General features: G+C 40.0%; 1 long non-coding RNA gene across 1 annotated transcript; it reads left to right on the top strand.

The window, feature by feature from the left end:
- Positions 1–13,020: 13,020 nt before the first annotated feature.
- LOC126456973 (uncharacterized) lies at positions 13,021–25,749 on the top strand. Its single transcript, XR_007585421.1, has 3 exons — positions 13,021–13,082; positions 16,060–16,176; positions 24,358–25,749. It is a non-coding gene; the product is annotated as an uncharacterized LOC126456973 (long non-coding RNA).
- Positions 25,750–72,089: the final 46,340 nt, after the last annotated feature.

A 72,089-nucleotide genomic window follows, 5' to 3' on the forward strand; every position in this document is an offset into this window, starting at 1 on the left:
ACGCTAACTTTTGACAGCTTGTGGATTTATTGGTTATTTTTCTTTGAATGCTGTGTAACATAACACAGATGCTGCAGTCTGAAAGATACAGCACTTAACTCTACCACACTGCTGCTCTTTCATACTCCATGAAATTTGGCATCAAGGTGGCGAGCACACAGTTTAGGGAGCTTTTGCGCATGCGCAACTTGCATGATGTAATTACCTTATTTGCCAAATACATACGGATTTGACAAACAATGTGCATGGATCATGATTTGCACACAACTAGAAGTTTACATCAGGGCCATCAGGTGGTAGCACACTGCAGCAGACTTTTACCCCCATTTGCTCAGCAATCCTGCTGGATGACAGCACATTTCAGATTTCCAGAATGAGATTTTCACTCTGCAGCGGAGTGTGCACTGATATGAAATTTCCTGGCAGATTAAAACTGTGTGACCGACCGAGACTTGAACTCGGGACCTTTGCCTTTCGCGGGCAAGTGCTCTACCAACTGAGCTACCGAAGCATGACTCACACCCGGTACTCACAGCAGAAGTAAAGCTGTGAGTACCGGGCGTGAGTCGTGCTTCGGTAGCTCAGTTGGTAGAGCACTTGCCTGCGAAAGGCAAAGGTCCCGAGTTCGAGTCTCGGTCGGTCATACAGTTTTAATCTGCCAGGAAGTTTCACATTTCAGATTTGTTAATTCGCTCACTATGTAGTAAAATCAAATTGGACATCAGTATATGTTAAAGTTGTACTGAAAATAAACCTATTTTTTGGGGTTCTGGATGATTTATAGTATATTAAGTTATGAATTTTATCATACAGTGATACATATGATGTGCTGAGAATCGTAAGGGCCTAAAGCATATCACCATCCATTGCAAGACTGTAACATTTATTCATGCTTCTGAAATCAGTTGATCTATATGGTCAGTAAAGTTTATGTGTGCTGTAGGCCCACACTGTATATATGAAAATCTGTATCACTGTTGTCTCTGATACTCTCTTAAATGTGGGATTGACGGCAGTGTGCTTTAGGCCCTTATGGATCTCCGCACCTCATTCGTGTTCTACTCAAGCGACAATGTTGGTAGACATTACTCCTTGAGTTTAATCATTTCAACAAATGGCAGTTTGTATTTGGAGTTCGTTGTTTACTGTGCAGTAATCTGCTTTCGTTTGCAGTCTAAACATGAACTTCAATGAATCCATTTTAAAGGCTAACAGAATAGTAATGCTCTGAGGAAGGTCGTGAATCGTGCTTGGGTGGCTCAGTCAGTAAAGCACTTGCCCATGAAAGGCAAAGGTCCCGAATTCGAGTCTAGGTCTGGCACACAGCTGTAATATGTTTCATATCAGCACACACACTCTGCTGCAGAGTGAAAATCTTATTCTGGGAATAGAAAAGTAAATTACCAGGAAAAGTTAGCCGTGAAGGAACTGGGGCCTCCAAGAACAGTTCCTTTGATTGACAGACTGACGAAATCAAGCGTGACTACAAGCGAACATCTAACAAGGAAGTGTGCAGTTACTACAAGTTGTCGTGTAGGTGCAGTATAAGAATGTCTGATTTTCAGCCCGGAAGAAAATTCGCAAACCAATACATTCGTTAGGGATCTTGTACATTTGTCTGAAAATATGGAAAAGCATGAAAACTCCCATTTACACAACAATACGTAACTGAGAGTTGCGACAGCTTACACATTATTTTGCTATTACCCTAAACTGTACTTAACTATGAACAAAGCAACAAAAATCCACAAAACAATTCTTTCTTTTGTCAGGTAAGTTATGCATCTTATTATAATTACTAATATTATTACTGTTGTTATTATTATTGGCTGTGGTTGTGGTTGTATAAACTTGTTGATAAGCATAATTGTTTTACATCAGATGCTATTAATTTCACACTCTCAAATTTATCTGAATCTGAAAATTTGTTAACGCCCAGAGTGTGTACTCATGAGCAGTGACTGGGTTTGGGGATCTTGAAAAGTTGGGAAGACATGAAAAGAATTTTAATGAATACGATGGGACCTAGAATCGAGCTCTATTTGAAAATTGAGAAGCTAACTGTTGCAATAAGGAAAAGAAGACCACAGTTTTATGGACATATATACGAAATAGGTAGTAACAAACTAACCAAGCAGATTTTCAACTTACTAAACAACTACAGATTCAACCCACATGCTTAACTGAAATTGACAGAGATGTGAAAAACATGGGCTTTATAGATAACAGAATACTTTTCAGAGGAGCAACACAAAAAGTACAATTTCAGGAAAGAAAGAAGTCTGCAAAAGAAAGGAAGTGAACCCACAAAAAAAAGACAAGCAGACATTTGTGTGTGCGTTTTTTATTGTGCCTACCAACGCTTTCCTCTTTGGTAAGTGATATGTCTGCTTGTGTCTGTATATGTGCTGATGGATATGTGTGTGTGCGCGCAATTGTATACCTGTCCCTTTTTCCCCCTAAGGTAAGTCTTTCCGCTCCCGGGATTGGAATGACTCCTTACCCTCTCCCTTAAAACCCACATCCTTTCGTCTTTCCCTCTCCTTCCATCTTTCCTGATGTAGCAACCGTGGGTTGCGAAAGCTTGATATTTGTGTGTGTGTTTGTGTGTTTTTTATTGTGTCTATCTACCAGCGCTTTCCCGTTTGGTAAGTCACAGCATCTCTTTTTTAAATATATTTTTCCCATGTGGAATGTTTCTTTCTATTATATTCATATGATTATACAAATAATTATGCAGATGGTTACAATATACAAATATAATTATGTAGATACATCTTATTTTGTATTTACCACATAATTAGTTTTTATGTAATAGGATGGAAATCTACTCACCAAGTGACAGCAGGAGACTACACATATAAAAAAAAGGTTTTACGTATTCAAGCTTTTGGAGCCAGTGGCTCCTTCTTCTGGCGGAAGAGTTGAAAAGAAAGGAAGAGGGCTGAAGGGAAAGAACTGGAAAAGTTTAGGGAAAGGTTTAGAGTTTGCAAAAGTTGCCCAGAACCCCTGTCAGGATGAATTACTGGATGGGATGAGAAGAAAAATGTTTTATGTGTGTGTTTGTTCCTGCTGCCACTTTGTGAATACATTTTTTATCTATCCAATAACATTACCTTGGCAAAAATTGGTTATTTTCATTGGTACATAATTAGTTTTGCTACATGTATTACACATACCACAAATTAGATTTATGGTATAATCTATGACTTTGTTTGTTCACAGTCACATTTATAATAAATATCATCTTTTTTTCATGACATATAAATTCATTTGTGTTATAGCATTGTTTTTCTTTCAACCATGTCTCGTACTGTTTTTACTTTTCATGCAGTACCATTATGTCATATGGTATATTGTTGAAATATATTATTTTGGACTTTACTTAAACGAGTGCAAAGATTGTTCACTAAGTTCCTGTTTCTGGTTCCATGTAACTGCACATAAGATATGTTCATATTTGTTGACTTTCTGTTTGGCATGCATAACTGACTATTTATAGACTGAGGACTGTAAGTATTTTTCAAATTTAAAAATGATAGAGCACAGCAATCACTCATCCTTTTTTGCAGGTTTTACTTGGCAAATCTGGATTTCAGCTAGTGTTTAGCCATTACCCAGATGCCCGAACAACAGGGAATTGACATGCATTGATACTATGAAATAGTGCATTGATAATGGCTAGGCACCATCCAAAATCTAGATTTGCCAAATAAAACCTGCAAAAAAGGACGACTGATTGCTGTGTTCTATTATTTGTAAATCATATCACAGTTGCCAAGTGCACCCATATTCCTAATGGAAGGTAACCTGATGTAAGTATTTTTTGCTCAATAAAGTACTGTCTGCAAGAAGTTTAGTTGTTCTGGCCAGAAATAAATCTACTAGGTTTCCTCTGCCAGAGAAACCTCTCCTGCCACAGGTGAGTTTCCCCAAAGAAGTGTTTCATAACAAAACTGTGTATGAAACAAGGTGTTGTATAACATAAGCATGAGCTCTTTATTCACACTATCCTTCAGTTTCCTAAAGGCAGCACCACATGTGTGGCATTTGCAAAATACTGAGAAATGAGCATTGAGTAAGCGAGGTCCTCATTGTGACATTCAGTGAATATTCACATAATAGTGAGCACATTGTACCAAATATGCACTATTTGCTGAGCATCGAGCATTCCGAGTACAATGAATATTTGCGTTGCTCCAGTTGCTCTGAACAGTAGAGGATGGTCATTAAGAACTTTTGCTTAGTAGTTTAGTTGCTTTCTTGGTGATGGCTTGTGACTGTATGTTAATTTAAAAAATGAAGAAAAGAAAAGAAAACTGAGGAGAAGACTACGTTGGACTATGTCAGTGAACCAGAGCAGAGGAATGCAAGCCATAATTTTGTGATGTAAATATTTGCATTACTATTCCATTTAACAGTAAGTGAACTGAAATAACAGTTTCTGAGTTAATAGTAAAAGCCAGTTTAAATGGTAGTATCATTATAAATAATGTAATTGTGTAGTAATTTTCCTGAAATTTTCAATAAACTATTGTTTGTCACTGCTTACATTTTGTCATCAGTATTGGTACTATCATTCTGTATGAAATATGCCTTTATTTCAAGGTTGTATTACATATTTTCAATAACCAGATGACAGAATGCAATGTACTGTTGCTGTTTTTCAAAATAATTTAGTAGCAAGCTGATGTTTACCATGAATTTCATAAACAACATATTTAAAAATAATTTTAATATGAGTGTGTATTTAGTTATGCTACTTGGTCCAGTCACATTAATGTGACCACCGACTAATATACAATAACCACTCACAGATTGCAAGTAGCACCATTAGCAGTGGAGGTTATATAAAGTCCATTGGGGGGAGGGGGGATGCTGAAAACAGTGCAGTTGGTATCATAATGCAGAAATGGAGTAGTGACATCCAAAAGGGAATCTTCGTTGACTTTCAGACCAAGGGTGGAAGCATTTCTGAAATGACTAAGTTTTTATACTCTTCATGTGCTCTCATGGTTAAAGTACACTATGCTTGGCAAAATGGCACTATCCAAAACCGGCTCTGAGATAACTGTGGTGCACCATCGGCCAAAGAAGATGACAGGTGAACGACGGCTTCGAAGATGTGTCTGGGCGAACAGATGTTCAGTGGTTGAGCAACTAACAGCCCAGATGAATAATGGGGCTGCCAATAGCATCTCCCTAAGGACCATTCAGTGGATCACTGCACCAGGCACCTGGTTCAAGTACCCATGCTAACTGCTGTTCAGTTGTGATTAAGGCTGAAATTTGCGCACCAATACCACATCTGGACATCCTCTGAGTGGTAGAAGGTGACATTTCCAGATGAATCACATTTTATGTTCCATCAGACAGATAGCCATAGGCATGTATGGCATAAAACATCTGAAAGCAAACGCTCTGCAACCAGGAGGAAGTGTAATAGTGAGGGAAATGTTTTCATGGCAGTCTGTGTATGATTTTGTCATTCTGGAAGACACAGTGGACACAAGTATGCATCTATCCTTGGGGATCATGTCCAACCTCTAAATGCAGTTTGATTCTCCTCAGCACAGTGGCATCTAAAAGCAAGGCAATGCAATGTGTCGCACAGCTCACAGTGTACATGCATCGTTTAAAGAGCACCAGAATGAGTTTACTGCACTGCCCTGGCCACTAACTCCACAGATTTAAATCCTGTTGAGAATCTATAGAACCACCTCAGTACTGCTGTCTGTGCCATGGATACTCAACTGAGGAGCCTGGTGCAGCTGATCTTGGCACTGGAGTTGGCGTGGCTCAACATCCCTGATGGACCTTCCACAATCTCAATGACTCTCTTCCTGCATGCTTGTACTGCTAAAGTTGGCTGTTCAGCCTTTTGACAGGTGGTCACGTTAATGTGACTGAACAATTTATTATCCAATTTATTAAAAGAACCTTCCAGTCAATTGGAAAACTTTCATAGGATGTAAAATTTCTTTCATTATAGTGCCCATGTCTGTTTTCTGACATAACTCTTTTCATTTCAAACTGAATGTAGTTGATTGTATGCATAGAAATTTACAGCCCCTCCCATTAGCTGCCACTAGACTGTAGGATAATTTTTTTCTGGCTGGTTTTTCTGCAGCTGCTTTTAATGAAGTGAATGACTTTTATGTTTTAATTTTCAGGTCTTCTGCCTCATTAACTTTCTTCTTCTTCTTCCATACCACTTCTGGCAGGGGAGTACTTTCATAGGCTCGGATGTTATTGCATTTAGCATATGTTAAAATTCAGGACTAAGTAAAAAACACATATTTTTTTTGTTTTCTCCAAAAAAATTCCTGCCTCGAGACGCAGGCCTCCAAAGGTGACACTGCAAACACCATTCTGAAGATGTGAATTTTGAAAAAAAAAATTAAAATGCTGTATCTCTGTAACAGTTCTAGATATTTTGTTAGAGTTTTTTATTTGAAAGATAATTGCTTTATGATTATGATGGTATCCTCCATTTGGACATATCTGTCAAAGTTCTTTTACTGCCGCCTTTTGAATTTCTTTTATAATTTACAGAATATTTTTTTTTCAAAAACGCCAATCCATAAAAGTTAGATTTTTTTCTGTTGATTAGTACCATGTAGTACTATATTCTCTGTAAAGGAGAGCTTCCACTTTTAAGTTTGACAGGTTTTATTTTTAAAAAAATCATCTTTTTTAACTTTCAAGGCTAATGTATGTCTTCACTGAAATTGTTTCTTACTAATTTCTTTGTTACAGTGTTTATTTCTATCGTCTTTGTTGCAGTTATTTCTTTTCACTTTCACTGTTGCAAATATTTCTTACACTTTGTTGTAGTTTCTTGTCAGTTTCTTTGTCTTGGTTGTTCATTGCAGGTTTCTGTATTGTAGTCGTTCAGTGCTAATTTGTTTACTGAAGAGGCTTCTAAGAAATCTGAGACCAACCAGTGAGTTCTGTGTTTTCGTGAGGAATTTGCCAATTGACACAGTTGCAGTGTGTGTGTTTTGTGAAAATGACTGTTGGAAATTTCGTCTGACTGGGGCCACAGGAGAGTGAAGTGTGCTGACTATTTGCATATCCATAAAAGAGTGATTTATAAGACAAACAAAAAACAGGCTTTGTTCAGGTTGGGAATAAGTGTTCTCATTTGAAGACCCTGTTTCAAAGTGAAGATGCTTCCAGTGACACCTTTTCGTGATCTAAATGTTTTGACAAAATAACAACAATGAAAGTGTCTGAACAAGGTGAAGCTTCCCATGGTGCAGATGATGCAGTTAATAGAGGAAGAATTAAATACTCTGAGTCAGTCAGCTACAGAGGTAGGTGTTAGTCCTGTTAAGAAACTGTTGTCAGTGAAGTTGAGTGATAAGCTCCGTGCATCAAGAAAGCGCAGAGAAATTACTAAAGCTACGGATGAAACAACTACAGCAAAACTAACCACACTCTTCAACATAGTAATTCCATCTTCAGAGTACAATGAACCAAAGCACTCTTGCACCTCTTGCCAGGAATTTTTCACAAATATCAATTCAGCTGTTGAATATTGTGCATCCTACAGTGAAAAGGTAAAAGTTTTAATTCTTATTCCAGAGACATTTTCAAAGAAAACAATTTTGAACCACGTTCCATCAGTATGAAAGTACATGGTACACAAATCGAGAAATGTGAGGTCTGTAAAAGGAGTCTTTGGAAGACCAGATCCCTATTACGGCCATCCTGTAGAATCAGCTTAAGTTCAAATATTGCAGTCATTTTATCTGAAAGATAAATGGGACTGTTTGCCAAAAAAAGACACTTTAACTGTAACAGTTGAAGTTCAAAAAGTTGTGAAAGTGAAGAGGTACATGACTCACAGTATTAAAGAAAATTTTGCAATTTATAAGAACAACTATACAACTTCACATATTTTGAAGATCAAAATTTTATGCACTACGGCCTAAGTGGGTAGTTCCACGCCCACCTAAAGATGTCTGTTTATGTGCGTACTGGGTGAATTTTGAACCTTGTGAGGTAACTTTGAAGAACTTACTGGAGCACATGACATGTGACACCTTGATGGGCGTGTGGAGTCATTAGTAGTCTGTGATGTAAAGCAAGAGGCATGTTTGTTTCAAGAATGCAGTGACTGCTCTTTAAAGGGAGGACTGTCTTTACAGACACTTGGCCTGGAAGACATAGTGAGCACATTATAATGTCCTATGTCTCAGATTCCAAAAGTGGCTGCAAAATGGAAGAGCATCATTGCAACATTCAAAGATCCCTGGAATTTTCCTCATTGCAGTGGTGCTGTGGATGGGAAACATGTTGTTATTCAGGCTCCCGCAAACACTGGATCTGAATTCTACAATTACAAAGACAACTTCAGCGTAGTGGTAATTGTTTCAATGGAAGCTGAGCACTGTTTTGCATTTACTGACTGGGAGTTTCAAGGGAGACTCAGTGACGGGCCAGTCTTCTGAATTACCAGCTTCTTTCAAAAAGTGAACAAAGTGAACTAACCAGCCTCCATCAGAGCAGATGTCAGGGTGGAAGAAAGGTACCACCTTATTCACTTGTTGCAGGTAATGCTTGTGGGCTTTCCAAGCATATTGTGAAGCCTTTCCCAAGCAAACGCAAAACTGGTAGCAAATCAAAGGTGTTTAGTTACCATTTATCATGAGCTTGATGAGTCACTAAAAGTACATTTGAATTACTGGCCAATGTATTCAGAGCGCTCCACAAACTAATTCTATTACAGCCTTATAAAGTTGCTGTAAAAGTAATGACTTGTATTGTTCTCCACAATTTTTTGAGGAGGAGCAAGTCCTCACAACCTATGTATTTGCCAGCAGACTCTTCTGATTATGAAGAAACTGGTAATATTGTAATATAGTGTATCATGTCAAATGAATGCTGACCAAACTTCATTATTGCCTATGATGATCATACCAAGGAAGACTGGCCATGAAGAAAAAGATATCCGAAGTTAATTTGCTGACCACTTCCTAACCATTGGGCAAATCAATTATAGTTAATGTAAACTTGCTACAAGGTGTTTATACTGAAATATTTCATTATTGAAATAAAAATTGGTCAAAAATGTATAGTTACATTTGGATTAATTTTTGTTTTTGGCTCATCCCTACCCCACGGAATTCTTGATAACTGTTTACTTCTGTTATTATTTTGTAGTAATTTTAACAAAAGATAACACTGAGAATGAATCCATTGTACCCCAGTTGTTACTATACATTAATCTTGTTCCTTTCCCCCTTCTCTTATTTTGTGAATCACTGATCCCAATTTATAAGGTATATGGAGTGACTAAGAGACTAAAAATACATTGGCATCAGATTTACATTGTTAGTGTTGTTTTGTTGTTACACAACGGCACTGTATGCTTTCTGACATTCATAATTAAGAAAAACCTGCAATTATGCTCTGATTTATGTTAAAATAAGTGACCAGTTAAAATACATTTTGGTAAGGTAACAAATAAATGTATGTTATGTCCTTAATGAAAGGATTTTTCACATCAAAATGTTCAAGAGTTCACAAATAAATAATTGGCATGTACGAGAATTGTTCAAAAAGTATCCAGTATTTTTTATTGTTGAAACCCTCAATAGATATCAGGGTGCATGCACTCTCTTTGTTTGTAGGCGGGCCTGATTTTTTTAACATGTGTACATGGTGGTCATTGGATTTTGTGCTATCATCAAAATGAGAGAAAAAGTGGAACAACATTATTGCATAAATTTTTGTTTGAATCTTGGCAATTCTCAAGTTGAAACAGTCCACAAGATTCGACAAGTGTTTGGGATGAAGCAATGGGTACCACACAGATCAAGCAGTGGCACAACCACTTCAAAGCTGGTTGCTCATCAGCGAGAAGTGAAGTACATTTTGGTAGGCTCTTGACATCTGCAAATGAGGTAGTTATTGATCACATAAGGACTTTGGTGATGCAGAATAGATTAATCATGAACTTGTAGGTGAGGTTAAAATTAGTTTTGGATCCTCTTACTCCATTTTAATGAAACATTTGGCTCTTAGGAGGATCTCCGAAAAATTTGTCTCGAAGGTGCTAACAATTGAGCAGAAGCAACTTCGTTCCGAAATCTAACAGGACATGCTGGATACTGTGAAGAGTAATCCCAACTTTCTTAACACAGTGATCACTGATGTTGAGCCATGGGTTTATGGGTATGATCCAGAAATGTAGTTCCAATCATTGCAATGGATGCATCCATTATCCTTGAGAGCCAAAAAAGTGAGGGAGGTCCGCAGCAATGTGAAAGTCATGCTAAGCATGTGACTCTAATGACATGGTCAATCATGAGTACACCCCAGATGGTACTCATGCCATTAAGAGATACTAAGAGAGGTTCTGCATCATCTTTGTGAAACAGTAAGACATAAATGGCCAAACTTCTGAGCAGCTGGCACCTTCACCATGATAATGCACTCATTCATCATTCACAATCAGTTCAGAGCTTTTGGCCAAACACAACACGGCTGTGGCTTTTCAGCCTCCCTATTCCGCTGACCTAGCACCGAGCGACTTCTAGATTTTCTCTAAACTGAAAAAGACTCTGAAACAGACCAGATGTCAGAACAGGGAAAACATTATGCAAAATTAGATGGAGCAGCTGTGCACCATACCAAAAGAGGCTTTCCAGTGATGCTTCCAGCATTGGCAGCATAGGTGTGTAGAAGCTGAAGGGGATTACTTTGGAGATGCTTATTATCAAACAGTTAATAAAGATTGATTTTATAAATAAAAGTTGGATACTTTTTGATTGGCCCTAGAACATCAATTGTGCTTACTTTCATTTTAGTACTTAGATGCGTAGCTGTTCCTGCAGTTACCTCTCTTAATATGTTACACTTACAATAGAAAACTATTGCTACTATCAGATTCTGTGCTAATTCTCACCCTGAAACTTTTCCACATCTACCATCCAAACACCACAGGTGTTTCAGTTCTGTCACTCCAATCTGCAGTCTCTCATACTAAGGCATGACAAAAATTAAATTTGAAAAGGCACAATTGAAATTCAGCATTTTTGCACAGTTATATTTCCATTCTGTGCCCTTATTACAAGTGTTTTTAGCACATAAAGTTCAAAAGGGGTTTCACAAAGAAAGGGGAGTTGGCAGTGTGTTTATCAAAATCGAATGGGGATATGTAAAAAGAAACCTTTTATATTGGACACAAAATTAGTTTCTTTAACAACTTCATCTACATCAGTTATAACATACACTCCTGGAAATGGAAAAAAGAACACATTGACACCGGTGAGTCAGACCCACCATACTTGCTCCGGACACTGCGAGAGGGCTGTACAAGCAATGATCACACGCACGGCACAGCGGACACACCAGGAACCGCGGTGTTGGCCGTCGAATGGCGCTAGCTGCGCAGCATTTGTGCACCGCCGCCGTCAGTGTCAGCCAGTTTGCCGTGGCATACGGAGCTCCATCGCAGTCTTTAACACTGGTAGCATGCCGCGACAGCGTGGACGTGAACCGTATGTGCAGTTGACGGACTTTGAGCGAGGGCGTATAGTGGGCATGCGGGAGGCCGGGTAGACGTACCGCCGAATTGCTCAACACGTGGGGCGTGAGGTCTCCACAGTACATCGATGTTGTCGCCAGTGGTCGGCGGAAGGTGCACGTGCCCGTCGACCTGGGACCGGACCGCAGCGACGCACGGATGCACGACAAGACCGTAGGATCCTACGCAGTGCCGTAGGGGACCGCACCGCCACTTCCCAGCAAATTAGGGACACTGTTGCTCCTGGGGTATTGGCGAGGACCATTCGCAACCGTCTCCATGAAGCTGGGCTACGGTCCCGCATACCGTTAGGCCGTCTTCCGCTCACGCCCCAACATCGTGCAGCCCGCCTCCAGTGGTGTCGCGACAGGCGTGAATGGAGGGACGAATGGAGACGTGTCGTCTTCAGCGATGAGAGTCGCTTCTGCCTTGGTGCCAATGATGGTCTTATGCGTGTTTGGCGCCGTGCAGGTGAGCGCCACAATCAGGACTGCATATGACCGAGGCACACAGGGCCAACACCCGGCATCATGGTGTGGGGAGCGATCTCCTACACTGGCCGTACACCACTGGTGATCGTCGAGGGGACACTGAATAGTGCACGGTACATCCAAACCGTCATCGAACCCATCGTTCTACCATTCCTAGACCGGCAAGGGAACTTGCTGTTCCAACAGGACAATGCACGTCTGCATGTATCCCGTGCCACCCAACATGCTCTAGAAGGTGTAAGTCAACTACCCTGGCCAGCAAGATCTCCGGATCTGTCCCCCATTGAGCATGTTTGGGACTGGATGAAGCGTCGTCTCACACGGTCTGCACGTCCAGCACGAACGCTGGTCCAACTGAGACGCCAGGTGGAAATGGCATGGCAAGCCGTTCCACAGGACTACATCCAGCATCTCTACGATCGTCTCCATGGGAGAATAGCAGCCTGCATTGCTGCGAAAGGTGGATATACACTGTACTAGTGCCGACATTGTGCATGCTCTGTTGCCTGTGTCTATGTGCCTGTGGTTCTGTCAGTGTGATCATGTGATGTATCTGACCCCAGGAATGTGTCAATAAAGTTTCCCCTTCCTGGGACAATGAATTCACGGTGTTCTTATTTCAATTTCCAGGAGTGTATTTAGTAATACTGTGAGAATAATCATGACTATAATATTGTATACGTCCACTATCACTCCTGTGCCCATCTTGCTTTGCAGACATCATCCCCTCAGTACAAAAAATAATTTTATTTATAAACTGCATGGCACTTCCCTCTCTCCTCGTCCATCAGCCATTTAGCTGCCACTATATCCCCAAAAATTGTACACACATTCTTTCCCTTTAGGGGTCTTCCTGCTACTACTTTGAATAAAGCAAATGCCTGATTCATTTTCAGTTTGAGGTCCTCTTGCACTGGCTTCTTTAAAACTATAACCAAGCTGTGTGGCTAATTCCATCTGAACAAGTTTTTAAACAATGATGTACATAAAGGAAAATGTGGAAATTGTGGATTATTGATGGTAGATTAATCACGCACTGAGTTATATTTTAGGTAAGTAACAGATTAATTTTACAATGTGAGGACAACAATGCCATGTCTAAACATGGCAGTACTTTGAAGCAGACTAAGCAATTATATAAAAGAAGGAAACACTCATCATACAGTTTCTCAAGAATGGTTTTGTCTCACAAACTGTATTTAAAGAGAGAGAGAGAGAGAGAGAGAGGGGGGGGGGCGGGGGGGGGGGGGCTGAACAGCACAGTACCTACAATTTTGCACGTAAACTTACAAACAGATCCAACTAATATGTACCTCTCAGTGGGAAAAACTATTTACATTTTGAAGAAATTCATGCCAAAATTCATTACAAATGTGTTTAACAATGTATTAATATTGATGCAACATTGGCAACACAATAACATACAACTATGTATTGTGACCACACAATATAACTAAAATTGTATTTATGTATGTATTTGTATTGTAAGTAAGTAAACTTTAACGTCCATGCAGTGGTTATTGTCTATGGATATACAAAAAGAGGCTCCTGTAAATACTAGAGCTGAAAGTCTGCACTTATAAGTAAAACTTCAGTTTGTATTAACAGCTACAGATGGATGCCACATATTCTTTCATATTTGCTAATTGTGGTTTTTAAAGTACAATCAGTGACCGGTAAGCCTTCTGACATAATAGTTTAATAAACTGAACAAAATGAACTTCATTGCTCACAATGAGAAACATTAAGTGCTTTATCACCTAGCAGGTGGAAACATCACAAAAATAATTAATGCTAACTTATACTTTTTGTATTTTTTCAGTATGTTACTGGACAGCTATTCTGTCAGAAATATAATTACTTCTGTATTTATCATATTCATTGGATGACTTTTATCTGACAGGAACCCTGCCATTGTTTATTGATAAAACCACTTGACGTGTTAAGTTGTTCTGACACAGTTCCATGTTTCAGATGAGCCTTTACTTTTTGGGAACATGTTCTAAATGATGTCATCAAAGAGCCTTTCTTTCCTTCAGCTCATTAAGAGACTACTTCATGTTCTTGTTGAATTCAATACTATTCCAAGTATCATGAATCATATCTTGGTTCTTATGATTTAGTGACAATGAATTGCATGTCACCAGACCATTTTTGTAGTGCCCCAGAAACTTTGAAATACTTTCATTATACCATTCCATAGCCATAAAAGAAATATGATGAACAATATGTTTAACGACAGACTAATTCATATTACTGAAATGATTATTCATACACGTAAAACTTAAAGTCACTCACAGCAACATAAATCTAAAGTACATTATATCAGTTTACAAATGCTAGTAGCACACAACATCAATGAAAAGAATAATGAATAACTGTCCAACACATTTGCAAAAAGGCACTATGGTATATAATACACAACTTTTGTGTACAAAATACTAATTAGTCAGTGCTACTACTGTCCCATGTGTTACATTTTTAATGACGAAATAATTCAAGTTATTAGATACAGAACGTATTATTTGATCTGCATAGCATAACCCCAAATTGAACTACACCTGTTTAATAATGCCGGCAGAGATGCCACATATCTGTTTATCCACATCTTTGGATTGAAATCTCATTGACTGGAGTAAAATTGTCTTCAGCAGGGCAGGTTTGAGAACATTTCTGCACAGAAGCAACTTATTATTTTTCACCACTCCCCTCATACACTTTCATCTGTATCAATTTTTGCTAATCACTGTGATCTGCATACAAAAATCTTGCAGTGAGTGTGCCTGGCACTCCTCTCAGCTTGGGGCACCAAGCAGCCACTACTGATTGTGAGACATCTGTATGGAAATCTTACAGTTGAGGCACCTGTAACACCCCTCAGCTTGGCACTCCAAATGGCAGCTTGTGTTGCTTGGGCCTTAAACTGGCCTTGGTTTTTGGTGATGACTCCCATTGCAAAGTGAGTCTGATGACCAGTGAAGATACGTCTGGAGATGCCACAGACAGGTGGGGGATACCAATATGACTGTCGCACACTGTATGGCCTGACAACCAGGGGGTGCAGGACCCCTATGGTTGTCATCTTTGGTACCCTTACAGCACAGCAGTATGTTCACGATATTGTAATCCTGCTCTACATAATAAGCCAGCCTGGGCTTATATTTCAGCAAGATAATTCCTGCCACATGGGGAGAGTTTCTACTGCTTGTCTTCATGCTCGCCAAACCCTACCTTGGCCAGCAAGCTCACTGAGTTAATTGAAAATGTTTGGAGATTCATGGGCAGACCATCCAACCAGTTAGGATTTTGATGATCTAACGTGCCAGTTGGACAGAGTTTACCATGACATCCCTCAGTAGGATACCTAACAACTCTACCAATCAGTGTGAAGCCAAATATCTGCTTGCACGGGGGTCGGAAGTGGTCCAAACTGTTACTGACTTGCTCAATTTGTGAAGCTCATTCTGTTGAATAAATCATCCAAATTTTCTGAAATTGTAATCATCTGTTTGTCTGTATATGTACATCACACCAAGTGATTTCCATCCCATTTGGATAATTCCTTTGTGATGCATCATTTTTTATTTGTCTTAGAGTAGGTATGGATGCTTAAATCTAATGGATTATTAATTATATACATTGTACATACAATCATATTTAAAAATACAAATATTCACATTAAAAATACTTATAACTACTACAAGCACAATTCCTGTACATCATTCTCCATGACTTGTTAATACCATGATTTCATAAGTCATGCTTTTTGATCAAGTTTCTTAAGCTTTTTCAAACTTATATGGAATAGTCAAGTGTGCTGTTTCTGATAATTTATTTGAAGAATTTTGGGCTCCTTGGTTTATCTGTATTCTGTGTATGAGAAAGTCTTGAGTATGGTTAATCTACCTTTTGGTTGTTTCTTGTATTGTGCAAATAAACATTATTTTTTAGTCTGAGTTTGCATAAATTTTCTATGGTGCAAATTAGATAACTACATATGTAAAGGGTGAGCACTGTCCTTATGTTAAGTGACCTGAACTGACCCTGCAACTCTCTGGGAGGCAGCCCTAGAAAGCACCTAATGGATTTCTTCTGCCAGTGGAAAATGTGAGCCATACTGTGGGAGTGAGTGGAACAATATATAATGTGAGTATACTAGCTAATTATCACTGAAATTTTGCCATAATTTAGGTAACAAAAATAGTATTCTTGCTAGTCTGCTGTTTAGGTAGTTTATTTGTACATCTCATGGTAGTCTTTTATCAATAGTATGTCCAAGTAAGTTCACTTTCTTATTCTCAGACTTAGTTGTTCTGAGACAGAAACAAAATTCTTTAGTTTTTGTTTTGTTAATGCACAACTGATTGGCCAGACACCAGTAACTAGTCATCTCAGTCATTTCTATATTGTAATTTTCAACTCTGTAAATTTTCACCTGTTTTTATCTGTGTGACATTATTGGCATAGAATACATTCTCATATAGTGTATGGAAATCATTTATACAGACAGTGAAAAGAAAGGTTCCAGGAACTGACCTCTTTGAGATTCCACATTTTAATTTCAACAATTATCATATTTGATTATTTCAAATAATTGTTGTAGACTATGAGAGAGATAGATTCAAAATAGACATAATGACTTATCCCTTACACTGTAGTGACCTAACTTTATTATTATAGCCTCACAATGTCAAATGGTTTGTGAAAGTCTACTAGTGTGAGACAAGTAGTTTGTCTGTTTTCCACACCCCCGTGTATGTGGGGACTTCATCATCAGTAATGGAAGAACAAGAAAATAAGGTTCTTTGGCAGTGTTCGAACTTCATATAAGGAGAGTATGACTGGTGTCGACAGTCTGCTGTAAATCGTTTTGTCATATACATGTGTTTTCTTGTAACTCTGTATTAAGCAATAAAGTGTGTGCGAACCCCATTAATTTGCTCTCTGCATTCCTCCATAAGCATTCCAACCAGGAATTCTCACAGTGGAAACCCCACAGTGAACAACAACAAATACCACAACTTAATGAGCATATTTCATCTGACAGTCTTCACTATTACAGTGGAGCTGTCCCGTGATGGCTGGTCATACCGACAACAAGTACCAGAAGTGACTCTCATGGTGCCTTGTATGATGTTTTTCACTAACCAGATCAGGCTACAGTATATGTGAAATGTGAAAGTGACATTCTATCATGTCGTATTATGGACTACAACAATGATGCAAGTGTGCACCAATGACGTCTAATGACTTCCAACCTCCTCACTGACTTCAGCGATGAGTCCAGTGCATCCTCACAAGAAAAAGTCAATATTTCTCCAATTACTCCACATCTACACAGCAGCACCTCAAGCAATTTTACCAGTCCACTTGCATCAGGCACAACCAGCCAAATTCATTCTTAACCTGAAGTGGGTCAACACAAGAAGATTTTTGGGTTATCATCCACATCATATGTGATCCTAAGGATTTTGTCTACCACCTCCTTCAGGTAATACTGTGGAACACATATACAATGAAATTTTCATTCCAAACTACTGCCATTCCAACCGGAACATCCAGCAACATGGTTCACAACCACTGACATTATTCTACAGAGCTGTGTCATCTTTGGCGACACTTTCAAGTTGGTCACTCTATTGAACAACAAAGGACAGCACACTCACATTATCAGTGACAACGTACTGGCACCTCTGACTGATGGCAGACTTACCACCTCTAAAGATATATTGCTCCAGTGGCTTGCAAAGGCAGCAGAGAAACAATTGTTTCAGGTGGTTTATGAAGACACACTGGACAACAGAACACCATCTCAGCTCTGGAGGAACCTCCATACATCTATTATCTCATTGCTCTTGCCAGACATTAAGCTTAGGATGTTATGGTTCATCAAACTACCGCCACTGATGCAAATATCAATCATGTTGCATGAAAGTGAAATGGCTGACAGACTTTTTGAAACCCTGCAGCAAAACAATATGCAGATGTATTAGACAACAATGGCCACCACCAGTACATTTTTAGTGTGATGTGCTGCCTGCAGCAGCTAGCAGCCGATGCAATCTGAGCAGTTCTGTACACTCACAAGAGTGAAAGAGTGACATCACTAGTTCCCTCCACAAGGCCACTGATTTGGAAAGCTGCACCAACCATGCCCACAACAAACAATAAATCTCCACACACAGGCAGCCCACCATGTTTGTGGCTGTGTTGGTTCCAGACCAACTTTGATGACAAGCACACAATTGTTCTCCCCCAATCACAGGTGGTGACTCCATGGGACCTGAGGGGGCCCGAGGCCCTTCAAAAATTCATTTCGGGGGACGGAGCTCCCCCCAATAATTTAAGAAAATTATTAATCATGTTATGCTTTATAAAATCACAAAATTGTGTTGGAATTTTTTATTTTCCTTGTTTGATGGTAGTTACCTTTTAAAATACATTATGTAATGAGTAAAAACAAATAATTATCACAGTACTAAGCAGGTTAACTGAAAACGAGTGGTGTGAATCATGATAGTGTTACGGTGCAGCGGGCACACTAAGAATTTGTCCCAGTGCGCGAACCTTCGGGTAAAGTCTGGTGCCGGCAGGTTAGCGCTGCGGCTGCAGCAACATCAAGAGGCTTGGAGCAGAAGCGCCTGGAACCCTTCGCCTCATGTCGCCTTGCTGCTTCGAGACATTACAACACCGTGAATATGGGGACTTTTCAGAAGCATACACTGTGAGAGCGCCAGTGACCAAGTTGGTCTACAACCCCTTTGCCTGACTCGATGGACTATGCGAGTTTCTAGTATCTTGAGAATACTGAGAAACTTTGAAGAATTTCTAGAGTTTTTTGAAACATTTTCTGGAGAGGACAAAAAAAAAGGCAGGTTACAAATGTGCAGGCTACCTTGAGCCAATGTTACAATTAAAGACTAATTTCCTTTTACGTTTTTATTGCCATGCAATGAACCCAGTAGAGGACTCCAATGAAAGAATTCAATGCCCTCATCTAAGTTTTGCTGATCTGTAAAAAATATATGAGTGCTTGATTTGTATATTGAATGGAAGGCATGATAGTTTTGAACACTTTTGGGAATTGTGTTTAAAAGAAAAACCTTCACAAGTTGATGATCTTTCGCTTCCTCAGAATCAAAGTATACCAAAGAAGTATGAAAACAACGAAGCCAGCTCATCGCACACTTTCAAAACCCCAAAGGAATACTACAAAGCTATTTACATTGAAGTTTGTGAAACAGTGCAATCTTGCATTACTGAGTGGTTTGCTTCAACTGGACTCACACAGGTCATTGCAGTTGAACAAGAGTGTTTGCTTTTAGTAAACAGAGGTGAAACAAATTTGTAAAAAACAACCAAGTTTTTCAAAAATGATGTAGACATTGAGAGATTGCGCTTTCTATTGAATATGTTAGCCGATATCACTAATAAAAAACGACTGGTCTTAAAAAACGTGTGATATAAGAAAGTACATTACACAAGAGCCTGCAGTTGGAGAAATGTTATGTGAAGTAGTGAAGTGAATTAAGCTTCTCCAAGTAGTTCCAATCATGACAGCAACAGCAGAATGGTCATTTAGTGCCCTTAGATGTCTGAAGTCATATCTCCGATCAACATGGGATGGAAGCAATTGAACAACTTGGCTGTTCTTCATGCTCACTGAGATGTTTTTGATGAATTGGATATCTGACCAGTCATCAACAACTTCATATTCAGTAATCTGGTCAGACGGTCGACATTCCCACCTTTCTAAAGACACTCTAGCCATAATAATGGCATTTAGAGTGATATTAAAAATCTTTATAAAATAGAGAATTAAATACATACATAATGTTAAATTTTCAGTTTCAAAATATTAGTACTGTATTACTACATTACTATAGTATTGTATTAGTTACTTTCAAATACTTATATATTTTCAGGTTGTAAAGCCCAATTAGAACCCGCTATTTACATACTTTTTGTCTGAAAGTATTAGGCATACTGTATTAACTTTATTAACTGTATTAAAGCATTAACTTTGAGATATTGTTTTTATTTAATGAACCCTGAGCCTTATTCAAATTAAGCTTAAATTAGCTGTTTCACTTATTAATCAAAGTGCTATTACTATGTGACAGCAATATTTTATGTTTTATTCTTTTAATGATAGTTTAGGATTTATTTAAATATAATTTCAGTCTTTTCAGAGCTATATATTCACTGCTCTATAATAGTCTATAAGCATGATTATTACTGTAAATTAAAGTAGCTTTTTACAAAAATACCGTGCTTGCATATGTTTTGTTTTGTTTTTCAAAGCCAAAAATGTGCCAGGCTTGTCGAGTTTCCCGGAGTGTTGAGTTATACGGAGTCCAGTTTTTGGGGTTATAATGTTGATCATATGACTCTAAAATGCTTTAAAAAACTTTTAACTCACTATTTTTCATCTAAAATTTAGAAAATTTTCCAGGGTAAGACCCCGAGTAATTGCCCCCCCCCCCCCCCCCCAATATTTTTTATAAGATGGCGCCCCTGCCCCAATCAACCAACCAAAGGCAAGATGCAGAATGCACAATGCCCAATTATGCCATCCACAGCTCAGATACATGAGCCAAAATAGTTTTGCCCCAGCTCTAAGTGACAATGGTAGACTCAGTGTGCTAGATCACTCAACAAAAGAATATTTTCTGATTGACACCAGCTTGGAAGTGAGCATCATTCCTAGGAGGACCCACCAATGAAGCTTACTACACTGGTCATCCAGCTATGAGCTACAAACATTTCTCCTGCCAAACTTGACTGAATTGTCACACACTTCGTCGATATCTGCACACATGAAAAATATCTTTGACATTTTTTGATCGCTCATGTTCCAGAACCAGACCTAGTTGCTGATTTCCTCTGTAGCTTTTATCTCTCCACAGATTTGATGTGAGGAATCCATATGCAAACCAGTAGTGGAGAATCTGTAACCAGTATCACTGATAGTTTGCCATTCCATACACAACCACCTTCAGAAGACACCTTCCAGTATGACTCATGAAAATGAGCCAGCAAACATCACGGCATCAGCAGTAGACACACATGTACAGCCAAGACAGGGTGCAATGCCTGTTCCACCACAGACACATATCAGTGAGATAGTTTCTCTAACAATGTGCATGTGTTCTCCATGTGTGACCCCCTGCACTCAGGACTTGTGTGTGACATTTCAACAGAGACGTATTCAGTATGGATCTGTGCATAAAATGAACTACATGGTCAAAAGACAGAACAAGCTATGACAAGTTGACAACAGTTTTATTTTGAGACAGTTCACTCGCAACTACAAACTGCCCAGTGACGTCAAACCAAAAGTGATTAGGTAAAAACTATTGGCTAACCGGTTTCTAAGCATTACAATTGCAAGATCACAAAACTTGCCCCTAATCATGAAAGTGGAGCCTAGTATCACCACACCCACTAATCTATCATATCCACATCCCAGTATTCCCCCACTGCTACTTGGTGATCACAACACAGACCAGCAATTCTGCTATGGCTGACCCCACCAATCTCGACCCTAGCTGTTAATATCATCTGTATATAGACAGGTGAAGGATCACAATCTCACATTCTTTTTCTTCTCTCTGAATGAATATGGCCCAGCCATGCCGTGCATAGCAACCAGCTGTGGCACAGTTCATCATGTGCACCAGCTCACAAGATGACAGCAGCAGCTGTGATCTCCAGTGCCCTTCTCCCCCAGTGCTCTGCACTCCCTGGAGTGAAAGAGGATGGATGGCTCTGTTGGTACCTCACCATCAATAACGTAAGTGCAAGAGAATAAGACTCTTTGGCAGTGCTTGAGCCTCTCATGAGGAGTCTATCATTGACATTGAAAGTCTGCTGTATGCCATTCAATCATATATACATATCTTCATGTATCTCCTATTGAACATTGAAGTGTGTGTGAACTGGATTCATCTACAGTCCGTATTTCTCTATGAGCCTTCCGACCAGGAATTTCCACATACATAATATCTAACTGATTTCCTATTGCATTTCCGTATAAGTTTGGTCTAAGATCAAAATGGTTTGCATTCAATAACCTGTTATTTTTCAAATTTACACGATACAGCTTTCTGCAATATTTTTGTATAATTGAGACTAGTCTGTAGTTACTAGGTGTCTTACCCCCTTCTTAAACACTGGGAGTGTAACTGTGTTTTTAAGAGCTCCAGGAAAAATATTATGTGCTGTAATTCTGTTGGCAAGATAAAGCAATGCCATCTTAATTTAATTTGCTATGCTCTTAATGATGAAGTAAATAATCCCATAATAGTCCTCTTTTTTTCTAATTTCTAAGCATATTAGCAGCTTTACTAAATTGTGGGGAGTAATTCTGTATCAAGAGAATGTACCATGTTTTATGGACTATAAGACACACTTCTTTCTTAAAAAAATTGCCTCCAAAATTTGGGTGCATCCTATGCTCAAAATTAATGTAAAAATGTGCTGGGTTTGATTTAAAATTCCTGCCAGTCTTAAAAATGGCTATATATCTGGTGCTTAAGGAAACCTATCTCTATCTGACAACATTGGATTCAACTGGCAGCAGCAGTGCACCAATGTGACAAACGTGAGTTGTGGGGATTCACAAGCTTGCTAATATTGTCTCCCTCCCACCCAGTCGTCACAAACCCAGAACATTGTCTAGCCTCTGATGTGTCATTGCAGTCTGTGGTGCCAGTGAACTTGAAATCAAAGTCTCTGTATGTCCTTCATTTCAGAGAGTCATGGGTCTCGGCTGTTCGATACAGGATGTCAAATGAAACACCTTTCAGCCATCTAGTATCCACACTTATTTCATTTGGCTACCAGTTTTGGCAATTTACTACACCATCTTGAGGCTCCTGAGTGATGTGTTGGAAGATTCCACCTCAACCATTGGTTGAAGTGAGTGCTATAGCTAGCAGAAATCTACTAATATCAGTATTGATGGCCCCTGTTTTGCCCATAACTGAGGTAGAATCTTGCTACACATCAGTCAGGGGCCTGAAGACAATGCAGTAAATCGCCAAAACCGGTAGCCAAATAAGATACCTTTGGAAACTACATGGCTGAAAAGTGTTTCATTTGACATCCTGAAATGAAAGTGATTTGTGTTATCGGTAACAGTACAATATTTTTGTTACAAGCTAGTTCCATAACGCAAGGAAAAAATAAAAGGAGTTCATATAATGTGGGCTATAAACTGGAAGTAACATCATGTGCAGAAGAACAAGGAAACAGAGCAGCTGAGCAGCAATTTGGCCCTCCGCCAACAGGAGGGGGGGGGGGGGGGGGGGGGGACATTAGTGTGGCTGGCAGGCTAGTACAGATTAACTGATGCAAAAGGGCCAAAAATAGAAGATGACATATTGAAATGGATTGAAGGACACCATCAAAATAACACTGGAATTAAAACAAAAATGATTCAGACGCACACTTGTAAGCTAGTGCTACAGTGGAACTTAATAGACTTCAAGGGAGGAGGTGGTTGGTGCTACAGGTTTTTGAAGTGTCATGGACTTAGTATGTGAACCAAAACCAAAATATCTCAGAAAATGCCACAAGTGTATGAAGAGAAAATATTATCTTTCTATTACTTTATTACTAACATCAAAGAAAACCAGTGTGGAACTAACCCAAACAGCGAATGTGGATGAAACTCCACTGACATTTGTTGTGCTGTTTAAAAGAACTGTTGCCATGAAAGGTGCTAAAAATGTAACTATAAAAACAAGTGGACATGAAAAAAATGCACTACACTGCTACTGTAAAATGGGATGAACAGAAACAGCAGGGTGAATAGAAACAAAACTATACAATTACTGTGAATACTATAACGTTGTACTGGACATTAATTTTAACTATTATTGTTTTTGGGTTGGCAACATTTCAGGCTAACAAGGAAATTATGTTTTGTAGGGTTGGCAAGCATTGTAGTTTGATGTTTATCCTTGTGTGTGTGTCAATAGTTTTTAAGCTGTTTTCTTACCAATTTTGAACTTCTCTGGTAAGTAAACATGTATTCTACATATGACAGTTAATGGCATTGTAAGTACTAGGTATAACAGCTATATAAAACAGTAAGGGCTGGTTTTTGTTTCATTTCAATGAAATCAGGTCTGTGAATTTTCAAATTTTTTAGGTTATGTTTGTAAACTTTGTTGGGTGAATAGAAACATATGAATTCTGGTGTTTCTATTCACTCCACAATAACAAAATCTAAAAAAAATTCTGTTAGTGTGCCGTATTAATACTACATAATTCTCTAGTTATGTTACATGCACAACTAACATATCTTCCTTGTTTCAGAGTTTCTGTTCAAATATGCCACAGAAATACAAACCCACCATAGGCGATGGTTACAAAAAACACAGATGTAATCGTATAAACAATGCCCTCTCTGACATCAAATTGGGCGTTAGCTTCCGGAAAGCAGCTGAAAAACAAGGAATTCATTTTAGTGTACTATACAGACACCTAAAAAGAGCGCCAACATTGAATCTCAGGGTGGACAAACTGCCTTGTCTTTTAAAGAAGAGAAGCTGTTTGTAGACAGATGGAAATACGCAATGAATGGGGCTATCCTATTGACTTTACAACCTTAAGACTTCTAGTAAAGGATTCTCTGGACAGAAGGGGGAAAGAAGTGAGAAGGTTTATGAACAATTTCCCTGGTTGTGATTTTGTGGATCGTTTACGTGGCAACGCAAAGATCAATTAGCAATGCGAATGTGCCAAAACATAAAACGCTCCAGAGCTGGTGTTACACCAGAAGCTATTAACAGTAACTTTGATGAGCTGTCCAAGGAATTGGAGAATATGCTGCCAAATAATATAATAAATTATGATGAGACAAACCTTACAGATGATCCAGGAAAATGAAAGGTAGTCACATGTAGGGGAACTAAATATCCCGAAAGGGTCATGAACTCCTCAAAGGCATCAATCTCAGTAATGTTTGCAGCTGCTTCAGTTGGCACTATACTACCCCCTTATGATAAAATGTTTGATATGCTCCACTTCGATTATTGGGTCCTTACAGTTGCTGTCCCATACCTGAAAAAGCTGGAAGGTAAGAAATTTCTCATTGGAGACAATTTATCTTTGCATCTGTCCATAGAATCAGTTACGCTGTGTCACGACAATAACATAAGATTTATATTCCTACCAGCAAAATTCAACACACCTGACACAACCACTGGATGTGGCATTTTTTTGGCTTCTTAAAACTATTTAGCGCCAATGGAAGAAGGGCCCAGGAAGAAATGAGGCAACAGTTCCTAAGGATAACTTGTGAAAAATTTGTGTGACTCCTCGAAGGAAAAAAATGTTATTGCAGGTTTTAGGAAATGTGGGATTGTGCCTCTAGACTGCAATGAAGTATTGTCAAATGCTCCCAGGTACTGGTACCGATATACCAGTAAACAAAAACCAGGATAAGAACAATCTTGAAGAATCCACTAATATTGTTGACAACAGTTTTAAAGAACTCTTCCAGAGTCTTAGACAAGACCAGACTCCTAAACAAAGGAGAAAAAGGACAAAAGTTAATGTCCAACCTGGCCGAAGTATTAGTGATGATGACTTTGAGGACACGGATGGGGAGGATGTAACCCCCAGTTATTCACTTTACAGTGATCCAAGCCCTTGTACGTCTAAACAAGGCAAGACCAAAAAAAAAAAATGCTGGTATCTCCATAAGCCAAGGTGATTATATGGTGGTCAAAGTATATGATAAAACATCATATTTTTGATGTTATGTTTGCAAAGTTAATTACCTTATTGACAATGGTTTTGTGGGAACATTTTTAAAAAGTGTTCCTCAAACCAAAAAGTTCACAATGACTGAAGAAGAATCTTTTGTCTCAAGAAACGATGTCATCCTAAAATTGTCATTGCTGGTTCTCAGTTCAAGTGCTTGTTTCAAAGACATGCTATGTTTTGAGGATGATCTGACCAATTTAACAATTTATTAATAATACAGTACCAGGCACGTGGTAAACAGCTGTGTTCTGTTTGTTCACCTTAAGTTTGAATAGATTAGCCATGTGACAAAAACATTTTTGTATATTTTACTTACTTTTAATATTAATAAATCTTTTAAAATAATGTTTATCTCTTTATTTTATAATGGAAAAAATATATTTCATAGCTTTTATCACCCTCTCTTTGCTTTTAAAAGAAACAATGATAGTTTTATAACATTGCTTTTATTCACCCCTATCTGCGGGGTGATTAGTAACACCATGTTTAAACTTTTTTTAATCTATTGAAAGAAAATAATTTGATAATAATTCCATAACCTGATAAGAGCCATACAGAAATGAGTTGTTGGTAGTTTTTTTGTTTAAACTTGGCAAACAATAAGTAAATTTTTCAACCAAAGTTCAAATTTGTTGCTATTTACCCCATTTTATGGTACCCTTTCATGTTGAGCTGACGGTACTAAATTTAATCCAATGACCATTTTCAAGTGCAAAACAATGCCAAAACCTCCAGAAATATGAGCAGGTACATGACAAGGTTTGGATGGATGAGGCTAGTATGAAATTATGGACTAACAGAGTGTGCAAGAGAAGAAAAGGTGCTTTATGGAAGAAGAGTTCTCTTCTTGTGCTAGATCAGTTTAGTAGTCATTTGAAAAATTCTGCAAAAGAGAAACTGTGACAGGTAAATACAGAGCTCACTGTTATTCTGGGAAGTTTTACTTCACTGTTGCAACTTCTTGATATCTTAACAAATAAACCATTTGAAGTGTATATGAGTCAGGAAAGGAATAAATGGACAATGGATGAAACCCAATATGAATTCATGCCAAAGGAAGTTTTAAAATAATTGTGTCAGTGGATAACATAGTCATGGGCCAGAGTGAGAATTGCAGTAATGCTCTCGATGGCAGTGCAGACCATCTTATATATGAAGGATGATGACAATAATGATGATGAAGAACAAGAAAAATAAGAAGGAAGTTCAGATGACAATTTTCATGAATTTTAAAGGTCAGTTTGGTTTTATAAACTAAGATTTTTTTAAATGTCTGACTTTGCAGTCTAATAATAAAAATGACCAAAACATTATTTAATCAAAATGCTTAGAAATTAAAGTGCATCTTATAGTCCATAAAATACAGCAGTTATAATTTCCCCCTCCCCCCCCCCCTCCCCCTCCCCTAGAAATGTCTTAGCAACTGAGCTGTTGTTATTGTTTGAATGATGTAACACTTCTAATATATCTTTTTTGTTTTTTTAATTTCTTTTATGTACTGGATACAATACCACAAATGCATAAAATATCAAAATTTGTTTTTAAGTTGCAATTTTCTAATCTATATCATTCAGGCTATAATCTAGACAAGTTTAATAACAACAGTATTAATATGTCATCTAGAAACAAATAATGGAAAGTCCAGTTTGGAATATCAACAGTATTATAAAAAGGATAGATTGCTACTCACCATAAAGATAACACGTTGCAGAAAGGCACAATGAAAAGACTGTTACACACTGAGCCTTTGGCCAAAACCTTATTCAGAAAAGAAAAGAAACCACATACACACATTTGCACAAGCAAGCACTCCTCATTCATACATGGCTGCTCTCTCCGGACAGAATTTGGCCACAGCGGTCAGAGAGAGCAGTAGTATATGCATGAGAAGTGTTTGCTTGTGTGAGTATGTGTATGTTTTCTTTTCTTTTCTGAAGGAGGCTTTGGCCAAAAGCTCATTGTGTAACAGTCTTTGTTGTACCTGTTAAATGCAGCTCATGTAGAAACATTTTCTTTAATGAAATATTTGTTACTGAAGACTCATGAAAACCACATCTACAAAGAAATGGTCCCAATTCCACTGATAAGTATTTATTTTAGGATTGCCCTATGCCATTTCACAACCCTGTTTTTATACCATATAAAGGGTATATGTTCTTTCCATAAATTTTGTAATACTACTCTTAGCATTGTTGCATAATTATTCAAATTTTCAAACCTTTCAATTAGCCAGTATTACTCTCTTGTAGCCCTAATATTCTTGTTTTCTTAAATGTATACTTTTAATACAAAAATATGTTGGTTAATGAATCATTTCAAATAGAAAAATCTTGTTGGGCTTTGCTAGAACATCGGGAGAAAACAGCATGCCTAAAATGCAGTCACAAAAATGGGATGCAGTGTAAACGTCAATTTAAAATACACTCCTGGAAATGGAAAAAAGAACACATTGACACCGGTGTGTCAGACCCACCATACTTGCTCCGGACACTGCGAGAGGGCTGTACAAGCAATGATCACACGCACGGCACAGCGGACACACCAGGAACCGCGGTGTTGGCCGTCGAATGGCGCTAGCTGCGCAGCATTTGTGCACCGCCGCCGTCAGTGTCAGCCAGTTTGCCGTGGCATACGGAGCTCCATCGCAGTCTTTAACACTGGTAGCATGCCGCGACAGCGTGGACGTGAACCGTATGTGCAGTTGACGGACTTTGAGCGAGGGCGTATAGTGGGCATGCGGGAGGCCGGGTGGACGTACCGCCGAATTGTTCAACACGTGGGGCATGAGGTCTCCACAGTACATTGATGTTGTCGCCAGTGGTCGGCGGAAGGTGCACGTGCCCGTCGACCTGGGACCGGACCGCAGCGACGCACGGATGCACGCCAAGACCGTAGGATCCTACGCAGTGCCGTAGGGGACCGCACCGCCACTTCCCAGCAAATTAGGGACACTGTTGCTCCTGGGGTATCGGCGAGGACCATTCGCAACCGTCTCCATGAAGCTGGGCTACGGTCCCGCACACCGTTAGGCCGTCTTCCGCTCACGCCCCAACATCGTGCAGCCCGCCTCCAGTGGTGTCGCGACAGGCGTGAATGGAGGGACGAATGGAGACGTGTCGTCTTCAGCGATGAGAGTCGCTTCTGCCTTGGTGCCAATGATGGTCGTATGCGTGTTTGGCGCCGTGCAGGTGAGCGCCACAATCAGGACTGCATACGACCAAGGCACACAGGGCCAACACCCGGCATCATGGTGTGGGGAGCGATCTCCTACATTGGCCGTACACCACTGGTGATCGTCGAGGGGACACTGAATAGTGCACGGTACATCCAAACCGTCATCGAACCCATCGTTCTACCATTCCTAGACCGGCAAGGGAACTTGCTGTTCCAACAGGACAATGCACGTCCGCATGTATCCCGTGCCACCCAACGTGCTCTAGAAGGTGTAAGTCAACTACCCTGGCCAGCAAGATCTCCGGATCTGTCCCCCATTGAGCATGTTTGGGACTGGATGAAGCGTCGTCTCACGCGGTCTGCACGTCCAGCACGAACGCTGGTCCAACTGAGGCGCCAGGTGGAAATGGCATGGCAAGCCGTTCCACAGGACTACATCCAGCATCTCTACGATCGTCTCCATGGGAGAATAGCAGTCTGCATTGCTGCGAAAGGTGGATATACACTGTACTAGTGCCGACATTGTGCATGCTCTGTTGCCTGTGTCTATGTGCCTGTGGTTCTGTCAGTGTGATCATGTGATGTATCTGACCCCAGGAATGTGTCAATAAAGTTTCCCCTTCCTGGGACAATGAATTCACGGTGTTCTTATTTCAATTTCCAGGAGTCTATATAGTCAATAGTTGAATGAAATAACATCATTGGCAGATGTGTAAAAGTGTTGTTTAATAGTCATGTCTCTTAGATTTTCATTAAAAATGTAATAACTCTCTATTCTAACATTTTATAGAAACCTTCATATGCTAATTTTTAAATAGGTACCATAAACAATGGCACTATCATCTCAACCTGAGCATTCCTTGAATAAGGTTCCTGTAGTTGGTCTGTGTTGAGTAGTTAGTGAGCTACAGTTGCTGAGCTACAGTAAAGTCAAATGTATAAATTTTTGGTTGTTCCCTAACTGAGATTGCTCATGCAATCAGCAGTATAATTGGAAATGGTCACTCATGAACTTTAATTAGACTCCTTGCAGTGTATGTAGATTGAAACCTGTTGTGTATAAATAATAATGACTGGCACTTCTTACTACCAAGCTAATCATCATTAAAGTGTTCTATAACGATAAATGTGCTTTAACTGAAGTTTGTCCTCCCCCGGTAGCTGAATGGTCAGCATGATGGATTGTCAATTCTCTGGGCCTGGGTTCAATTCCCGGTTGGGTCGGGGAATTTTCTCTGCCCAGGGACTGAATGTTGTGCTGTCCTCATCATCATCCTCATCAACTGCAGGTCGCCGAAGTGGCATCAAATTGAAAGACCGGCACCCGGCAAATGGTCTGCCTGAGGGGGGGGGGGGGGGGGGGGGCTAGCCATACAATTAAATAAATAAACTGAAATTTAACTTCAGCAGTGTTGACCTGATTGCTTATGGCTCAGTTCATCTGATGGATGGGCAATAAAAATAATTATTGAGACAAATAAAGTCAGTAATTATAAATGTCTTCAAGAACTTTTAGAACAGTGTTTTCATTACATCCCACCAACAGAGAGTACATTAGAAACAAAGTTACAATACAAAACTGTCACACCAATCAACAGAAGTGGTTTAAGAAAATGTTGTAAGGATAAAATGATAATGGGAACAATGGATTTTATAGAAATTTTTCACAACTATCAAGTCCATTCTTCAGTTTTGGCATAATAGGTACTTAAGTGAAATTAAGAATAGAATAAACAAGGGCAGGTGGTTTGCATTGACAGCAAGGTATGTAATATTGAGACATGCAACACAAAAGGTTGATTCCAAAAGTCTTTAACTAAGTAAAAGATAATTAAATTATTGAACAGTTTGACACAGGTTTCCAAAATTATCCCAATGTATGTTTATGTAACTTTTCAATATTTTGTAATCGCTTGCAACTTAAGTTAGACAGCACTCCTAGAGGAATGTCATTCAAAACACTGATGTAGGATGCAGCAGTATCTTCATCCAAGAAATAAATACCCTTGCATCTGTTCTATTGGGATAGAGCCACCAATTTTGCTGGTATGCGTTATGGCGCACTTCTCATTGCTATACATTTTAGGTTTCAGCCAAAAGACCTTCACCTGACATAAAAAACACACACACACACACTCACACCAACTCAACTCACAGACAGATGACCGCTGTCTCTGGCCACTGCAGCCAGTTGTAACTGTGTCTGATGGGAGCAGCAACCTGGTGGTGGAGGTAAGGCGGAAGCATGGCCACGGAGGAGGGGGATACAAAGGTTGGGTGTGGTAAGCATTCAAAAATTGTTCAAATGGCTCTGAGCACTATGGGACTTAACATCTGAGGTCATCAGTCCTCTAGAACTTAGAACTATTTAAACCTAAGGAGATCACACACATCCATGCCTGAGGCAGGATTCAAACCTGCGACCGTAGCAGTCGCACAGTTCCAGACTGAAGCTCCTAGAACTGCTCGGCCACACCGGCCAGCGTGGGAAGTGTAGTATTCCTTGTAGGAGTGTGCTGGGTTGTGATGAGTACAAAGTAGAGCTGCTAGGAGCAGTCAGGAGGTTGTGGGGGAAGGGGTGGAAAGGGGACAGAACAGGAGAGAAGCAAAGAAGGGGGAAAATACTAGTGAGTGTGTTTGCAGAATAGAAGGCTGCATAGTGCCAGAGTGGAAGTAGGGAAGGGTTTAAGTAGGTAGAGGACAGCGACTAATGAAGGTTGAAGCTAGGGGATTACAGGAATGTAGGATATGTTACAGGGAGAGTTCCAACCTGTGAAATATAGAAAAGTTAATGTTGCAAGAAGGATCCAGTGCTGCAGTCTATGAAGTAGTCATTGCATTGGACCTCATGTTCAGCAACTGGGTGTTTCAGCTGTCTCTTGCCCACAGTTTGTTGATGGCCATTCATGTGGACTGACAGCATGTCACTGACAAGCCCATGTAGAAATCAGCACAGCAGTTGCAACTTAAGTTTGCAGATCACATTGGGATAGCTGATGCTTGTGACTGGACTGGAGTAGGAGTGTGGGAGGATGTATGGGGCAGACCCTGCACCTTGGTCTATTGCAGGGATATGAGCCATGAGACAAGGGGTTGAGGGCAGGTGTGGAGTAGAGATAGACAAGGATTCTGTGTAGGTCTGGAGGGCAACAGAATACCACTGCAGGAGGGTTGGGAAGGATAGTGGGTAAAAAATTCGTAATTTCAGTGCATAATGAGAGATAGTCTAATCTCTGTCAGATAATGTGATTCAGTTTTGTCTTTCAAACCCTCTGCACACAACACATGGCTGTGTGACTGTGCAGCTTGTTGGTGCAGCATATCACAACCCATAGTCATCCTACCAATATAATTAATCCTATACCTTCAAACTGATCACACTTCCTGCCTCACCTGCCCATTGATCTGAATTCCACTATTAATGTCTTTTTATTTATTTTTGTCTTTGATCTCATTGTGTTTTCACAATGCTTTTAGTTCATTTTCTCCTTGCACCATTGGACTTACTTCCTCAGGTATCACCTTTTCCTCCCATACTTCATCTTTTCTTTGTTGGTTTTTGCCATGTATTTTACATATTTTTACCCTTTTTTTTATCCTCTACAATGGATCCTTGCTCCTTCTCACAGCACAAATAAGTTTCACAATCCCTATCCATAACCCAGTCCCACATAATGTTTCTGCATTGCTGCCTAGCTCATGGAATCCCCCCAAATGGCCTTATCAAATTATCTATCTTCAGCTGCAACCCCTCTTTCCATAATGACCGCTACATTTTCCAATTCTGTCAGTCCACAGTTCTCACCAACTCAATCCTGCAAAACCATGTAAATCAGGCCTGAACCCCATCCATCTGCAAAATTCTGCTGTTATGCCATTCCTAATTCTTGCACTCAATCTTTCACACTGAAACTCTTGCCTTCCAGGAACTGGAGCACTATGCACAATGCCACCTCAAGAAACTCCCCAACCCTTTTGACATCCTACTCCTAACTTGGACTACCACTATATATCACAAGAGCCTCCAAACCTCCCCTGCATCCCCTCATAGCTGAAAAACCTTGCCTTGCAGACCTACTACATTTACCACACCCTCAGAAACGCTCTCCCACCACCGAATAGAACCCAGAGCGCATTCAGACCTGGAACACATTAGACCCACAGAGGTATCAGTCCTTTACAAAGGTCTTATGCCCCAATCCCAAATTCAATCACACTGAAGCTGTTAAAGATCTTCTATCCTTTGCCCAGTTCCTTCAAGGGAAACACTTTTTCACCACCAACCCTACCAACCAGACCCAATACAAAATCAATATTGAACCCTGCCTGACTCATTCCATTCCTCCATCCAATGGTGATCCACACTCACTATCCCCTAATGACCCACTGTTAACATTCCAGAATTTCTTAACCTTAAACCTTGCCTCATCATTATTCCCAAAACCCTTCATCATGGAAACCAACCTTACATCCACAGAAAGAATTGTAATCCACCATCTGTGATGAAGCAAGCTGTGATCTCTTTACTTCCTCATGTTTTGCTATCTACCTCCTTAAATTAATTTTGCCTAGTTACCTTTAACATACAAGAGTGTATCTACATTTCCATAAAAGAGAAAGGTTGGCCCTCAGTCTTAAGAAATATAGCACCAGATATATTTTTGTGATCAGTTTTGTGTACATAACCAACTTCCTAACTTATTTTGACTATTCCTAGTTAATGTCTTTTGTTATAGTGTGAAACCAGTAATTCTTTTGCGATTTAAATTCTATTGTTGACTTATTTGGAAGAAGAACTATGAAGATTCTAATGTATTTATTTGGCTCTATTCAAAAACATATTAGCAAAGCCAGCCCTTAATTAATTCCAAAATAATTACCAGATTTGTCAAAAGCATTGTTTGCATAACTATATCTGTTAATTTCATTATTTAAACAAATAATTTGGCATAACCTAGGTGGTAGAAGAAACTGGTAAAAAGAAGGAATTTTTCAATGTATTCAGTTAATCGAATGAGTTGCAATTTCTGTAAATTAAACATTGAACAATGTATAGTTTCAGTGCCTATTATTGTGGGGATGTATAAAGGCCTGATTTTTGGTCCCAAGACAGTCAGTTCACAGCCGATTTTCACACGGGTAGTCTGTATCAGTTATAGTAATGCATCAACTGAACAGTGGAATTAGTGTAACATGAACAGACCATTTGTTAAAAGTGACCATGTCTGTTCAATTTATTTGAGAAATAGTGAACTGTATGGTTAGATATTTACTGCTCATAGATGTTCAACAGTAGACTATTGTAGCAGTATGTTGATGTTTTCCTGCACACTGTTAATGAGGTTTATTAAAAGTTAACCAATAGTGAAATGGCCATATAACTGTGTAATATTGGAGGTTGTGAACTGAAAGTAAAGAACTGTGAAACGCTACTGTGCAACTGTTGACTACATCATTTACAGTAATCAGTGTTAAACTTCCATCCCCCATATTTCAGCCAGTATAACAATGCAGTACATCAACACCGAGGACTATCAACAAAGAAATAAAGCAGGTGAACATCACACATCTAACAACTGGTGCTGACCTTATAATCTTACCTGTGATAAAGGCTCCACGCTGTGATTTTGAACTGCAGGGGATTACTGGGCAGAGAAACTCCACCAGCTGTTGGGTTTGTCCATCTACAAAACCTGCCACAGTAATCCATCCAAGAAATCCAATAGGATCTCCAGTTCCCCTCAGATCCTTAGGCCCATCCCAGAAACTCTCCCAGTCTACTGCGCTTCTCACCCGTACCACTCCTGGCTCTCCTCACTCCTGCATGCTTCCTAAAGTCCATAAACTGAACTACCCAGCACTCCCCATTGCAGCCAGTTACTGTGCTCCCACTGAGAGAATCTTGACTGTCATGGACTTATAACTTCATACCCACAAACTACCAACCTATATAAGAGACACCAACCATTTCCTCCATCGACTCTTTATAGTTCCCATTCCTTTACTACACGGTGTCCTCCTCATCACTGTTGATGCCGTCTCCCTTTACACTGACATACCCAATGACCATGGCCTTGCCACTATTGAACACTATGTTTCCAAGTGCCCTAATGACTTCAAACATACAACCTCCTTCATGGTCACCATGACCAACCATGTGCTCAGCCACAATTACTTCTCCTTTGAAGGCATTATGTAAAGGCAAATGTGTGGTGCAGCAATCGGTACCCACATGGCAATATTCTATTCTAACCTGGTCATAGGGCTTCTAGAGGAGTCCTTCCTAAGCACTCAGAATCCTAAACCCCTCACCTGTTTCAGATCCATTGATGACATCTTCGTGATCTGGACTGTGGGTGATGACAGCATATCCACATTCCTCTAGAACCACACCACCTTCTCCTCCATTTGCTGCAACTGATCCTCCTCAACCCAACAAGCCACCCAGCTTCCTTGATTTTAACATCCATGTCAAGAATGGCTACATCGGTATCTTAATCCACATTAAACCTACCAGTCACCAGCTGTACCTCTACTTTTGACAGCTGCCACCCATTCCATACCAACAAATCTCTCACATACTGCCTATCCACCCACTGTCATTGCATCTGCAGTGACAAGCAGCCTCTCTCCAAGTACTGTATATCATGGATCTCACTCAGGCCCTCACAGACCAAAATTACCCACCCAGACTTGTACAAAAACAGATCTCCCATGACTTGTCTCCATGTCACACATACCCACCTTCCAGCCAGAAAGGAACACTCCCCTCATGAGTTCAATACCACCCAAGACCGGAGCAACTGAGCCACTGTGCTGCTTTCTATGTGGGCACAACAATTAACAAACTGTTTATCCACATGAATGGTCAACAACAAACAGGCCGAAAGATAACAGGACCATCTAGTTGCACAACATGCTGCCCAATACAGTGTGCTTCACTTCAACAGCTGCTTCACAGTCTGCACCATCTCAGTCCTTCCTACTACCACCCATCCCCAACGTTCCTGACTGCACCTAGCAGCCCTATCTACATCTACATCTACATTTATACTCCGCAAGCCACCCAACGGTGTGTGGCGGAGGGCACTTTACGTGCCACTGTCATTACCTCCCTTTCCTGTTCCAGTCGCGTATGGTTCGCGGGAAGAACGACTGTCTGAAAGCCTCCGTGCGCGCTCTAATCTCTCTAATTTTACATTCGTGATCTCCTCGGGAGGTATAAGTAGGGGGAAGCAATATATTCGATGCCTCATCCAGAAACGCACCCTCTCGAAACCTGGCGAGCAAGCTACACCGCGATGCAGAGCGCCTCTCTTGCAGAGTCTGCCACTTGAGTTTATTAAACATCTCCGTAACGCTATCACAGTTACAAAATAACCCTGTGACGAAATGCGCCGCTCTTCTTTGGATCTTCTCTATCTCCTCCGTCAAACCGATCTGGTACGGATCCCACACTGATGAGCAATACTCAAGTATAGGTCGAACGAGTGTTTTGTAAGCCACCTCCTTTGTTGATGGACTACATTTTCTAAGCACTCTCCCAATGAATCTCAACTTGGTACCCGCCTTACCAACAATTAATTTTATATGATCATTCCACTTCAAATCGTTCCGCACGCATACTCCCAGATATTTTACAGAAGTAACTGCTACCAGTGTTTGTTCCGCTATCATATAATCATACAATAAAGGATCCTTCTTTCTATGTATTCGCAATACATTACACTTGTCTATGTTAAGGGTCAGTTGCCACTCCCTGCACCAAGTGCCTATCCGCTGCAGATCTTCCTGCATTTCACTACAATTTTCTAATGCTGCAACTTCTCTGTATACTACAGCATCATCCGCGAAAAGCCGCATGGAACTTCCGACACTATCTACTGCCCCACTTTGTCAGTGCATGCTCCCCCTCTCTCCCGTGCCTCGTCTTAACCTCCACCACTGGTTTGGAGCTCCCATCAGGTGCAGTTACAACTCAGTTTGCTCACAGCAGTCAGAGACAGTGGTCATGTGCATGAGTTGTGCTTGTGTGGCTGTGTGTATGTTTTCTACATCAGGAGAAGGTCTTTTGGCCGAAAGCTAAAATGTAAACCAGTCTTTTTGTTCTGCCTGTCTCCTCCATATAGTGAGTATCAATCTATCCTTTCCATAATATGGTTGTTATTCCATCATGGATTATCCATTGTATTACATACTTCAAAAGTCTAAAACAGACAAGCAAAATGATACTTAGTATTCTCGAGTAACAACATATTGGGTACTGGGTACTGAGAAGAATGGTAGTCAGGTTTCAGTCTTTATGATAAATGAAATGATGATTTTTTTTTTCTTTTTGCTCCCAAAGTCGTGATGAGTGCATTTTATTGTGGAATTTTTTCTAGTGGGTCTATGCTATTTGATCAATCTTGCTTTCTGTTGATTTGCCAGTGAACCATGGAACCAACTGTCAGGACACTTAGTGTCACCTAAGTATTCATGAACTGTTGTTAGTGCTGTAATCCTCAAGTATTCAGGATGCTATTGAATTTTGAAAAAGAAAATGCAAGTCTCATGCAATAATTTTTTTCTCATATTATCATTTCTGTTGCAAAATATTCTGAACTGGAATAATTGCGGATTTCGCTGAAAGGGAAACTCTGCCCAACGTCTATGTCATTCTTCTAAATTCAAGTTGACTCCCCCCCCCCCTCCCCAATCCCCAACCACACACACGCACACACACACACACACACACACACACAAAACTTCAGACACATCACTGTTAGAGGTGCATCTTGGAATTTGGACTTTTTTCTCTCACTTTTGATTATTGACTATGGGACAGAGAAAATCTCATTAGCTCAGTATTTGTGCTAACAATGAATACTCTTTCATATTCTAATAATCTTTTCATTATTGAGATTTCTGTTGTTGTATATTTAAAATCCTTTGCCATATTTATGATGTATTGTTTAAGCAAGGAATAGTTCTTAAAAGGCTCAAGTATGTAGTTGTAAAGTCATAGAAGAAAGGAGATGAGGCAGACATCGCTTAGCAGCCTCTAACTATTTTACTATTTTCTGTAAAACTATAATGACTTCAACTATCCTACACATTATGGAAAGAGAGGGAAAAAAATGATGGACTGGGTTTTATTGATTCCATCTTCTTTCTTCTATGTGCAGTTTTGTTTTCTGAGTATGCCTTTTATTATCATAGTGTATGTTAATCTACAGTGACAACTTCAACATCGTAAATGAACAGTTGGAATCTCAAGACAATTTTGTTTTAATATAAGTTCAGTACGCAAGGGAAAGACACTATAAAACCATTACCTCTGGCGTGCGGATTACAAAAGAAGCAATAGCATGCATACATAATAATATATGCCAAGTATACAAATAAATAAATTTCAGTTCAATAATGACTCATGAAAAGAATTAATATATTATTACTTACAGTTAAGCTACACAAGAAAAGAAGACAGAAGTTCACCATTGAAACAAACAGATTATCAATGTGAACACTCCCTCAGAGGTGAATTGCATGAGCAAATATAAAAATAAAATGTTGACTTTGACCTACACAGAAAATAATCCACAAGAGTAACAAGCTTTAAGCAGAGACTTTGCTTATTATTATTACACTACTGGAAATTGAAATAAGAACACCGTGAATTCATTGACCCAGGAAGGGGAAACTTTATTGACACATTCCTGGGGTCAGATACATCACATGATCACACTGACAGAACCACAGGCACATAGACACAGGCAACAGAGCATGCACAATGTCGGCACTAGTACAGTGTATATCCACCTTTCGCAGCAATGCAGGCTGCTATTCTCCCATGGAGACGATCGTAGAGATGCTGGATGTAGTCCTGTGGAACGGCTTGCCATGCCATTTCCACCTGGCGCCTCAGTTGGACCAGCGTTCGTGCTGGACGTGCAGACCGCGTGAGACGACGCTTCATCCAGTCCCAAACATGCTCAATGGGGGACAGATCCGGAGATCTTGCTGGCCAGGGTAGTTGACTTACACCTTCTAGAGCACGTTGGGTGGCACGGGATACATGCGGACATGCATTGTCCTGTTGGAACAGCAAGTTCCCTTGCCGGTCTAGGAATGGTAGAACGATGGGTTCGATGACGGTTTGGATGTACCGTGCACTATTCAGTGTCCCCTCGACGATCACCAGTGGTGTACGGCCAGTGTAGGAGATCGCTCCCCACACCATGATGCCGGGTGTTGGCCCTGTGTGCCTCGGTCGTATGCAGTCCTGATTGTGGCGCTCACCTGCACGGCGCCAAACACGCATACAACCATCATTGGCACCAAGGCAGAAGCGACTCTCATCGCTGAAGACGACACGTCTCCATTCGTCCCTCCATTCACGCCTGTCGCGACACCACTGGAGGCGGGCTGCACGATGTTGGGGCGTGAGCGGAAGACGGCCTAACGGTGTGCGGGACCGTAGCCCAGCTTCATGGAGACGGTTGCGAATGGTCCTCGCCGATACCCCAGGAGCAACAGTGTCCCTAATTTGCTGGGAAGTGGCGGTGCGGTCCCCTACGGCACTGCGTAGGATCCTACGGTCTTGGCGTGCATCCGTGCGTCGCTGCGGTCCGGTCCCAGGTCGACGGGCACGTGCACCTTCCGCCGACCACTGGCGACAACATCGATGTACTGTGGAGACCTCACGCCCCACGTGTTGAGCAATTCGGCGGTACGTCCACCCGGCCTCCCGCATGCCCACTATATGCCCTCGCTCAAAGTCCGTCAACTGCACATACAGTTCACGTCCACGCTGTCGCGGCATGCTACCAGTGTTAAAGACTGCGATGGAGCTCCGTATGCCACGGCAAACTGGCTGACACTGACGGCGGCGGTGCACAAATGCTGCGCAGCTAGCGCCATTCGACGGCCAACACCGCGGTTCCTGGTGTGTCCACTGTGCCGTGCGTGTGATCATTGCTTGTACAGCCCCCTCGCAGTATGGTGGGTCTGACACACCGGTGTCAATGTGTTCTTTTTTCCATTTCCAGGAGTGTATTTCAGTTATCCTTAAATCCATCATACAGGAATTTTATTGTAAATAGATGTTAGCGTTAGGCAAAATCAAACAATAGGAAATTGAGGATGGAATGTAACAATATTATGAGAAGGAAAGTTGCCACTCACCATATAACAGAGATGCTGAGTCGCAGATAGGCACAACAAAGACTCTCATAATTGTGAGAGTCTTTTGTTGTGCCTATTTGTGACTCAGCATCTCCACTATATGGTGAGTGACAACTTTCCTTCTCATAATATTGTTAGATGTTAGCATTATCACATTTGACAGAAAAAGAAATGGGTAGACACACATACAGATATGAGAGATGACATGTTAACTTCCAGTCTAGATCTTGTGCTGAAAGAACTAAGATGATTTGCAGGAACAGCCATGTTAGTAAACTGGTACTAAAAATCCAGTACAGAGGAGTACAGTTTGGAAGAGGTCTCTTACAAAGCTTGGTATTCAGGTAGGATTTTAATCATTATATAGGTTAAACCACCTCAAAAATAGGTATTTTGAAGGAGAAGATAGAAAGATGCTTTTTATTGACCAGGATACTGTACCCATAATACAGATTGGTGAAATGATTGGGTGTATGAGTGTACCAAAGAAAAGAATGACACAAGCCACAAAATAGGGATGAAGCAGTGGGATACTATTGCAGCAAAAATGGGTTATTATTTGGAAGTCATCTGTCTGTGGTGCACGGTATAAGGGACGGTTCCTTGTTACATACTCGCACAGCCCCGTTTCACCAATATAGGATTGGTATGGCCTACGCGGCACAATCAGGATATTAACAATACTGTGGATCTGTGATTACCTTAATTGACATTTATAATGGAGATGAGAGTGGTAGGATCTCCTTGGCTGCTTAAAACTGCGTAGATACAACTGACAATAACTTTTGTCAGGCAATGGGAACAAGTGGGGAATTTGGCAGGAATGGTCTGCCAAAGTCGTTAGTGCAGATTCTTCCTTTAAACTAGTTTATTTATCAATTAATACAAAAGACGAGGGAGGTGTTCGACCCTCTGCCCCTTACTATGCCTACTGTTTCACATGATTGCCTACAATTCAGCTGGCATCTGATTTTGCAACTCCAATCCTCTCTGTTGGAGACAAGTGAATTTCTACCACTTGTTCTGTTCACTTCAGACTCACTAATGCACACATCAAAAAAAGTTTTGCTTCACCCAGTTCCCAGAACTCCTGAAGATAAGAGTTGACAGTCCCTTTTACTGTTCAAAGATGTCACTAACCCCCCCCCCCCCCCAAGATATAAACAACTATGCATGAGCCGCACCTATTAGATGGAGGGGGTCCGGCAGCTGATCAGTTCCAGCCATTCCACCATGAAGGAGGTACATGACTCGTGTTGTCTGTAGTTCAACCATGCCTAGACGGTCAATACCGCGGTTCGATCACATCCGCATTGTTACTTTGTGCCAGGAAGGGTTCTCAACAAGGGAAGTGTCCAGGCATCTCGGAGTGAACCAGAGCAATATTGTTCTTGTTTGGACATGAAGGAGATACAGAGAGACAGGAACTGTCGATGACATACCTCACTCAGGCCGCCCAAGGTCTACTACTGCAGTGGATTACCACTACTTATGGATTATGGCTCGGAGGAACCCTGACAGCAATGCCACCATGTTGAATAATGCTTTTCATGCAGCCACAGCACGTCATGTTATGACTCAAACTGTGCGCAATAGGTTGCATGATGCGCAACTTCACTCCCAACGTCCATGGCGAGGTCGAGCTTTGCAACTACAACATCATGCAGCATGGTACAGATGAGCCCAACAACATGTCGAATGGACCGCTCAGGATTGGCATCATGGTCTCTTCACCTGTGAGTGTCACCTATGCCTTCAACCAGACGATCGTCGGAGACATGTTTGGAGAAAACCTGGTCAGGCTGAACTCCTTAGACACACTGTCCAGCGAGTGCAGCGAGGTGGACGTTCCCTGCTGTTTTGGGGTGGCATTATGTGGGGCCAATGTACGCCGCTGGATGTCACAGAAGGTGCTGTAACGGCTGTACAATATGTGAATCCCATCCTCCGACCGATAGTGCAACCATATCGGCAGCATATTGGCAAGGCATTCATCTTCATGGATGACAGTTCGTGTCCCCATCATGCACATCTTGTGAATTACTTCCTTCAGGATAACAATATCGCTCAACTAGAGTGGCCAGCAGGTTCTCCAGACATGAACCCTATCGAACATGCCTGGGATAGATTGAAAAGGGCTGTTTATGGACTACGTGACCCACTAACCACTCTGAGGGATCTGCGCCAAATCACTGTTGAGGAGTGGGACAATCTGGACCAAAAGTGCCTTGATGAACTTGTAGATAGTATGCCACGATGAATACAGGCATGCATCAATGCAAGAGGATGTGCTACTAGGTAATAGAGGTAGCGGTCTGGATCACCACTTCTGAAGGTCTCACTGTATGGTGGTACAACATGCAATGTGTGGTTTTCATGAGCAATAAAAAGGGCGGAAATGATGTTTATGTTGATCTCTATTCCAATTTTCTGTACAGGTTCCAGAGCTCTTGGAACCGAACTGATGAAAAACTTTTTTTGATGTGTGTACATTGGCTTAACTCACAATTTAATCAATGGACCCTTGACCATCTTCCAGGAGACAAGCACCAGACTGTAACTTGTTTCTATTGACAACTGAAATTTCACACAATACTTGTTTGAGAAAAGGACAGGCTGTCTCTGTTCAATGCTATTCCAATGAGGAGGTGCAGTTTCCACTCAATCGACAGTTGCAGCTGTTTCCATCAGAGTACCACTGTCCTCCCATAATGGATGTCTTTATTATCCCATTACTAGCAGCTACTAGCCTCTCAATGTTGCTGGGTGCTGTGCTTACTTGCGCACTCTTCAACTTTTGCACCGACTTTGCCTTTCGCTGTTCGTGGATGCTCTTGTATACTCATTTTGAAGGCCTTCTCAGCTCGGACACAGCACCTTGTATCTGCTTCCCATAGGTTATTTTTCCATCTTCCAATTATTCCACTACTATGGACTACATTGGTTTCCTCCTGTGCTAAAGATATCTGGATTGGAATATTCCTACTCACTCTCCGAGGTCTGGGAGATCCAGTACGTTTGTCCTCCACAGTGTTTACCTACTTGTCACTCTTTCCTTTCCCTGTGCTCACTTAGGTTTTGGTTAAGCATAAGGCATTTCCCAAGATGTATTGGCTGAACCTTTACAATATGCTTTATTGGTCGAAACCGTCTCCTTTTGATATCCTACAGCGGAAGGCCACTATTGAATTTTGAGGATTACTTCAAAGTTGTAAGGCAGATAAACTTACTTGAGTTTATGGTTCAAATTGTATGTAATTTTGATGATTGAATAATAAGGACAAATGTCTGAGAGTTTTAAGTAAATCATGGTGCAAGATATATGAAGTAAATAATGGTAGTTTCACAGCGGCAAAAGGCTTGCAAGTTGTTATGAGCATGTTACTCCTCTAATTAATGGCTGAACCATGCTATATAAAGGATACAGCAATGGTTTATGCATTGTCATGTATCCTGGAAATTACCTGAAAATTTTGGGTTCTACAATGAAAGAGTAACCAGGTCTCTGAGCATAGCTGGAAGGTTCCTTTGCAATTTTGGAGTATTTTGCATGCTTTCGATGCATTTGTTAATTATTTGGTACTCGGAAAGTTTATATACAAAACTGCATGGTTAGGTTTATAAGTATTTTAGTGGATGGTTGGTTAATTGAATCTGTGCAGTTGGTTTAGTTTACTGACCATAATGTAGCACAATTGCCCTAATTACCAGAGGAGAGTGACTTAACATGAAAGTTCATGATGGATTTATGAAGCTAGAAAAGCAAATGGTTTACATATTTTCTGTATAGTTAGTTACAACACATCTCAAAACAGAGGAATGGTATACAGTAGATGCAAGGTGAAATCTTGCTACAATTATAATTTAAATATGAAACTGGGGCAATGCCACAAATTTAAACATTTGACAAAGATATGGCTACTGATTGTAACCAAAGTATTCGATGATGGTGATCATATTTCATGCCTGAATGAATATGGTATATAAGCTACATAATAAGTCAGCTAACATGGAGTGTTGGCATTCATAGTCGGAAATATAAGGAAAAGAATCAGAATGAACTTACCTGAATGAACACTAAGTTTAAGCATTATGCTAGTGATTCAAAGTTATTTATTTGAAGTTGAAAGAAATAAATATCTGATAAAAATCAGAGATTAATGTTTAAAGTGTAATTATACCAAGTGTTTGCTGGTAAACAGTATTTTTTTTTTAAATTCAATTATGGATGTTACATATTTAGGGCATCATCATTCATCTAACGGCAGGGATACGAGATGTAACATACCGCTTCTGTGAAGTAAAAAGTTGCACAATGTTTATAGTACCGACAAATGATGATTACCAAACATTTTTAGGCTTAAATTGACTGATGTGTCTTTTCAACTAACAATACAATCCAAACTAACCATCAAAACACAGGATTAACATCTTTTTGACAGTTAACATAAGGATGCACCCTCCAAAAACATGCATTAAAACTGCCCCCCTCCCCCAAATTTGTTAAATTGGAGACCTAGTAAAAACACTCCATTTTGGATGGAGAATCAGGAGTGGTAGGAAGTATCTAAATCTCAGCAGCTGTAGTGTATGATGTATTCGTAACACAGTGGTATGGTCAGTGGTCTAGTAACCAACTGCCTGGTGGCAAGGTCTGGTTTGTATCTGACTTGGTATGGTAGTTGTTTTCTTTGCGTTACTCCATTAATTTGTGTAATCAGTATACATTTTGAAATTAATAGAACAAACTGTTCATCGTTCTTATAAAAATATTTTTAACCCTCAAAAGGGAAGAGCATGTGGCTTCTTTACCACTTAATATCCTGTCCAGTGGCCAGCAGATTCAAAGACTAGCTGCTGTCAGTGAGGAAGAGTGTCTATTAGGTGGGTTATAACCTTCTCATTTTCTGCCAACTACTCCCAGGTTGCTAGGCGATGTTCTGAAGGTCATGACAGGTTCCTGGTGCTGGGCTAGGTCAGTTTTCTTGTGTGGTCTATTTCGTCTTTGCCCATAAGTTTTTAATAGTGTTTAAGTTTGGTACGGGATGAGGCCAACTGGGAAGCGAAATCTCACTTTATTCTTCAACTGCTCATGCGCTATCAGTGATATGCATATAAGACACTGATATAATATGGGTATACTGGACAGCATCAAGATGGTGTGAAGCATTCCAAGCCCATGATAACACATCTAGTCACAAACTGCCACAGCCACTACGAGATGACTCATGGACGTACTTTGGGTTGAAATGGGCACCTTGCACCATATGCACTCACACTGGGCTATCATTCGCTGGAGACAATACTGATCTGTCTGAAAATATCATGTCCCGCCAGTCAAAATTGGCTTTACCCTCCGAAAATGCTAATCAGTGGATTTAATGCCGTCATGTAGCTTCTTGATGGCCACACATTGGCTAAATACAACTCATCCAGAAAAGGATTTTGCCATGATGTGTTGTTACATTCACTATCTTGGACAGGTGTTGTTACATGCCACAGTCCAGTTCCCACATACCTAGTAGATTCTCCAGATCTCAATAACACTTTATCCATCACTGAGCAGTGGACTCAGCACTGCCATACTGTGTGCTGGTCCCTGATAACCTCAAATTCCCTTCCTCCACAAGAGCAATTGATGTGGATGATGAGGAATGGTTTATGAATAATATGACTCAACTGAAAGTGATGCAGTGCAGGTTTTGATCTTACTCATGTACTGTCATTAGCTTTTATGCAATGACTGGTGCACTTGTAGGCCTAACTCATGACTATGGACTGTCAGTTGACTACTATGTAATACCAGTGACACTGTGTGGCTAATTCTCATATATTATGTCAAGCAGAAGTAGTTAATTTAATTTTCCCTCACCAGGGAGATCATACTTCACTAAGTAACTCTCACTGATTTATGCCCAAAATTCTGTCATGTCTTGTGTGAGAAATTAACCACATAACCATAATGTGTTTTATATAATATAGACAAATTTTTGAACCAAGATACTGCCTACAGTGGAAAAAACACATGGACTGAATATAAGACACTTTACATATAAAGTGTGCAAGTTGTTAATTCGGCTACAGGGACCATTCAGAAACTTATATCTGTTCAGTTAACATGTACTACATCTACATCTACATACATACTCTGCAATCCACCATACGGTGCGTGGCGGAGGGTACCTCGTACCACAACTAGCATCTTCTCTTCCTGTTCCACTCCCAAACAGACCAAGGGAAAAATGACTGCCTATATGCCTCTGTACGAGCCCTAATCTCTCTTATCTTATCTTTGTGGTCATTTTGCGAAATATAAGTTGGCGGCAGTAAAATTGTACTGCAGTTAGCCTCAAATGCTGGCTCTCTAAATTTCCTCAGTAGCGATTCACGAAAAGAACGCCTCCTTTCCTCCAGAGACTCCCACCCGAGTTCCTGAAGCATTTCCGTAACACTCGCGTGATGATAAAACCTACCAGTAACAAATCTAGCAGCCCGCCTCTGAATTGCTCCTATGTCCTCCCTCAATCCGACCTGATAGGGATCCCAAAAGCTCAAGCAGTACTCAAGAATAGGTCATATTAGTGTTTTATAAGCAGTCTCCTTTACACATGAACCACATCTTCCCGAAATTCTACCAATGAACCGAAGATGACCATCCCCCTTCCCCACAACTGCCATTATATGCTTGTCCCACTTCATATCGCTCTGCAATGTTACGCCCAAATATTTAATCGACGTGACTGTGTCAAGCGCTACACTACTAATGGAGTATTCAAACATTACGGGATTCTTTTTCCTATTCATCTGTATTAATTTACATTTATCTCTATTTAGAGTTAGCTGCCATTCTTTACACCAACCACAAATCCTGTCCAAGTCATCTTGTATCCTCCTACAGTCACTCAACGACGTCACCTTCTCATACACCACAGCAACATCAGCAAACAGCCGTACATTGCTATCCACCCTATCCAAAAGATCATTCATGTAGATAGAAAACAACAGCGGACCTACCACACTTCCCTGGGGCACTCCAGATGATACCCTCACCTCCGATGAACACTCACCATTGGGAACAACGTACTGGGTTCTATTACTTAAGAAGTCTTCGGGCCACTCACATATTTGGGAGCCAATCCCATATGCTCGTACCTTAGTTACAAGTCTGCAGTGGGGCACCGAGTCAAATGCTTTCCGGAAGTCAAGGAATATGGCATCCGTCTGATACCCTTCATCCATGATTCAAGATATCATGTGCAAAAAGGATGAGTTGCGTTTTGCAGGAGCGATGCTTTCTGAAGCTGTGCTGACGCATGGACAGCAACTTCTCTGTCTCAAGGAAATTCATTATATTCAAACTGAGAATATGTTCGAGAATTCTGCAACAAACTGACGTTAAGGATATTAGCCTGTAATTTTGAGGATCTGTCCTTCCACCCTTCTTATATACAGGTGTCACCTGCGCTTTTTTCCAGTCACTCGGGGCTTTACATTGGGCAAGAGATTCACGATAAATGCATGCTAAGTAAGGAGCCAATGCAGTAGAGTACTGTCTGTAAAATCGAATTGGAATCCCATTAGGACCTGGCGATTTATTTATTTTCAACCCATTCAGCTGCTTCACAACCCCAGGGATGTCTACCACTATGTCCTCCATACGGGAATCTGTACGAGACTCAAACGGCGGTATGTTTGTACGATCCTACTGCTTGAAAGATTTCTCAAATGCTAAATTTAAAATTTCAGCTTTTGTTTTGCTGTCTTCCATTGCCAGGCCAGACTGATCAGTGAGTGACTGGATGGACTTCAACCCGGTTACCGATTTTACGTAAGACCAGAATTTCCTTGGGTTTTCAGCAAGATCTTTTGCGAAGGTATGACGGTGGTAGTGGTTGTATGCTTCATGCATCACTCTTTTTACAGCAGCACGAATCTCTACTAACTTTTACCTGTCCTCATTCTCCCAATCTTCCTTGTATCGCAAGTGCAACTGTCTTTGCTTCCTGAGCATTCTCCGAATTGCGCTGTTAAACCACGGTGGGTCTTTTCCATCTGTAACCCACTTTTTTGGCACATACTTCTCCAATGCGTGATTTACAATGTGTTTAAAATTTGCCCATAATTCTTCCACGTCCATCGTACCGGAAGTAAATGAAGTCGATTCATTTACTAAGTGGGATGCTAACAACTGCTTATCTGCTCTTTCTAGTAAGAATACTCTGCTAGGCTTCTTGACCGACTTTTTAAGTTTTGTATACATAGTCGTAATGACAACATCATGATCACTAATCCCTGTCTCAACAGTGACACAGTCAATGAGGTATGGTCTGTTCGTGGCTACCAGATCTAAAATATTTCCATTACGCATTGGCTGTCGATTTAGCTGCTCAAGACAGTTTTCGGATAATGTAATTCACACGACGGCTTGTCTGCACCACCTGTAATGGATCCCTAGACATCCCAGTCTATACTAGGTAGGTTGAAGTCGCCTTTGACTAATACAGCATGCTCCAGGTACTTCTGCGATACAGAGTGTAGACTTCCTTTGAATGATTCTAGAATTGTTACAGTGGAACCTGGTGGCCGGTAATAAAACCCAACAATTAACTTTATTTCTCCTAGCCCTGTTAAACACGTCCAGATGACTTCACAATCACACTCTACTTCGACCTCAGTAGACACTATATTTTTGTCAACTACAATGAAGACACCACTTCCTTCGGTGTCTAAACTGTCTTTCTGAAACACGTTACAACCCTCACTAAATATTTCAGAACTTCCTATCTCAGGGTTCAGCCAGGTCTCAGTCCCGAGAACGATTTGTGAGCCACACGCTTCCTGGAGGGCACTAAATTCAGGAACTTCATTCCGAACAATCTGAAAATTTACAGCTAATATCTTGATAGCTGAAGTGTCCTTACACTGAGCATGTCCTGATTTCCCTGCCTGCACATCGACTGGTGAGTGTTCACAAGACACCTCGCACTACTGCCTAGCCTAAAAAAAAAATCATGTTCATTACATCTACAGATAATATCGATATACTCTGTTTGCAGAAAAGATTTTTTGCCTTCTTGGAACAGACCTGAAATACTGACATAGATCTGAAATACTGACATGCTCAGTTTCCTGTAATTTTTGAAGTAATACCTCTCTGTCTGCATGTTATCAAGATAAATAAGAAAATGTGGCATGTTCAGACATTGGAAATTCAGCTTCAGAGATGTGATGTATGTAGTAGGGATTGCACAGTAGCAGAATCATGTGAAGGGAGCAGAGGTTCTGGGATGCCTGTGCCACGGTGATGTGTTTTTGCAGTACCAGGTTTGTGAGGAACAGGGACTCGCGGAATCTGAAAAGATGAAGGCCATTGTGAAAGGAGGGGTGGAGTCCAGAGAAAGAAATTTTTATGGTTAAACCGTTGGAGGTGGGGGGTGGGTCATGGGGGATGTCACTCCAAGGCTTAGTCAGCTTTTAAGGAACATATGTGGGACTATGTCTTAGGCATGGAAAGAGATACTTCCCTGAAATGGTGCAGAGACCTGGAGCAGTGGTCCATTGTGGCAGAGATGGCATTGGGGAAATGGTAAAGGAGGTTGGAAATGGACAAATGAAAGCATTACATGGTTGTGAAGAGAGCTGCATAACAGAAAAAGACACTTAAAAATATGTACAGACACAGAAAACACGGACAAATATGTAAAACTATGAAAATATGGGAAAAACATGTGAAAACATGCAAAATACATGAAAATGCATAAAAGCACGCACAGATATGTAAGATGCTAAGTCACAGACAGACACAACAGAAAGACTGTCAGAAAGTGAGCTTTCGGTCAACAAGGCCTTCATCTGAAATAGACAAAATTCTCTCTCTCTCTCTCTCTCTCTCTCCACACACACACATACACACACACGAGTAAGAAATGTACAAAAATGTGGTAAAAAAGAGATTGGTTAGGTTGAGATTCACAAGTTCATGTGACACAGGCAGGTGTGGAAAATACACTGATGTGACAAAAGTCATGAGATAATGCACATATACAGATGGCAATAATATTTCATACACAAGGTATAAAAGGACAATGCATAAGCAGGGCTGTCATTTGCACTCAGGTGATTCATGTGAAAAGTTTCCAATGTGATTACGGCCACATGACGAGAATTAACAGATTTTGAACGCGGAATTGTAGTTGCAGCTAGACGGATGGGGCATTCCATTTCAGAAATAGTTAGGAGTTCAGTACTCCAAGATTCACAAAGTGAAGAGTGTGCTGAGAATACCAAATTTCAGGCATTACCTCTCACTCTCACCTTGGACAATGCAATAGCTTACGGCCTTCAATTAATGACCATGAGCAGCGGCATCTGCATACAGCTGTCAGTGCTAACAGGCAAGCAACACTGTGTGAATACTTGCAGAAATCAATTTGGAGATACAACAAACATATCCGTTACAAGAGTGCATCAAAATTTGGTGTTAATGGGCTACGGCACCAGATGACCGATGTGAGTCCTTCGCTGAGAGCACATCACCTACAACACATATCCTGGGCTTGTGACCATTTGGTTTGGATACTAAATGACTGGAAGACTAAGGCCTGCTCAGATGAGTTCCAATTTCAGTTAGTGAAAGCTGAAAGTAGGGTTTGAGTGTGGCATGGTCTCCATGAAGCCATGGACAACAATTATCAACATGGCACTGTGCGAGCTGGTGGTGACTCCATAATGGTGGGGGCTGTGTTTACATGGAATGGACTGGGTCCTCTTTTCCAACTGAAATGATCATTGATTGGAAATGTTTATGTATGGCTACATAGAGACCATTTGCAACCATTCATAGACTTCATATTTATGGATGACAATGCATCATGTCACTGGTATACAGTTTTTCGTGACTGGTTTGACGAACATTCTGGGCAATTCGAAATAACGATTTGGTCATCCACAGTGCCCAATATGAATCCCATCAAACGTATGTGGGACATAACCGAGACATCAGTTTGTGCACAAAATCCTGCACCAGCAACACTTCCACAATTATGGATGGCTACAGAGACAGCATGGCTCAACATGCTGGGGACTTCCAGTGACTTGTTGACTCCATGCTACATCGAGTTGCTGCACTATGCCAGGCAAAAGGAGATCCGACACAACATTAGGAGGTACCCCATGACTTTTGTCGCCTCAGTGTATATAAATGACATAGGGGATAATGTTGGATGCTCTCTGAGGCTGTTCAACAGTGATTCTGTTGTATGGAACTTGCAATGCTATAAAATTTTAGTGAAATGTAGAAAGACCTGCAGAGGATCAGTGCTTGGCTCAGAAATTAGCAATTGACTCTCAACATTAACAAATGTATCACATTACTCATAAACAGACAAAAAGAGCCATTACCGTATGACCACACAATTCCTGAACAGTCTCCAAAAGCAGCCTCGTCTCCAAATATCTGAGAGTATACATATTCTATGATTTAAAGTAGAATTACCACAAAAAACTAACTGTAGTAAAGGCAGGTACCAGACAGATTCAATGGAAGAATCCTCATGAAGTGTCACCTATACACAAAAGAGTTAGCTTATATAACCCTTGTTGAACCAACATTTCGGTATTGTCTGTCTGTTTGGGACCTTTATCGAACAGGATTGATACATGAAATAAAGAAGGTCCAACTGTGAGTAATGCATTTCATCATAGGTTTATTTAGTAAGTGTGAAAGGGTCACCGAGGTGTTCACTTGATTCGAATTGTGGTCACAAGAAGAGAGGCATTGTGTATTGTGGTGCTTGGACAAGGCTCAGTATCAAGGACACGAATAACCTATTGTTGGATCTTTCTATCAACTGCCAGACTCATTTCCTGATGTAACCAAAAATATTAGAGAAAACCCCAGTTTGCTAGTACACAAGTTCTCCAATCAATATTGTCATTATTGATGAAACTTTAATCATCCAGTAATCAATCTGAATAATTGCAGTAATTGGTAGGTACATCCTATGAAACATTACTAAATGCCTTCACTGAAAACTTCCTAGAACATATAGTTCAAAATCCATTCATGATGGAAATATATTGGATCTAATGGCAACAAACAGACCCAACATATGTTCACAATGAATCTGGTATAAGTGACCATGAGGCAGTTGTAGCAACAATGACTACCAAAGTACAAAGGGCAATTACAAGAAGCACAAAGAGTAAAACAGTTTATGATATGAAAGACCCTCCATGGCATACAGCCACTATAAAGAAACTACTAAAGAGATTGCTGCACAGTAGGAGTAAAACAAAGTACAGGGATATAGAAGAGAGACGCTGAATGAAATACTTTTGTTTGCCAAGAGGGCAATGCATGAAGCCTTCTATGACTACCATAGCAAATTATTACTGACAGATAAATTTTGGTCATATTTGATGGTTCTCTCCACCCCCACCCCGGTTTGATGTGACTCATCAGGAATTTCTATTCTTGCCAACCTTTTGTAAAATAGGAGAATGAATGACTATTAGCAAAATCAATGATTCTGACTATACAGAAATACCTGATGCTATCTTGCGATGTTTATTCGAAGTTGTTGTTGTTGTGGTCTTCAGTCCTGAGACTGGTTTGATGCAGCTCTCCATGCTACTCTATCCTGTGCAAGCTTCTTCATCTCCCAGTACCTACTGCAACCTACATCCTTCTGAATCTGCTTAGTGTATTCATCTCTTGGTCTCCCCCTATGATTTTTACCCTCCACACTGCCCTCAAATACTAAATTGGTGATCCCTTGATGCCTCAGAACATGTCCTACCAACCAATCCCTTCTTCTGGTCAAGTTGTGCCACAAACTTCTCTTCTCTCCAATCCTATTCAATACTTCCTCATTAGTTATGTGATCTACCCATCTAATCTTCAGCATTCTTCTGTAGCACCACATTTCAAAAGCTTCTATTCTCTTCTTGTCCAAACTATTTACCGTCCATGTTTCACTTCCATACATGGCTACACTCCATACAAATACTTTCAGAAATAACTTCCTGACACTTAAATCTATACTCGATGTTAACAAATTTCTCTTCTTCAGAAACGCTTTCCTTGCCATTGCCAGTCTACATTTTATATCCTCTCTACCTCGTCCATCATCAGTTATTTTGCTCCCCAAATAGCAAAACTCCTTTACTACTTTAAGTGTCTCATTTCCTAATCTAATACCCTCAGCATCACCCGACTTAACTCGACTACATTCCATTATCCTCGTTTTGCTTTTGTTGATGTTCATCCTATATCCTCCCTTCAAGACACCATCCATTCCGTTCAACTGCTCTTCCAAGTCCTTTGCTGTCTCTGACAGAATTACAATGTCATCGGCGAACCTCAAAGTTTTTATTCCTTCTCCATGGATTTTAATACCTACTCCAAATTTTTCTTTTGTTCCCTTTACTGCTTGCTCAATATAGAGATTGAATAACATCGGGGAGAGGCTACAACCCTGTCTTACTCCCTTCCCAACCACTGCTTCCCTTTCATGTCCCTCGACTCTTATAACTGCCATCTGGTTTCTGTACAAGTTGTAAATAGCCTTTCGCTCCCTGTATTTTACCCCTGCCACCTTTAGAATTTGAAAAAGAGTATTCCAGTCAACATTGTCAAAAGCTTTCTCTAAGTCTACAAATGCTAGAAACATAGGTTTGCCTTTCCTTAATCTTTCTTCTAAGATAAGTCGTAAGGTCAGTATTGCCTAACGTGTTCCAATACTTCTACGGAATCCAAACTGATCTTCCCCGAGGTCAGCTTCTACTAGTTTTTCCATTCGTCTGTAAAGAATTCGTGTTAGTACTTTGCAGCTGTGGCTTATTAAACTGATTGTTCGGTAATTTTCACATCTGTCAACACCTGCTTTCTTTGGGATTGGAATTATTATATTCTTCTTGAAGTCTGAGGGTATTTCGCCTGTTTCATACATCTTGCTCACCAGATGGTAGAGTTTTGTCAGGACTGGCTCTCCCAAGGCCGTCAGTAGTTCCAATGGAATGTTGTCTACTCCGGGGGCCTTGTTTCGACTCAGGTCCTTCAGTGCTCTGTCAAACTCTTCACGCAGTATCGTATCTCCCATTTCATCTTCATCTACATCCTCTTCCATTTCCATAATATTGTCCTCAAGTGCATCGCCCTTGTATAGACCCTCTATATACTCCTTCCACCTTTCTGCTTTCCCTTCTTTGCTTAGAACTGGGTTTCCATCTGAGCTCTTGATGTTCATACATGTGGTTCTCTTATCTCCAAAGGTCTCTTTAATTTTCCTGTAGGCAGTATCTATCTTACCCCTAGTGAGATAAGCCTCTACATCCTTACATTTAATTTTCCTGTAGGCAGTATCTATCTTACCCCTAGTGAGATAAGCCTCTACATCCTTACATTTGTCCTCTAGCCATCCCTGCTTAGCTATTTTGCACCTCCTGTCGATCTCATTTTTGAGACGTTTGTATTCCTTTTTGCCTGCTTCATTTTTATATTTTCTCCTTTCATCAATTAAATTCAATATTTCTTCTGTTACCCAAGGATTTCTACTAACCCTCTTCTTTTTACCTACTTGATCGTCTGCTGCCTTCACTACTTCATCCCTCAGAGCTACCCATTCTTCTTCTACTGTATTTCTTTCCCCCATTCCTTTCAATTGTTCCCTTATGCTCTCCCTGAAACTCTGTACCACCTCTGGTTCTTTCAGTTTATCCAGGTCCCATCTCCTTAAATTCCCACCTTTTTGCAGTTTCTTCAGTTTTAATCTACAGGTCATAACCAATAGATTGTGGTCAGAGTCCACATCTGCCCCTGGAAATGTCTTACAATTTAAAACCTGGTTCCTAAATCTCTGTCTTACCATTATATAATCTATCTGATACCTTTTAGTATCTCCAGGGTTCTTCCATGTATACAACCTTCTATCATGATTCTTAAACCAAGTGTTAGCTATGATTAAGTTGTGCTCTGTGCAAAATTCTATCAGGCGGCTTCCTCTTTCATTTCTTAGCCCCAATCCATATTCACCTACTACGTTTCCTTCTCTCCCTTTTCCTACACTCGAATTCCAGTCACCCATGACTATTAAATTTTCGTCTCCCTTCACTATCTGAATAATTTCTTTTATTTCATCATACATTTCTTCAATTTCTTAGTCATCTGCAGAGCTAGTTGGCATATAAACTTGTACTACTGTAGTAGGTGTGGGCTTCGTATCTATCTTGGCCACAATAATGTGTTCACTATGCTGTTTGTAGTAGCTTACCCGAATTCCTATTTTCCTATTCATTATTAAACCTACTCCTGCATTACCCCTATTTGACTTTGTGTTTATAACCCTGTAATCACCTGACCAGAAGTCTTGTTCCTCCAGCCACCGAACTTCACTAATTCCCACAATATCTAACTTTAACCTATCCATTTCCCTTTTTAAATTTTCTAACCTACCTGCCCGATTAAGGGATCTGACATTCCACGCTCCGATCCGTAGAACGCCAGTTTTCTTTCTCCTGATAACGACATCCTCTTGAGTAGTCCCCGCCCGGAGATCCGAATGGGGGACTATTTTACCTCCGGAATATTATACCCAAGAGGACGCCATCATCATTTAATCATACAGTAAAGTTCGAAGTAGTATATACAAATGAGCATGCATTTTAGTACTAGAAATTTAATATGTTGATGTGATTAGAATACCTGGAATGTAATTACAATGAAATATAATAAAATGGGACGAAATATATCTAGAATCCGAAAATATGTGCAGAAAATGTTAAAACTTCTACATATAAAATTTGTACACAGAAACAATTGTAATTATTGTTCAGCTAAGTTTAAAGATGCAGGATTCGTGTTCATATCAAAATCATACCTCTGTTTAAAAAGTTATTATTTCTAAATGAAATATTACTGTGGGAAGGTATTTCATGTAATTTAGTGATGATCCCTGTAATAGTTTGGCTTGTTAATTATTCTGGAAATATTGTAACAAATTGCAAATCTTAATTCTGTATCTTGTTTTAGAAAGCCAATCAATACTTACTGTAAACTTCAAAATTACTGTTTGAAACAATGTATGATTTCAAATTTCGATTGTTAAAACATATACAAGCAATGACAGCAAGAGCCAGTCAGAGTTAGTTTTGAATCAGTATTGTCTAAATTCAGTACACTGTCAGTGTCACCTATGTGGTGCAAAAAGAGTAAGTTATTAAGTACATGTTTGTTTCAGCCACATCACTTATTAGAATTGATTAACCTGATGAATCACTTCTGACATACAAAGAGCCCAAACTTACTTTTCAGATGGAAATAAATTGCAGCAAAGAAACACACACCTCGATTTCAAACATGAGCAAACATTAAGTTGAATATCCAGTTCTGATAGTACAAAAGAGTGGTTGAATTTTAATTTGGCGGACTGAGCTGAAATATGTTGAAAATTGTTAGGACAGTCTTATTAATCATCCCTAGCTTTCATGTACCATCGCATCACCAACACAAAATTACTCTAAATTACATATATGGATGTCACTGACAACAATAAGGACCAAAAGTGAAACAAAATGTCAGCCAAAAGTGCTTTGCATTTCTGTCTGTGCAATAGTGTAAGACAAGTGTTTTTGGTCATGCAACCTGTAAATAAATATATTTTTGATGTGTTACCCAATACACTCCAGTCATTTTCACCTCTGCAAAAGAACAACTTGTTGAGTGTGACATCTAGTGGCAGCCCTAAATATTTCGTGTCATGACTTAAGGGGCCATGGCCCCAGAAAGCTCAGGATTTAATGCCAAGTAACCAAAAATTTCCTCCATAGCAGTCAACACAGATTCCACAAACTGCAATCTTATGAAACTCAGCTCAATCTATTTGCCCATGACATCTAGAAGACAGTAAATAGCAGCACCAAGACGGATGCAGTTTCCCATGAATGTGGACAGTGCTCATAGATCTGTGCTGTCAGCTAGTGAACAAAATGAGTTCCCAATAAAAAAAGTAATCCACTAAATAAGACTGACTGCAACCCACCTGTACCAAACCCATATTTCCATATGAATATCACATTTTTAACTGAAAATAAATTACATATAAATTAAGTTCACATGATAAAATAAAATAGTATTGCTATATAAATTTTTAATGACGGAAAATCCAGGATGGAATATAACAACATTATCAGAAAGAAAGTTGCTACTCACCATGGGGCGGAGATGCTGAGTTGCACACACACACAACAAAAAAACTCATAATAATAGCTTTCGGCCATTAAGGCCTTCTTCAACAATAAACACACACACACACACACACACACGCACACACACACACACACGACTGCAGTCTCAGGAAATTATTGTGCCTATCTGCGACTCAGCATCTCCACTATATGATGAGCAGCAACATTCCTTCTCATAATATTGTTATATAAAATTCCTTAATCACACTATTCTATAAGGCAGCAATTTCTTTTTCTGATATGAGTATATTACAATATCCGATCTATCACAGTACCAATTCATTGTGGGTTGGACCAGCTACACCCATATCAATATTTTAATTCATTTTTGACATGCTTTATTATTAAAGGCCACATTTAAATGATGTAATGGCAATGCTCAGGAAAGTCCCAGAGCCTTTACATTAATGTACCTAAAGTAAATAAATTTTTTATTCAGCAGAATCAAGCAGTGGGAATATTGTGTATAATGGAAAATTGTACACCTTGCAGAGGCCTTTTTAAAGATCTCAGAATTTTTACACTCACTTTCCAATACATTTTCCCTTAAGAGTTTTTGTTGCAATAACAAAAATCATTTTAAGGTGAAATGTGATTTACACAGTCAAAATCAAGACAAAAACAGTTTTCATTGTTCAGATTCAGAGTGAAGTTACTTATTCTGGTGCAAAAATATTCAGGCTCCCATCTAACACAAAGCAAAAACTGAGAATCCCTAAGCAACTCAAAAGGAAATTAAAAACATACTTCATCAGCAACTTTTTCTACAAATTATTTGTATATCTAGATTCCGAATGTACAAATCAGAGTGTATGTGCGTCTTTATGAAGCTACTGACAGCATATGAACAACAGTTATAATAAAACTGAGGCACCTGCAGCATATTTCAATGTAGGAGCTTCCTTAATAATTCACTTGATTAAATTTAGATGGCCTAAGTCTGAACAGCACCAAGCAGTTTAATGAAAATGTATTGTTAATGCAGTATAAAGTTAAGTTTCTGCTTGCATTTTCTTTCATCAACGCATACCTTGACTTGTTCTATGTCTCTGAAAGTAGTTCTTGATGGGAGGTAGGGAACATGATGAATCCCAAATACTCAACAACTATATTATTACATCCATGATCAAAGACAAGTAAACCAAAGACAACAACATAGCCATTATTGGACAAAACTCGTGAATCAGAGAACCATGAATGGATATTTCACCATGCCTGCACCAGAGACTATTTACTTATTCAACATGGTATATTCTGATTCAGGAGCTACACACACACACACACACACACACACACACACACACACACACACACACACACAAAGTGTGAAAAGTCAATTCAAAATCAAAGCTATAGAAATTATCCAATGAAAACAGGCAAGAGAAACCTTGTGAAATAAAAATGTATTATCTATAGTTTCATAAATCTTAAGATTTTGAACTTTGCATTTTATGATAAGTGACCATTTAATATCCTTCTATCAAAATATGTTTTGTCTAGTCATTTGAAGTAATTAAGAGGAAAATCAGCACTTTATTATTAAATTTTACTTCTTTTATTATTAAGCAATGCTCAATATACTGCTGAACTCCACTTCATTTGCAGCTGACCTACAGTCTAGAGAGAGTCCCATTTGCAGAACCTTACTCATATACCAAAATTTTAAAGCCAAATATGTTCATGAACATGCTCTGTGTAATGTAAAGCTACACATGTACAGTAACTTTTCCCTTGCTCAATACATAAATGGAATAAAAGGAAAATTAGTAATATTGGGCATGCATTGTACAATGGTTTACAGATTATATAGGTAGATGTAGCAGCTAAGAGGGTAGAAGTACATCAAAACGAGTACGTTTTCTCCCAGAATGAGTCAATAAAGAGGCCTGCATGGCTACAAATGGAAGAAACTCTTAACTTCAAACATTCCATTGTTGAAGGGAGCAAGTTCTGAATGTTTCTTCACTTTCATAAATGTTATTGGAAATTGAAGCCACAGGAGCAATAAACTTGGTCATGACTCTGGTAGACATACTAAATTAAATGAAAAGGGCCACTGAGGTCAGAAGCATACTGAAATACTATTTTGGAGCTATCCCTTATCTGCTGGTGAAAGTGAGTTCCCTTGAGCTCACGTACAGGTGTAAAGACAATGTATCAATAAACAACAGAACTCAATTTTCAATCTTTCTGCTATTTAGAAGCCAATGATTGCACACAGAAATGCCGGCTGCATAGGTGAATTGTGTTATCATCATTCCCATTGTCTGAAGTTCCAATGTGTGTGAATTTCTTAGGGATCAAACTGCTGATGTCATTAGTCCCTAGACTCACACATTACTTAAACTAACTTACACTGGGAACAACACACACACACACACACACACACACACACACACACACACACATATATGGAGGAGGATTTGAACTTCTGGGTGGGGAGGGGGCCATGCAATCAGTGACATGGCACCTCTAACCGTATGGCCCCATTGTCTGGGAACCAGTGGAAGTATAGATCACAGAGCAAAAAGCTTATACTGATATGAGCCTTAACTGGAAGTCACTGTACAGATAAATTTAAATGTCTAAGCACTGCAACTTGGCAGCCCTTGGGTATCAAAGATATGAAAGTTTACTTACCTTTCATGTTTTCATTCACTAATCTCTACATCACTTGGCTAAAGCTACAAAGTCACAGAAAGGAGAGATAGCCACGAAACTCTGACTACTTACCCAATTATGTCAAGAATCTTTATAGATAGTGAAATGAACTTGAAACACAGACTAAAATCATATCTGCTTCGCAATTCTTCCTAACATATAAGCAAAGTTTTGAATATATAATACTACTGTCTGTGTGCGTGATTGAACCAGAGAGCTTAAGATGAATGACTGCAGACAATAGTGGTAAATGATCATTATGTTGCCATATTTTTCACTTAGAAAGTGTATTGTAACTGTCAACTTGAAGGTTCCACACCACATTGAGAGATTGCAGTTATGGTCCCTGGAATCTGCAGATAACTAATATTTGATGTTGAGTCCAGGACGAAAATTGCCTGTCACCATTTATCATTAGAATTGTTGAATCATATTGACAACATTTGCTTTACAGTGACTAGAAACCCTAGAACAGTTCATCTGACACTGGTAATTAAATAAATCATAATAGTCAACCACCTCATATTTAGGCAGCTTTGTTTCTTCAGGTAATACAATACATTGGGAAATTGCAACAGAAAGCAACCAGTTTTCAAATTCCACCACTGTGTTCCTTAGCTACTGTACAACAGAAATTTTCCATTACCTCCAGATCACACTTTACAAAAATACACCTGGTTCTATTTCAGATATGTGGTTTGGTAACAGTAACACTGACAGTGATCATGATAGTGACTGCACTAGCTAGCTAGCAGTTTATTCACAAAGAATGATCTAGTTCTTCTTTCTCCTTTTTTAAAGACAAAATAAAAAATGAGGACATATGGCAGCAACTCCCACAGGGAAAGAAGCCTGACAGATGTAACATAGATGAAAAGTCTTAAATTACTATCCCCAAGACAATATCTAGAAACAAATGGAGTTGTTTCTACTAGTTTGGATTCAACTGAACATTTTTGGCTGTAGCAAAATTGATACAAACATATTTTTGTCAGTGCTGTATTGCAACAAAAGTAGATAAAGGTTACTGTATCAATACAATAATAATATACTGAAAGTAAGAACTATGAAATCACAGTCACAGAATAAGTGCATCTGTTGACCTAGCCTCTTCAAAGTACTTAAAAGTATCAAGACACCTTTACCCAACCTGGAGAACCTGTAGCAAACCTGGCCACATATTTACAAACCTTAAAGTAGGATCGGGGAGGGAGGGAGGGGCAGAAATTCAGCCATTAATGTACAAGGTTAGAATGAAACACTTTCCATGAGTGTAGTTATATGGTTGGCCTCTTTGAAATGAACGCCAAGTGTTTGGGCCAATGTGGTCACATAGTGTAAGATTGCACATTTCAGTAAATCACACAGCCATTAGAGCATTGTGTCACTTTCCTTCTTTTACAACTTTGTATAGTTATTAAATGACTGTTTTCAGGGCATGGGATGATGCTTGACAACAAACACGTGGATGAGGCACTTTGGCTGTATGCAAAATCATTGGGCAGAGAATTTTGCAGAGTAAATTCAATTATTATTATTATCATTATTATTATTATCATTACTATTATTACCACTCCATATTACAAATGTCTCAAAAGAAATGTTGAGGTCTTGCATACTTAGCCTGAACAGTTTGTACATCTAATCTTTTTTTATTTCCTGTAGTAAATACTACAGAAACTTGTTTCTTGGAATTATACATCTACAATTAACCAGTCAGCTAACAATTCTACACTGTTTCAGATTTGTTTTCAGGTGTTTTTCACTTTATGCTAAATGTTTGTGCTGTAATGTGTGTGTGTGTGTGTGTGTGTAGGGGGAGGGGTGAGGGGGAGAGAGAGGGATGGAGAGAGGGAGGGAGAGTCAACCAAATACACCCCAAGTTTTTCAACAACATTTACACATGTAACTAAGTAGTAATTATAATTCTTCATCCCAGAACAAACAAAACTCCCCACATCTTTCAATTACCATCAGTTGCAAAGAATTAACTTTTGGGTTTTGACTTCATGTCTCTCACTTTTTTGAAATGGCACAACTTCTGTTTATTGCAAGCTCTTGTTCCTTAAGATTAGTGGACACTAAATGATTTTCAACTGCTCTATACTTAAAAATTAGTGATATTTTGGTGCTTAGAAAAATTACATCCTTGCCATGGTGATGTCATCACATTAGATAGGTGTTGGGGTTATATTATTCAGACTGTACAGCCAGATAGTTTATTATGATAATCATTTCAGAACGTTATAGAAGGATGGCAGGAAGTCATGGCAGGTGGCTACTTAATGTCCTTTGGCATTATCAACACAAATAGCGAAGACTGCTGGGAACAGGTCTGTTGATTTCACTAGTTATAACATTAATTTCAAGGCTAGATGTATGCTTGTGCTAATTGTCATTTATATGAGACTATAGATACATTGCACACTGATGCTCACAGTGTAGCTGTTCCATGGTGTAGATCAGGTTTAAATTGCAAGAACAGGCATTGCAAATCTCGTAACATTTTCATTTTTCACAAATTACAATATTAACAATCAAGGTACGTCTTTGACTAGCAAATTATGCAGCAATAGTTTGAAGGTCAGTGCATGGGCTTTCCCTAGTATTGAGTCCCCTCCTAACTCACTAGATTTCAATTGGAGTGAGTGCAATGTTTCAAGATTGATGCTGTTGCACATATTTAGCCATACTCATGGCTAAACCAAGGGGAACTTGAGTTGAACATTCACTCAGGTGTTGTTTTTTTTTTTTTTTTTTTTAAAAAAAACCGCCACTTATTTCCTCCCCTAAGGTCAAGCTTTCACTCAACTGACCTGGGGTGAATCTACCAAACAACTGTCATATGTAATATCTACCTTCCTGTTACCATGAAAGTGAGGAACTGTTAATACTAATTTCACATAAATTTCTTATACTGAAGCGATCATATGTAGCTCACCAAAAGACGAGGCTTTTTCCCCTCCAAATTTGTCAATGGGAAAAAATGAAGGGTCATCTTATACTCACAGATAAAGCTTAGGTGGCTGAGGTCAATGTTTTTACATTGTGCAATAGCTCTTAATTGGGGGGGGGAGGTGGGGGGGGGGGATGGGGGGTTACCTTTCATTCCTAGATGAAGGTTTGCTACCCGAGGTCATATGCAGATTCAACATGATGATAGAGAGGGGGGATGGTGTGCAGTGGCACCAGCATTGACAAATGTGGGGAAGGTAATGGCAAGCAGGCTGCAAATTTCATAATACTACCACTGCATCCCACATACCTTGCTTTCTATAAACATTTACCATGTTTAAACTGCAATTCACCTGTATCTACAAGGTGTACAACTTTGCTTCCACCATTTGCCAATAGGTGGCGACATTGGTAAGTAGCGGTCAAAAGAAACAGATCGCAGACGTCAGGCAATTAACTTGGTCCTCGGTCAACATAACCTCATTCAAACATTAGTCAATTTGGGTATGCATCATAAAATTGTTCTTAATTGAAAATGTCAGTTTACGAGCCTAATTCTCGTCATTTGCGGGAGGTGTTACTGTTTTGTTTCAATATGAAGAGAACAGCGGCTAAGTCTCATCGAATGCTCTCAAGTAGGTATGGAAAGAATGCTGTTAGTGGAAGAACATGTCATGAGTGGTTTCAACAATTCAGCAACGATGATTTTAACGTCGTAGACCAGCACAGTGGTGGAAGAGAGAATGTTTTCGAAGATGCAGAATTGGAGACACTTCTGAGTGGAGACTCGCGTCAAACTCAAGAAAAATTGGCATGATTAGTGGGAGTGACACAGTAAGCCATTTCAAAACGTCTGAAGGCTATGGACATGATTCAGAAAGAAGGAACTTGGGTCCCCTGTGAGCTGAAACCAAGAGACGTTGATCGGCGTTTGTGAACAGTTGCTTCAGAGGCAAAATCGGAAGGGATTTCTGCACCAAGTGAAACAATCACGGGTGCTTGTTATCAAACATAATTAATGCGTTTGAGGAGAGCATTAAAAGACAGCGAGAGGCACGATAAAATGATTTTGCAGCATAACGCTCGATCCCACGTTGCAAAAAGAGGTCAATAAATACTTGGGTACATTAAAATGGGAAGTCCTACCCAACCTGCCGTATTCTCCAGGCATTGCTTGCTCTGACTATCACCTGTTTAGATCAATGATGCATTGCCTGGCTGAGCAACACTTCCGATCTCATGAAGAAGTCACAAATTGACTTGATTCGTGGATCGCTTCGAAAGACGAATAATTTTTTCGATGTAGGATTCATGCACTGCCCGAAAGATGGGAGAAAGTAGTGGCCAGCGATGGAAAATACTTTGAAAGATACATGTGAAACCAATGTGTTTCATTAAAGACTCAAATGATGGGGAAAAATGGCGAAGGCAAAGTGGTACACCTGGTAAATGTAGTGAGAACCAAACTGACTTTACAAATGAAGAAATTCTAACATAATCAAACAATAGGTTCAACAATGGCACTAAAGCAACTACTGCTCGACAGTGATGTTAGTCTGAAGAGGATTTCAGCTGATTCAGCACTAATAAGCAAAGAAGATGACATAGTACTGATTATTGGTATTCAGCTTGCTTAATGCTGTAAAAAAAAAAAAAAAAAAAAAGAACAGTACATTGTACAAACTAATAACATTAGTTATGACATAAAATGTCAATTACGAAGTATTTGCATCGGCCAAATTCAAAAATGAAGTCAGAAATGTTCCATGACCCACCAATCTTTTGCAACATAAAAAAACTTTTCGTGTTTTATTAGTGTAGGGTGCCAAAGGCAGTGATTAATACAATGCAGTTTTATTTAATTGGGTCAACAATTGACATATTTGTTTAACGTGATTGTTTTTCTATGAATTCAGGAATGACAACAATGAACTTTCCCTCTCAATTATGGTTTTCCTGTCCAGGCTCAGGTTTGCTCCAACAACACTCACAGAAGAATGTCTGTTACGGAGGAACATCTCACAGACATGTAAACGATAAAAACAATTTTTGTTTTATGTCTACAGCAAACTGACTCTTCGAATTAAGAGAGTTTATCAGTGTTATTTCGACAATCAAATAGTGAGAATAAGTTTTGGGCTCCAGAAACTAGTTCCGAAGTGTAAGATCATTAACTGGCTGGTTACAAGGGTCCTTGTATGCCTTTTGCAATTCCCATGATATGGTGGGAACCTAACAGTCTTTTGCATGTAACAGACTTGGAAGCAGTTTAGAGTCCATATACACTGCTAAATACCTTTCTCTCTGCTCAGCAATTCCACCTGAGCCGCATGTACCAGGCCTTCTCATAACAACTCCAGCAGCAAACAAATGTGACTGAAGAGTTTGAAAGTGTTGATGACATTAGTGAATTGGAATAACAGAGTGACCCATATTTTGTGAAAGCAGTTATGTCAAATTAACTTGTTTCTAACAGAGAATCTAATTACTTGGTTCATGATCTCAGGTTACCTAAAAGTAAAGCACAGTAACTTTCTTCAAGATTGAAAGATTGGGTCCAACATCAGTTCTTTCTGTCAATACCAATAAGAATTTGAGCATTTATTTTCTAAACAGAAGGACTTAGTTTTCTGTAATAATGCTGAGTGGGTGATGAACGTAAATCTGAAGATTGGCATTTGTTCACAAACTCCTCGGATATCAGCTTAGAAAGGGTGTTGTTACATTATGGAAATAAGTTTCCAATCATTCTTGCAGCTCACATAGTTGGTCTGAAAGAAAGTTGCATGAACATACATTTCTTGCCATCCGGTACCTGATATGATGATTGTTTATGGCAGATTTTAAAGTGATAGATATTCTACTTGGATTACAAACTGACTATACTAAATTTTGCTACTTCTTGTGCATGTGCAGTAACAGAGATGGAAGCAAGCATTATATTAAGAAAAGATGGCCTAAGAGTCATTTAATCCAGGATAGGCAAATGATGTTAATTAACCACTCATGAACAGTGAAACTAAACTAAAGGAGGGAATATTTGTTGGCCGTCAAATAAGGGAGCTTACAAAAAATACATAGTTTGAAAACCGGTTAAATATTTAACGAGGGGAGGCCACAACATTGGGGTCACATGGATTTACTTCAAACTTTGTACACTTTTGGTGAGACATTAAAACAATATAATGCACAAGTACCAGGGTGGATCAAATATAAATGGAATTTGATATTTTTTCACCTTCTTCCGCAACCCTTGCTATAAGCCTCTGACAAGACCTCCAAATGTCTCAACTTCAAATTTTTGGTCAAAAGTTTAGGGACTTATCTGGAACACACTTTATGGAACTGTAGGTTGTTTGTGATGATTGCTTGACAGCTCCCATAACTGAGTCCGACTTTTTGGAAATTTCTGATACTCTAGCCCATCGATAGTCTCAAAGTCTTTAATCGCACAAATGTTTTTGTCTGTAGTGCTCGTCTGAGGACGGCGATCGTGTTGCAGATTTTCCACATGTTCTTGTCCTTCCTTGAACTTTTTGTGCCAGGCAAACATCCTTGATAATGTTTTATCACCAAACTGCAGTCAAGCTTTGGCAAATTTCCCCTGCTGTAACTCCTTCACGAACAAGAAATTTGATACTTATGTGTTGTGCAATGGAGGGGTGCACCTGTTGCTCAGACATCATCAGCATTATTGATGAAACGGCGGGAAATATCTAACAGCACACTCTCCTCACTTCTAATGTTCCCGCCTAAGCATAGCAGAAGTGCAGGGCCAGTCCTACCAACCGTTGATGTTCAGGAACCAAAATCCCATTTATATTTGATGCCCTGTCATAGTAAGGTGCACTACACTGGCAATTCCGAGAAAATCACAAGAGACGTTTTACACGTCTGTTATGTAAGTGATGTATCTGTGCGAAGATGCTGCAGGCAAGAATTCATTGTGGTCAAGCAGTTAGCATTCGTGCTAGCAAGCGTGTCGTGGATGAGGTGGCGGTCTGAATCCCACCACCACTTACTTTTTAATCTATATTTTTTTCATCACTAGTCACAGTATTTAATTTATATGACATTTGAGAGGTAATATTTAAAAAAAGTGCTTTTTTTCATGAAGCTGTAACGAATTTCATGTTATCTGGCTATTTATTATATGTAATTAAATTTCCAAGGGCACGGGACAGGCTTGGAAAAATAAGGATGTGAATGACGTTATTCAAAGTCAATAAAACAGTAAGTCACAATGTGCCAGACCATAAGAGTAATGTACAATTACTCATCGGTTGTGCTCTTGACATCACATTTTGCATGATGGTATTTGTTATACAGACATGGAAAACAAACTGAAACTTCATGCAACTACACTCTTTTTTCTGTTATATTATCTCTCAAATGTCACATAAATTAAATAATATGGAAAAATAGACTAATAATTAAGTCTGAGGGGCGAATCGAACCGTTGCCTTGTACATATTCGTCTTACGAAGCTTGAACACTAATCACTTGGCCACTGTCAACTCTAACGTACAGCACCTACGCACAGACACAAAGCCACATAATACACGTATAAAACTTCTCTTCAGGTTACCCTCCATTCAGAGGATGTTGCATGCAGCAACTGTTATTTTGATTTATAAATAATAGATTTCAGCTATCAGTCGTCCTTTGGAATTTTTATTGGCAGATCTAGATTTCAGCTAGAAACTAGCCATTCTCAATTGCACTATCATTTTTGGTCAATGTGTGTAATGCCTGTTGGCTGGGCTTTGTCCACAGTTCATTGAATACTCAGTATTTAATGAACTGTGGACAAAGCCCGACCAACAGGCATTACATGCATTGACGAAAAATGATACTGCATTGAGAATGGCTAGTTTCTAGCTGAAATCTAGATCTGCCAATAAAAATTCCAAAGGAGGGCTGATAGCGGAAATCTATTATTTACAAATACAACTTCTCTTGTGATTTTCTCGGAACTGCCAGAACAGTGCACCTTATTATATTGTTTTAGTGGCCTACTAAAGGTGTACAAAGTTTGAAGTACATCTGTGACCCACAAACTTCTTGGCCTCCCCTTGTAAGATTCTGCTGCATGACTCTCTTTCAAAAATATTGTCATAAACTTTCTAGTAAATTGCAGATCTCATAATTACAAAGAACTAATCAATGAGCTGATTGAAAACTTAAAGATCACGGGGTACAATATATCACTGAATGTCATCTTGATTCATCCATGACAACCTCAGCACAGTTAGGGATGAACATGCAGAGCATTTCCACGACGGCATCACTGAAATGGGGAAAAATCCTACCAGGGACAATCGACTCCAAATATTTTGGCAGACTACAATTGGACATTCAAGAGAGATGTTCCTCAAGCAAAGTATAGGTGGAAATCTACTTCACATGCATTTTAGGTAAGTAAAAAGTATTCTAGCCAAATTTGCTCAAAAGTATAATTACCAGAAATATTGTTAATGTGATGACTCATTAACTCTGGGTGATGGAAAAGTTCTGTTAAAAGATTTGAAATTAGCAGCAGAATGTAATAAGAATCACCCATTATACTTCTTTTAACATTAAGAAACTTTAATTTTGTTGATCAGTGTAATCGATGCAAACCACAGCCGTGACTCTGTTGATAAATGTGTATCTACGAGTTTGCAGTTCACAATTGGTTCATACAGATAATATGAAACTAACTGGAAGTCATTATTTTATAATGCACAGGCCACAAACAACTGTGTCGCAAGAAGAAAATTTGATGTCACAGAAGGGAATCTTCATCAGTGGTATAAGATGAAGAATAAATTAAAAATGACTTAGCTCTACATGCCAAACTTTCGGGCACCAATCAAGAGAGGTGTGAGAAAATGCATTTAAAGCTATCTGATTACTCAAGAAATTATCCTAATAAAGCTAATTATCCTAATAAAGCTGCTAGGAAAAGAGAAACTTTACACTACACTGGTCACAGAATCTAAAGCAACTACAAGACAATGAAGAGGATGAGGCTTATATTTAAAGCAGAACATTAACTAAGTGACTTCCCATGGCTTTTGATGAAAAACTATTTGAGTATCAGAATCACATAATCTAAGAAAACAGCAAGATTGTTTACAATGGACAGTGCTAACTTTCTTATAGGGGACCTAGTGATAATTTACATCAGTGAAACAGTATCAAATAAAAATTTCTCAAGGGACCTCATAAAAAAGGGAGGTTGTTTTATTGCTGGGTAATATGAATTCCACTAAACTCAACACGTTAGTTTCCAAAGCACTGAAACTGAGATTGCAATGTGCTTTTGTCAGTCAGTCACAGCACTGGTTATGCTATCTCGCTAGCAAATGACAGCTGATATTCAGAGTGATGTAGTCAGCCAACAGCAACATCACTGTTAACTAGCACAAACACAAATAGGAAACATTCATGGCTTAAATAAATAAACATCTGCTTGTGTGTGTGTGTGTGTGTGTGTGTGTGTGTGTGTGTGTGTGTGTGCGCGTGCGTGCACGAATGTATACCTGTCCTTTTTTCCCCCAAAGGTAAGTCTTTCCGCTCCCGGGATTGGAATGACTCCTTACCATAGGGAAACATTCCACGCGGGAAAAATATATTTAAAAACAAAGATGATGTAACTTACCATACGCAAGCGCTGGCAGGTCGATAGAAACACAAACTTTAAATATGTCTGCTTGTGTCTGTATATGTGTGGATGGATATGTGTGTGTGTGTGTGTGTGTGTGTGTGTGTGTGTGTGTGTGTGTGCGCGCGCGCGCGCACGCGCGCAAGTGTATACCCGTCCTTTTTTCCCCCCTAAGGTAAGTCTTTCCGCTCCCGGGATTGGAATGACTCCTTACCCTCTCCCTTAAAACCCACTTCCTTTCGTCTTTCCCTCTCCTTCCCTCTTTCCTGATGAGGCAACAGTTTGTTGCGAAAGCTTAAATTTTGTGTGGATGTATGTGTCTGTCTGTGTTTCTATCGACCTGCCAGCGCTTTCATATGGTAAGTCACATCATCTTTGTTTGGAAACATTCCACATGGGAAAAATATACCTAAAAACAAAGATGATGTGACTTACCAAACGAAAGCGCTGGCACGTCGATAGACACACAAACAAACACAAACATACACACAAAATTCAAGCTTTCGCAACAAACTGTTGCCTCATCAGGAAAGAGGGAAGGAGAGGGAAAGACGAAAGGATGTGGATTTTAAGGGAGAGGGTAAGGAGTCATTCCAATCCCGGGAGCGGAAAGACTTACCTTAGGGGGAAAAAAGTATACACTCGCGCACACACACATATCCATCCACACATATACAGACACAAGCAGACATATTTAAAGACAAAGAGTTTGGGCAGAGATGTCAGTCGAGGCGGAAGTACAGAGGCAAAGAAGTTGTTGAAAGACAGGTGAGGTATGAGCGGCGGCAACTTGAAATTAGCGGAGATTGAGACCTGGCGGGTAACGAGAAGAGAGGATATACTGAAGGCCAAGTTCCCATCTCCGGAGTTCTGACAAGTTGGTGTTAGTGGGAAATATCCAGATAACTCAGACGGTGAACACTGTGCCAAGATGTGCTGGCCGTGCACCAAGGCATGTTTAGCCACAGGGAGATCCTCATTACCAACAAAGACTGTCTGCCTGTGTCCATTCATGCGAATGGACAGTTTGTTGCTGGTCATTCCCACATAGAAAGCTTCACAGTGTAGGCAGGTCAGTTGGTAAATCACGTGAGTGCTTTCACACGTGGCTCTGCCTTTGATGGTGTACACCTTCCGGGTTACAGGACTGGAGTCGATGGTGGTGGGAGGTTGCATGGGACAGGTTTAACACCGTGGGCAGTTACAAGGGTAGGAGCCAGAGGGTAGGGAAGATGGTTTGGGGATTTCATAGGGATGAACTAAGAGGTTACGAAGGTTAGGTGGACGGCGGAAAGACACTCTTGGTGGAGTGGGGAGGATTTCACGAAGGATGGATCTCATTTCAGGGCAGGATTTGAGGAAGTCGTACCCCTGCTGGACAGCCACATTCAGAGTCTTATCCAGTCCCGGGAAGTATCCTGTCACAAGTGGGGCACTTTTGTGGTTCTTCTATGGGAGGTTCTGGGTTTGAGGGGATGAGGAAGTGACTCTGGTTATTTGCTTCTGTACCAGGTTGGGAGGGTAGTTGCGCGATGCGAAAGCTGTTGTCAGGTTGTTGGTGTAATGGTTCAGGGATTCCGGACTGGAGCAGATTCGTTTGCCACGAAGACCTAGGCTGTAGGGAAGGGACCGTTTGATGTGGAATGGGTGGCAGCTGTCATAATGGAGGTACTGTTGCTTGTTGGTGGGTTTGATGTGGACGGACGTGTGAAGCTGGCCATTGGACAGATGGAGGTCAACATCAAGGAAAGTGGCATGGGTTTTGGAGTAGGACCAGGTGAATCTGATGGAACCAAAGGAGTTGAGGTTGGAGAGGAAATTCTGGAGTTCTTCTTCACTGTGAGTCCAGATCATGAAGATGTCATCAATAAATCTGTACCAAACTTTGGGTTGGCAGGCCTGGGTAACCAAGAAGGCTTCCTCTAAGCGACCCATGAATAGGTTGGCGTACGAGGGGGCCATCCTGGTACCCATGGCTGTTCCCTTTAATTGTTGGTATGTCTGGCCTTCAAAAGTGAAGAAGTTGTGGGTCAGGATGAAGCTGGCTAAGGTAATGAGGAAAGAGGTTTTTGGTAGGGTGGCAGGTGATCGGCGTGAAAGGAAGTGCTCCATCGCAGCGAGGCCCTGGATGTGCGAAATATTTGTGTATAAGGAAGTGGCATCAATGGTAACAAGGATGGTTTCCGGGGGTAACAGATTGGGTAAGGATTCCAGGCGTTTGAGAAAGTGGTTGGTGTCTTTGATGAAGGATGGGAGACTGCATGTAATGGGTTGAAGGTGTTGATCTACGTAGGCAGAGATACGTTCTGTGGGGGCTTGGTAACCAGCTACAATGGGGCGGCCGGGATGATTGGGTTTGTGAATTTTAGGAAGAAGGTAGAAGGTAGGGGTGCGGGGTGTCAGGAGGTTGATGTAGTCAGGTGAAAGG

This window comes from Schistocerca serialis, chromosome 1, assembly GCF_023864345.2.
Source record: "Schistocerca serialis cubense isolate TAMUIC-IGC-003099 chromosome 1, iqSchSeri2.2, whole genome shotgun sequence".
In the NCBI taxonomy this organism is placed as follows: domain Eukaryota; kingdom Metazoa; phylum Arthropoda; class Insecta; order Orthoptera; family Acrididae; genus Schistocerca; species Schistocerca serialis.